The sequence below is a fragment of the Haliotis cracherodii genome, unplaced genomic scaffold (genome assembly GCF_022045235.1).
Source record: "Haliotis cracherodii isolate W230 unplaced genomic scaffold, xgHalCrac1.p SCAF_1, whole genome shotgun sequence".
Taxonomy (NCBI): domain Eukaryota; kingdom Metazoa; phylum Mollusca; class Gastropoda; order Lepetellida; family Haliotidae; genus Haliotis; species Haliotis cracherodii.
In genome coordinates, this window is record NW_027266264.1 from 27978781 (window position 1) to 28050869 (window position 72089).

General features: G+C 40.2%; 1 protein-coding gene across 2 annotated transcripts; it reads right to left on the minus strand.

Moving 5' to 3' along the window:
* Window positions 1-9443: 9443 nt before the first annotated feature.
* On the minus strand, window positions 9444-57879 carry LOC139462653 (adipokinetic hormone/corazonin-related peptide receptor variant I-like). 2 transcript variants are annotated; one of them, XM_071244487.1, is made up of 6 exons: window positions 57159-57879; window positions 21091-21295; window positions 20797-20904; window positions 16022-16085; window positions 14744-14832; window positions 9444-11235 (listed from the first exon to the last, which is right to left on the minus strand). In XM_071244487.1, the coding sequence occupies exons 1-6, from the start codon at window positions 57747-57749 to the stop codon at window positions 10907-10909; spliced, it is 1386 nt and encodes a 461-aa protein (XP_071100588.1). In that variant the 5' UTR covers window positions 57750-57879; the 3' UTR covers window positions 9444-10906. The 2 variants fall into 2 exon arrangements, with proteins under 2 accessions (XP_071100588.1, XP_071100594.1); XM_071244493.1 differs by having other exon boundaries at window positions 11156-11530.
* Between the last annotated feature and the right edge of the window lie 14210 nt (window positions 57880-72089).

Consider the following 72089-nt stretch of genomic DNA (forward strand, 5'->3'; position numbering starts at 1 on the left):
GGAAATGTTCTAGATCAAGTTTTTATAACATCCAAATTATATCAAATCTGGTACTTTCGTCCCCAAGTATAACTGTTTGAATTCTGGCTATATTTAGAACGTATTAGAAACATCGTCGCTTTTGTCGGTTTTAGTTATTTGATATAAGTACATCTGGAGTGGGTGAGTGAATCTGTGTGGCTCTACACCGCTTTTAGTAATATTCCAGCAATATCATGGCGGGGGACACAAGAAATTGGCTTCACACACGTGGGGAATCGAGCCCGGGTCTTCGGTGTAACCTTCATTCAAAGGATGGAGTGATTTTCAAGATTAAAATGTTGGTGGACACCTTTCGATACATTTCTGTTGATGCATGATCTCTGCTGGCTGACTTGTCTCGATAGTTTCTGTTGTGTCTTTCCATCATAATATAATCCACAAAGGGTACATTCAATGCCATATATGACGTTTTTAGTTTGACATGATAGGTCTTCAAGAGGATTTGTGTTAGCTGTAAAAATGTATTTGAACTCAGGATCAGCTATCAAAATGAAACAAGTGTCACGAAGTGTGAAGAAATACTGCATGTACAGAAAAATGTCTTCCGACTGTTAACGATGTTTGCAAATCACACTTCGTTTTCGAAATAGAAGTTGACTTGTTGAAAATAAGTCGATATCATAATTTCCTAAAGGACCAGCGGTGGACTGCTATTCTAAGCAGGAGTCCCGTCTACGGCATAGTGGGGTTCAGATTACATTTTGTGTTGTTTTTATACAACATTTTCATTAAATGCAAACAAGTTAGTTATATATCTCGGGGACAAATGACCAAAATGGACTTGGTTCGTGTACGTTAAAGCTGAGAAATATCTGCTGAAAGAGTGTACGATTCAGACTGGATCATGAGCACGTGGTTATGAATAACTATCAAATAGTGATGACACCACCGAAAAAGTTGAGTGTAACCTGTCCATCGGCGTTACCCGTCACAAACACATGCAAAGGTAAGGCAATTTCCACACGAAAACAATGGGAACATGTGGTACAAGTCAAATGGAGCATTGCATCGGACATGGTGTTGTCACTGCGATGACGTTTTGTCACTGATGAGTCGTCGTGGAAAGACACCAAAGGCTAGATGTGCTGGAATATTGCTCAACATAAAAGGAAATTTGACTTTTTCGTCACTCTGAATCTTTATGCCTTGACCTTAATATTAACATACGAAGCGGTGTCACGGGTCTCCTATATTTCTAGTTCAGGTGGGTAAATCGGTGAACGGGAATTGGCTATTAACAAAATCTAAGATTTCAAGATTTAAGTGCTGTCTTGAGAGTGAACTTTGTCAATTTATGGTTTGTATTTCATGTTTCTACAAATCTTTTATCATTATGTCCCTAATGCCTGATCCCTGAACAGAAGCATGGTGCTTCACATGAGTGTCCCAGCGTTCTGATTCGTAGCTAAAACCCCCTGTACCATAACACACACTCAATGTACCGTTTTGTATACAACACAACGCAAAGTGCTGCGAGTTCGAGCTTTGGATTCTAACTATGCACACCCAAAGCCAGTGTGAACTCTGCTGAGTCTGAGTGCAAGGCGGGCCTATTACACAATAATTTGAAAAACAGTTGATTGCCAACCATTTCATTTCTTTGCTGTGCTTGCTCTCCCAGTGAATTCACACTTAGTTATCTTCAGAGCGTATTTTTGGTGTCGTCACTTGTTTTTTTATATGGTTTATTACACTTTTGGGGGCTCTTTTTAGAAATTTGTCTGTGGTTTGAGGTTTATTCATTGCTTTTCAAAATGTTAAATGTCTTTCAGAGTTGGTTAAGTCATTGCGTGATATTGTCATTGGTAGAATGCACAAACTGAATGGCAGGAAACAGAAATCGAATATACCCATTCAGTGCCAACTGTCATCAATAGTCTGGCTGCTCTACATGAAAGCTTCGTGGCTGTTGCCACTGACAAGGCCTCAAATAGCATCCCCATCATATGTAAGCATCACTGCAATAATTGTATGATCAAAGAACTTGGTATACGTGACATATCAAACGATGCCACACATAAGTCTACTCTCTCAACTATGGGAGAAATCAGTACTAAACTATGCCTCGGTATTATCATCTTTTGGCTTGACTCTATAAATGGAAGACAAGTCCATTCCTCTTTTGTATTGGATTCCAAAGCTCTTTAAGACCCGTTTTAGAGAGGTATATTCCTGGGTCCCGCAAATGTACCACCAAAACCTTGTCCAAGAGATTAACCATTTTCCTCAATACTATCATGGAAGGACTTTCTTTATATTCAGAGAAAGTATATGAGACAAGTGGAATTGATACCATATGGGTTCTCAAAAACACAAAGGGATTTCTTGACTTTTTACAAACTCAGATAACAACCAATTTAGATTCTGTCAAAACATTTTATTTTTCAACATTGACACCACTATCCCACATGACAAACACAACTTTATTCCCTGATTTACGGGGCTTTCTTTATAAAACGTGGTGACCACAGAGGTTCAGGGCAATTTGCCGTAACCCCCCTCAAGTTTACTGAGAATACAATATAAGAAATGCTGGACTTCCTCATTGATAACATTTATGTAACATTTGGGGGTACGATACTTAGGAGGGCAGTAGACATCCCCATGGGCACCAATTATGCCCCGCCTCTTGCTGGTTTGTTTCTGTATGGAAATGAATCGGAATTTCAAAACAAGGTAGTTTGGCCAAGAAACTTATCTTCAGCTTCAGGTATACCGATGATCGGATATTGCTCAATAACTATCAAATAGCCAATCCCCTTCCACTGATATACCCCCCCTGAACTAGAAGTAAAGGAGAACAGTGACTAATCTGTTTCTTATTTCGATATTTGCGTTATGATTCAGAACATTGTCCAGGAGACTGTATGACAAGAGGGATGATTTCAATTTTTCAATAGTCAACTTCCCTTTTTATATCGAGAAATATTACTACAGCCCCAGTTCTTGGTGTCAACATTTCACAACTTTTGAGGTACAATCAAATATGCCCTTTCTACGAAGAATTCAAAGAGCGTCTTAAATTACTCAGAAGTTGTTTGATCTAGGTTACAACATTCAAGTCCTCAAGAAAGCTTTCAAAAAGTTTTATTGTAAATAAATATAAGACATGTCCAAATTTGACACCTCAGTGACAAAAATTATGTCCAATGAAATTCCCTATATTTACTAGTACCATGTGTTCAGGAGAACAAGTGACTTGCCTTTGCATGTGTTTGAGACGGGTGTCACCAGTACGGCAGGATACGCTCAGCTTTTCGCGAATACCCGGTACTATCACGCTTTGACAGCGATTCAGAACCACACGCTCATGATATAGACGGAATCGTACATTCGACTCTGCCTTTGACGAAGATTTCTTATGAATATAGAAATAAAGGCTTTGTGGCTTTTATTTTTTTTGGAAATGTTTATGACGTTAATTGGAAAGATATGTTTATGCAGTAATGTATTTGGTATTCTTTCTATCTGTAAAGTAAAATTAGAACGCTGTAATTATGTACATTTATGGTTGTAACGTTGTTCAATAGTTTACAGTGTACGTATATTCACTTGTATTTCAGTACAGCTTAACCTGTCGGTAGCCTAGTCATGTTGGTATGTAGTATTCATAAGTAAAGTACGTATATAGTTAATTAGTTCATGTTGTGCTTGTTGTGCTTGTTTCGATAAGATCAGGGCACCAGTCTATATAATGGTCATGGGTGACTGGCATTGCTGACTTATCTCACTGATAGGGTGAGGCTATCATTTAGTTTTCCATGTAAATATTACAAATGTTTCCAAAATATATATTGCAGTGTGTATTGATATGCTACATGTACAAACCTGCAATATAATTCCAGAACCTATTTAACTTAATTGTAGTAGCTTTGAACTACTGTTGTGCCTCTTCATACATGTTCTTATTTATCGATAAAATCTTAATAGGATGGATATCACGTTTATTAAGATTTTTTTTTTATATTACCATTTAATGAATATGCATTATCGTGATGTGTGATGTAAAGTGTATGCTGATCAGACTTCTTGTCCTGCATGGTGTGTAACCTTGGCTTTTTGTTTCATCCCGAACTCAAGTCGTTCATTATAATTGAGGGTGAATTCTATCGGATACATCAAAAAGAAAGTTGCAGATAAGACAGTTCGTTAACTTGAATTTAAATTTTGATATTCGGCTAAAAAGGTGCAACCTCCGTCTTCAAAACCTGATCAGTGCAGCGATGCGCTGTCACGTCATTGCCTCTACCACCACACAATTTGACAGAAAGGACATTTTTTTATGGTCAAGATCGATATCACCCCAATCCATATGGGCTTCGGGCATGTGGTTCTAGAATAAAATAAACAGTATGGAAACTGTATTCAAATTTCATGGAAAGACAAATTTCGATTATGTGCGGCCAAGATGACGGTGATCTGTAAATAATCGAGCCTGGACCAGGCAACCCAGTGACTGTCATCATAAGCATCGATTCACTCAATTGGTAGATACGATACGATGACATGTATCAAACAAGTCAATGAGCCTGACCACCCGATCCCGTTAGTCGCCTCTAACGACAAGCATAGTCACCTTTTCGACAAGTATGGGTTGCTGAAGACATATTCTAACCCGGATCATCACGGATCTATTTAGGTTCAAGACGTGTTAGTATGTTGGGTAGAGGGTAATGATATTTTGCACCACATATTGTATTTATACTTAAAAATACACAATTGTGCACAATACACTCTAGAAAATGTTTTTGGAACCTAAACATCAACGTGAAGACGTTCCTTGCATTGTAATGAGATACAAATATTATGATTTTGTTAAAAATGTAATTCGTTATCATGTTAAGGATACAGATATGTATTTGTTATCAGGAAAACCATGCATTATGTTTATTCGTTTTCACAATCGAAACCAAACGATGTTTAGGTGGCATTTTTGTCTGTACAATTTACCTGGTAACCTAAAGGACAGAATCAACACCATCGGTTAAACATTATAGGGCCTACTCGTTTTTTATTTTTCGTAATTTAAGTGAGATCTAAGCCTACTTCACGTGTCTGGATTCTGGTTGCATTTAGATACAACACTTAACACCGTTGTTCCGATGAGAATTACAACGCAAACTTAAACACGTTTGGAACTAAACATGTATGATATGTGTTTAACACCTTGTAAACAAACATTTACAGTGCATTAGCAATCAGCAAGTCTGGACCATCTACGCAATCGGGACCATGTTAGTCACCTCTTCAGACAAGCATGAGTTATCGAGGACAACTTCTAACCCGGGTCAACACGGGTTACATTTAATGCTTCTCTTTCACATTACATTGAAACAAGTCGACAATGGCCAATGACCAGTCACTCAGTCGTTAACATGCGTTCTTGATATTCCAGTTGCCTCACATGTGAGCAAGCACTGTCTTACCGTCGTAATACCTGAAAAACTTGAATCAGTTCCCAGCCTCCTGAGACATATCCTGTTCCTGTCCAGCCGAATCCACCGATTCATGGCACAGCTCGATGTGATGACATTCATCAACCACGTTAGCCAGCCTGGGTTAGTTGCTGAAGACCAATTCTAACACTGATCTTTACGGATGCATGCAGCCTGTTAGTTTGGAAACTATTGTAGTTAATAAAGCATGCAAACTGTTAAGGTTGTACTAACCATACTTCTTAGTTAGGCTAAATCACCCCTCGTACTATGGTGAAACTTATGGTACCAGCACGGGAAATGAAGCATACAGAATAATCAATTGGTATGAAGCACAGAATGCGTCCTGTTTCGCTAAATAACCTCAGGTGAAATTAACATCAACCACTTAGGTTACAGCCGTTCTTTCTAGCAATAAAGTGTTCCACTTTAACAATATCTTCAATCATTCTTTTAAAATACACACAGGTTATATTTGATAATATATAATAATGTTCAGAAAAAAACCCATTCCAAAACTTCCTCACAGGAAACAAAGAGGCGTTTTCTATTCTCCGAGTCTTTCCCACAGAAAGTACACGCGTTTGTATCTATTATTTTCATCTTTTGTAATTCATTTTTTGTGGTATACTGTTTGGTGAATAAAGTTGTTTTGAAACACGAGCAACTTTAATTTTGTACATCTTCTATAATAAGTGTATATAACCTCCCATGATGGTTAAATATCGGTAATGTTTTCCCATTTTTTTACACACTGCTAGTACACTTTGCTCTTTTGAAAGTATACCGTAAAAAACTTTGTAACATTTTGATTGTGTAATTAGATTCAGCAAAAGTTGATTAATTCCGGTGTTCTGGCGTATATGGACAGTATTAAGTCTCTCTCCAGGCTCTTGGAATATTCCTAAAAACGTTTTGAAGTTTAAATAAGTACCTTTAACATAACATTTCTTCTAAAATTCTTGAAAGGACATTAAGACATCAGAGTTGTAGAGATCTTTAATTGTATATACACCCCAATTGAACCAATCAATTATTAACAAAATGTCGTGAGTTATTGAACTGATGATTGGTTCAAGAAAAATACTTTCTAAGTCAGTTTGAGCAGTTTTAAAACAAGACCTGTACCTTTTCCACGTGGCAAAGGCCATCTGCCCAAAAGTATATTTTCTATATTTGCCTAAACATTGCAAGTTACTGAATTGGGACTTTACTGAGGTTTGCGAGATTTGGATTGCAGAAAAATCTCGAAATGGTTATGATCTTCAGTGAGTCAGATCAATACGTATTTGAACATTCATCATTCTTATTCCGCCTGTTCTCTCTTTATTGTATTAGGTTTACCGTTCCAGATAAAATGGAAAAAAAATTCTCTCTAGTTCTTTAACAAATGATTTGGTGGGGAAAGGCGCAGACGTTATGTACTAAAGTAGATTTTGTAGTATCAAATTTTCTATAATTGCTATTTTACCTGTAAAATCGAGATTTCTTTTTCTCCAGTTTCCCAAGACATTTAGAATGATTTGAATTCTTTTCCTTATGTTGATAACCCACAGATTATCTCCTTGTTCATTTAGATCTGTTCATAAAACCTCAAAGTTTCCTTGGTGCCAGTCCAAGATAAATTTATGACATAATTTAACTGGACTACCAGTCATCGCACCTACACAAATTGCCTTAGTTTCATCAATGTTTATTTACAGTCCTGACATTCTATAGAATATTTCAAGAGTATTTATTAGAGCCCTGAAGCTTGTCTCGCTGCCATCTAAGAAATGCTGAGTCCTATCTGCGTATTAGCCGAGTTTAGGTTCTTTGTCATTAAATACAATTCCTTTGATATTGACATTTTTTCGGATCATAATATCCACAATTTCAGCTACGAAAAAAATAAATTAAAGAATTCTTTTGAAAATCCGTCTAACCCTGGACTTTTGTTTTTCATTGACCTTATGGCTCTGGAAAATTCTTCAATTTCAATTGTTTTCTCTAATGTTGCCTTCAAAGAATTTGTCAGTGTTGGTGTTTCTATTTCCTTTAATATATTGAAACTTTCTTCATCGATTTCATTTCTGCAGGATAAAGTATCATTTATGTATTAATGGATACGGCACCTCGGGTGCCCAGGTACTCGTACCTGCGCTCATGGTCCCTTGCCCCCCATCCGACGTTGCCCTCTCTTCATGGTGGTACCGTGGTACCTGCGCTCTTGGTCTCCTTGTCACTCACCCGACGTTGCCCTCTCTTTATGATGGTTCCGTGGTACCTGCGCTCTTGGTCCCGTGTCCCTCACCCGAAGTTGCCATCTCTTTATGATGGTTCCGTGGTACCTGCGCTCTTGGTCCCTTGTCCCTCACCCGACGTTGCCATCTCTTTATGATGGTTCCGTGGTACCTGCGATCTTGGTTTCCTTGTCACTCACCCGACGTTGCCATCTCTTTATGATGGTTCCGTGGTACCTGCGCTCCACGTCTTACGATTATCTTAACATTTCTGTATTGCGATGTGATTCAGAGCTGAAGGAGGTCATCAATTTTAACATACAGATATGGCATAATTGGAAGACTTCTAATCTACTACCTTTAAACTAAAGCATTTGTCTTTCTGAGATATGAACCTCAAGCCATCGACTCTGATTTAAAACTGGTAGATGGTAGAAAGTTAAAGCACAGAATCTGTTCGTTTAGTCACAACACAGTCGGAGATAACTTCTATTTCATTTTCGCATTTGTACCAGGCGGGCAATTCAATTCAAGATGCCGCAGTTCAATGTGTAAAGTTGCAACCCTTAGGCGTCCCAGAAACCCACGTTCATTGTTCGAATCCCAGACCCTGATCTAGGACCCACAACACTTCAGGGTTTCCTATTTCCCCGAGCTGACATACCATAATGTCGGATGTAGCGTTATACCGTCGGATGTAGCACCATAACGTCGGATGTAGCACATTAATGTCGGATGTAGCACCGTAATATTGGATATTACACCTAATGTCAGATATAACAGCTGAATGCCTGATGTATTATCTGAGTGCCGGATGTAGCAACTGAATGCCGGATGTAGCAACTGAATGCCGGATGTAGCAACCGAATGCCGGATGTAGCAACTGAATGTCGGATGTAGCACATTGATGTCGGTTGCAGCACCTTAATATTGGTTGTTACACCTGAATATCGGATCCAGCACCTGAATGTGTAACATTGTAATGTATGGTGTAGCAACTGGATGTCGGATGTAGCACCCCATTTTCGGATATGGCACGTCAATGTCGGAACTAGCTCTTTAATGTCGGATCTATAATCTGAATGTCCAATGGAGCACCTGAATGTCCAATGGAGCAACTGAATGTCCAATGGAGCAACCGAATGTCCAGTGGAGCAGCTGAATGTCCAATGGAGCAGCTGAATGTCCAATGGAGCATCTGAACGTCCAATGGAGCAACTGAATGTCCAATGGAGCAGCTGAATGTCCAATGGAGCAACTGAATGTCCAATGGAGCAACTGAATGTCCAATGGAGCAACTGAATGTCCAATGGAGCAACTGAATGTCCAATGGAGCAGCTGAATGTCCAATGGAGCAACTGAATGTCCAATGGAGCAGCTGAATGTTCAATGGAGCACCTGAATGTCCAATGGAGCACCTGAATGTCCAATGGAGCACCTGAATGTCCAATGGAACACCTGAATGTCCAATGGAGCACCTGAATGTCCAATGGAGCACCTGAATGTCCAATGGAGCACCTGAATGTCGATTTGGAGCACCTGAATGTCCAATGGAGCAGCTGAATGTCGGTTGTTGCACCACAATGCCTGGTGTAGCACATTTGCGGGTCCATGGAGTCACGGGGCTTCCTAATCGATTCGAACATTGTGACAACATTCAAGAAAACTATGTAATGAAACAAACATAATATTTATTTACAATCATTTTTATGTACAAAATATACTGCTGTAATATATACATGACTGGGGTCAAGTTATATTACCACAGTGCTGGGAATGTAGCCACATAGTATTAAACATATCACATGTCACGGTATATTTACACACACACCAATACACAGTGACAAGGTCCCTTCAAGGGAAGGGATATTTTATCAAACTTGTAGTTTGTATTTTAACATTATCCAACATTATTGTTTTGCTGTTAATATTAATACCATATATAGTTGTATCGGAATTAAATGACCATCGCGTTCACGTGTGCTTGAGTGGAGAGTTCCGCATCACTATTGTCCGAAGCATGTGTGGTATCATCTTATCGTATGAAACACGCGTGAAGCACTCCTATCATAATAATCCACCGCACATGTGCATTTCAGAACTTTTCTACACACGTGCCACGTGTCAAATGCACGTGTCATTCATTAAGCTTCAACTATCGCCATCACTGTCACCCGTACGTGCACATTGCCTGATGCAAGACATGTGCATATGTCTTACGTCATCGATGGCAAACACACTGACACGTCAACAAGCTTCACCTTTCGTCACCGCTACCACACACACTTACACATGTCTCAGTGCCTCAATTTATGTCATACCTGTCAACTACACGTTCGTATTATTGTCTTATAAAACTCACGTTCACATATCTCGAACATTTATCTTACGTCACAGCTGTAACGTGAACTTTTACAATCACCTCTTTGCAATCCCAAGGATGTAACGTTCTTCTTTGCATACTTCATCAGGCAATACATTAACTATAATAATAAATATATAATATTTTCTAAAATATATTCAAGATTTAGTAGAGTTACCAATTCCTAAACTCTGCGGCAGTGATGTTAAATGTTTTACAAACATCTTTTTTTTATCACACAATATCATTAAAGTTTGCATATATAGACTGGAAGCCGAGTTTCCGTGAACAGCATCTCAAGAATGCGTCAGATGGATGTCAGTAGTTGGCTAGAAACAAAATGTAGTCTCTGAATCGGGATTCAAACTCGACAGCTTAAACGATATAAATCTGAATGGTCATATTACATGGGTTTGGGCGTGCCATGAATGTATGCTAGCTGGACAAGTGTTACGATCAAACAACAGCCACATGCCAACACATATTAATATATACATTCATGAAACTGTTGGCTGGGATGGAGGTATTGTATCCCTACAGATGAGTGTACTGAGTTGCCTTTCACAATTCAGGGATACCAATCTATTTTAAACCATGTCACTTTTAAGGAGCTTTTCCCATTCTAACGAAGAGCTCTAAGCGCTTTCGGTTCTCTACTTGCATGTGTACATTGACAGACATCAACATATTTCTAAGTACACTTGTCGAGCTATGGCAAGAACTGTCACGTCTTTAAGGCAGAAAGAATACAAGTCCTGTAAGTTACTTCGTCGGTGCACCTCCAGGCAAACATAATGAAGCGACCATACAAATTTCACAGCTCTCAGTTCATCGCTGGATGATTATCAGAAGCCAACAAAGTTGTTAATGTTGGCCCTCGAGACGCTGTTCTCCCGGGAGACAGAGACGAGGGACATGCGGGACTTGCTTGGGGAGCAATTGGGGGCAGGGAGGTAGCGGATGCACCCTGTCGACGACTCAGGACTACGGAAGTACACTCTCTCTGTTGTCTTCGAGGATATGGAACTCTGGGACAGCCGTCTTCCCTGGCGATGTGCGCCGATGAAGGATCGGCTGGTGCTGGTGACCTCCCCAAGTTTCTTGCTTCGCCATCGGGAACGCAGACAGCAGCAACATCGTTTAAATTCTCTTTTGAAATTAATCGTGAACATCCCTGTAATAGACAGTGCGTGTTGAGGAAGCGGTATGGCAGGGATGTATGCAATGTTGACAGTCACAACCGCTATTATCAGCTTCGGAGTATCTAACAATGTATTGCAAACACAGTGTGACTGAAATATGTGTGTGTTTCAGTTAGACTGTGTTTGTCTTTCTATGTCAGAAGGAGCATGAGTACATGTACTGCTGACCCGTGGCAGATTTACTGGAGAATGGGTTTCCGTTTAATCGTTGTTTAAACCATCTGTGCCATTTCTTGCTTTCTCGGCGAAATGCAGTGGTAAACATGCCTGCAACGAAAAGGCACCTGAGTGTCAATCTGATTGGAAAGATTTTTTTGACCTGCTTAATTAAAATGTATACTTTTGAAATTTGACTTTTTCAATTAGAATATTAAAAAAGCATGCAGTAAATTGCAGAAAACACTTCAGCTAACAAATGAAAGGATTTCAGTGCAGGCATGTATTACAACTTGTTTCGTCGCCACCAGAGGAACACACTTTTACATGAACAGACAGCACACGCAGACGCAAACGCACATATTTAACCAAAGAAAGACAGTGAATGAAAGCAGTGGCCTAATGTCACTTTTCAGACAGGTTAGGGGCGGTCGGGTAGCCTAGTGGTTAAATCGTTCGCTCGTCTCGCCGAAGACCCGGGTTCGATTCCCGACATGGGTACAATGTATGAAGCCCATTTCTGGTGTCCCCCCGCCGTGATATTGCTGGATTATTGCTTTAAAACGGCGTAAAACCATACTCACTCACTCATCGTACCACGTGCCAACCTAAATATACTGACAAATATCAAATCATTTCGATTCTCTTTCTCAACATTGGTATCAGTACGTATTCTTCAGCTACTCAGACGAATTAAGATGAATAGTTTATCTCCTCTCCTCCCTCAGTCATTATCAATTACATGATGAATACGAACCAGATATAAAAGAAGAAATGATGACTCCATATAAAAAGACAGCGTACTGTGACAGCCAATAGAGTACAATATTGAATGTTTTGTGACCCACCGTTAACGAGATGTTTATAGTTTATATTAAGAGACTGAGATATGATGCTGTTTATATCATGCCGGTGCTAAGCCGCCACTGCACTATTTAGATTACCTATTAAAGATACATGGATAAATTATATACCTGACACAAGAAAAAAAACCTTACTTACTACAGACACTAGTACAAATATTTCACCTTCCACAGAAACTTGAATACATAATTCACTTACTGCAAACACTGTGGCAAATCATTAACCAACCACACACTAGGGTTAACTATTCATCTACCACAAACACTGGGATAAATAATTCACCCACTACACACTAGTGTTAAGCATTCAACTGATTCAGACACTGTGATAAATCATTCACCAACCACAGACTAGGGTTAACCATTCGACTACTACAGACATCGGGATAAATCATTTATCTACCACAGAGTAGGGTTAACCATTCACCTACCACAGACACTCGGATAAATAATTCACCTACCACAGACTAGAGTTAACCATTCACCTACAACAGACTTTGTACCTGCCACATATGATAAAGTATTTACCAACCAAACATAAGGATAGATAACATACATACCACTTACACTGTAAAACATCACTTCTCTACCAGATACACTGGGGTAATTCATTCACCTGCCACAGTAAATCACCTACATCACAGACAATGGATTACTTCCTACAGACACAGAGATACATAATTCACCTACCGCATACATTAGGAAAAATAATTCACCCACTGCATACACTAGGATAAATATTTCACCCAACACTGATACTAGGATAAATAATTCTCCTACAACAGACACTGAGATAAATAAACAAATCACCTATTATTCTCGTATTGCAGACATTAGGATAAATAATTCACCTTAGACATCAGAATAAATAGTTATATAATTACACCTACAACAGACAGTAGTATAAATACTTCATCTACCGCAGACACTAGAAAAATATATCATCGACTATAATAAATAATTTACCAACTACAGAACCTGGGATAAATATCGTACCTACACCTGACACAAGGGTAAATATTTCTTCGACCAGAGGCACTGGGATAATTAAGTCCTGCCAAAAACACTAGGATAATTAATTCATTTACCACAGACACTAGAATATATATAATTATCCTACCACACACACTGGGATAAATAAACCACCTACCACTTCCATTAGGACACACCATTCACCTACCACAAACACTGAGATACATAAGTCACCTACCGGAGAATAATGATTTCACCTGCCACAGATTTTAGAATACATACTAAATCTGCCAGAGACACTAGGATATATCATTTGCCTACCACAGACACTAGGATATACCATCTTCCTATCACAGACACTAGGATGTACCATCTACCCTTCATAGACACCAGGATATATCATTTACCTTCCACAGACAAAAGCATAAACCATCTACCTATCAACACACTAGGATATACCATCTAATTATCAAAGACACTAGGATATACAATCTACCTATCACAGGCACAAGGTTATACCATCTTCCTATCAAGACACTAGGATATACCATCTACCTACAACAGACACTAGGATATACCATCTACCTATCACAGACACTAGGATATACCATCTACCTATCACATACACTAGGATATACCATCTACCTATCACAGACACTAGGATATACCATCTACCTATCACAGACACTAGGATATACCATCTACCTATCACATACACTAGGATATACCATCTACCCATCACAGACACGAGGATATGTCATCTTCCTATCACAGACACTAGGATATATAATGTACCTACCACAGATACTAGGATATACCAATTTCCTATCACAGAAACTAGGATATACCATCTACCTTTTACAGACACCAGGGGATATCATTTACCTAACACAGACAAAAGCATAAACCGTCCACCTACCACAGACACTATGAAATACCATCTACCTATCACATACACTAGGATATACCATCTACCTATCACAGACACTAGGATATACGATCTACCTATCACAGACACTAGGATATACCATCTACCTATCACATACACTAGGATATACCATCTACCTATCACAGACACTAGGATATACCATCTACCTATCACAGACACTAGGATATACCATCTACCTATCACATACACTAGGATATACCATCTACCCATCACAGACACGAGGATATGTCATCTTCCTATCACAGACACTAGGATATATAATGTACCTACCACAGATACTAGGATATACCAATTTCCTATCACAGACACTAGGATATACCATCTACCTTTTACAGACACCAGGGGATATCATTTACCTAACACAGACAAAAGCATAAACCGTCCACCTACCACAGACACTATGAAATACCATCTACCTGTCACATACACTAGAATATACCATCTACCTATCACAGACACTAGGATATACGATCTACCTATCACAGACACTAGGATATACCATCTACCTTTCACAGACACTAGGATACATCATTCACCTACCATAAACAATAGGGTCCATGCAGGAGTTGGAGACGGCAAACAGGAAGAAACCTTTGTGTATTGTATGGTCCACTTTCCGAGCCGATTCCCTGAAATCACAGCAAACATCGTCATCATACTACACAGCTGGAGTCCACGACGGCTACTTCCATTTACGGTTATTTCTTGTTATCTTTTCCTTTAATGTATAACTATTGTCCCGATCTCCTACGATATTGTTCATCAAGTTCAGCGTCCCTCAACCAGTTGTTTTTCTGTTTATACATGACTATTTATTTCATAAGCCAACTGATTTTGTCTCATCAATCAGAACATGCAATCTTATCTTTTAATACGCATCCTTGAGGTAAAAAAAACAAGAAGAAATAATAACGTTAAAAAATTCATGATGTGCTTATAAATATTTTTAAGAAATAAATTAATACATGTATAGTTTGTACAGCAATTAACAATCAGTATCGACTATGTACTGTGTGCGCTCATCGCCTGCAACCAAAGGATGTTTAAAGCGGGATTCTTTATACAAGACTATCGGGTTAAAACAGTTCCATGTAAAGTGACTTAGGTGCTCGGGGATTGTACGCAGCTGTCCAGAATGGTCTCTTTTGTGGGATTCGGTTGAGATCCGACACGATTACCCAGCTGTCGGTTGATTTCCAGTTGGGAGGGATCACCAAACGAGATTCGACTGTATAGTGTTTAGATATGTACATAGCTTCTGGCGCACTTTCCTGGGATGCGGGTAATGACCGTTTTAAGTTACCCCCATTTCGCTTACGTATTTGCACTCTGACCCTGCTAAATGATTCATTGAAGGAGATGGTGAAGGGGTGTGCGAGTGATGTTGTACTTGGCACTGGATTTCTGACTAACTTGTTCCTTACAGATATGTCCATTTCTCTATTGCTTCTGGCATATTTGTTTCCCTGCTGCATCTGATATAATGCTTCATTGATTTTGTTATTGATTTTCTATTGCTTCTAGCAAAAAGACTTCTGTGATGCTGCTACTGGTATTCATTTTATATACACCTCAAACCCCTCGCCCCTCCACCGACACCCTCGCCTCCTATGCCCATCAAGATGTGGAGCATGTTCATCATATAATAATCACATTCTAGAAGGTTAAACGCATGGACTGACATAACAAAGTAAGTGCTACTGAATGGCCATGTTTTACTCTTCAATATATATATATATATATATAATTATATATATCCAAACTTTGCATGTGGAGTACAAACGAACTATTACGTACGTTGAGATGTATAGTACTTACTTGTCAAACCACCACCAAGCTGATATGACAAAATATGGTGTCCAACACATGGCAAATACGCCCACTGAAAGCAGAGGAAAATAATTAATCAATTTTAGGGAATGGCAAATAGGATACAACCGACGCCAACACTGATCCCGAAACGTGCCACACCAGACATGTCGACGCACAAATAAAATTTATAAGGTCGGGGAAGAAAGGAATTAATGTCATTTATGCAATTTAGAAGCGAGTATGACGTGGCAAACGTAGAACAACCAATTAATGTCGACATCCTTCAATTTCTCGCCGAAGGTTATTTGAGAAAAATGCAGGTTTACTTTCCGCCTTAGCATCAGGAGCGCAGAACATTTTTTTAAACTTTTTTGAAAGGCAAACTAACTTGATTTATCCAATTACGATTCTCTAATAGACAGGTGCTTTTTATTAGTTGACTATTAACATTTTATTTGTTCAAGACATCAATATCTTTATAATATATAATATTGTCAGAATATATTTATTGGCGTTATTCTCTGTACCATCATAACATTTTGTGAATATAAATTGAATCCATCTCATTTGTCTATGACGTAACAATAACCGGATGTTGTTGTTTCATCTGAGCGACCATGTGGCCTGTTAAGGTAATCATATTTAGTTCTGTTACTTTCATATGAGTTCGTTTGATGAGCTAGGGCACAGATATCGTGTATACATGTACATATATAGTCACCTGATTCCAAAAATGGCAAAATATCTGATATTCCGTTCCTTTTGCCTAATTTGCTATGATTGACGACACCTTATTCCATTACCATCATCTGATGACTGTGATATAAACAATATATGTCTCGTTACTTTTATTTGACTGTGTTGTAACAACGTCGTATTCCACTGCCTGAATGTTATTTACTACGATGTAACAATATATTATTTCTTTCACACGAATGACACAAATGTAACAATGTCGTGTTCCACTACTTTCTTCCCAGGAGGTTGCCTCAGAAATAAGAACACTTTTGCTTAAAGTTTCTTCCTTGACAATAGGAGTGCAGAACACTTCTTTTTACTTTCTGGAAACGCAAGTCAACTTGACTTGTCATATTACGTTGAATTGAAGAGATGGGTCTCTCTTATCACTTGACTACTAACATTTTAGTCATTCAAGACATCAATAGCTTTATCTCTATTAAGAGTGTCACCATTAAAACAATATCTTATGCGCTACTTCCAACTGATTGAATATGACATAACGATATATTATTCCGCTAATTTGACTGGAATGACTATGAACTAACAACATGTTTTTTTCTGCTACATTCACTTGATTGACTATGATGCATAAACATCGTACGTCGCTGGTTTCATATGACTGGCTACAATGTAACAATATATTATTCCACTACTGTTACTTGATTGACTGAGAAGTAAACAATGTATTATTTCACTACTATCACTTGATTGACTATAAAGTGACAAATTGAATGTATTATTCCACTACTTTCATTTGATTGACTATCAAGTTATATTATTTCACTACTTTCACTTGAATATCATGCAACAACTTCGTACGTCGCTGCTCCTTTTTATTGAATATGATGGAACATCTCATTCCAATACTTTAACCTGATTGGCTACGATGTTGAAACATTGTGTGCCGATGCTTACTATCTGATCATCTGATATGCTACTATGAAAGAATCCTTTTTTCAGCGACACGTCACTGACGGTCTACATTTGAAAGCTCTTGATGGCAATGGTTGTATCCCAGTTGTAGTAAAAAATGAGATGATAGTATTTTGTCGTCTTGTTTTCGCAGTCATTACAATGTCATTAAGGCTGCTAAAGTATAGTATGCGCTCCAAAAAAGTATGGGGTAATAAACGTGACTGCCAAGAACAGAAGGATTTCGGAACCTAAGCCTAAATCTTGCATGTCGACAATGCAGTTCCTCTGTGCACATGGGTAGGGGGGCAGTCTTGATTTTCACACTTCAGGGAAAGGTCGTCAAATCGCACTTTGAATTGTTGATTTTCATTTTATCAGAAACAAGTAAGCTCTCAGCTCTGGCTTTGATGCAGTATCTGTGGTCAGATTGGGAACGCGTCTTCTACAACGTGATGACCGTCTGAGGGCTATTGGCATGTTTCAAACTGGAAGAACACAGCGAGAGGAAACCAATATGCTCCATATGGCTCAGACTGATTTGCAGACTTTGGAAAAGGTTTCTGCAGACACAAAATGTTAATGATCGGCTCCGCACAGGGCGCTCCAGGTCAACATTAGAAGTCCAGGATCGAATAATCAGAAACGAGGCCAAACAGCCAGTGAAATCGCTGTTCACTTGCCAGGCCACTGGCGTTAACGTTACTGACCATAAGATTAGAACTCGTATGAATACTGCTAATCTGCATGCTCGGCGCCCCACGTGTTGTACCATCCTCAACAACTCGACAAATTCTTGCCCGATGTCAATGGTGTTTAGAGGGTATCGGCGATGGTAACGTGTAATGTTTTCAGATTGTTTGTTCCAGATTCACTACCGTCTTTCTGGAAAGGCTTGGGCGTGTCTGGAGGCGTCCTAACGAATGCAGTGAAAACGTCACATAAGCCAACATGACATATTTGGTGGTGGACTATTCTTGTGCCGTTTGCGCGCCATGCTGGTCCACGATAACGCTCGTGTCCACCGTTCATGTATAGTAACTGACTACCCCGAGCAGCCAACCATCACCAGAATGCAATAGCCAGCCATGGGCTTTTCCCCAATGGAGCACGTCTGGGACGGGAGCAGGATACGTGAACGCCAATGTCAACGGTCACAAAACCATGACGTTAATCCCAATACAGCACGTCTTGGACATGATCGGGGGACGTGTACGCCGACCGATAAAGCCACCAGCTACGTCAGCCGAACTGAGCCAGGCGCTGCAAGAGTAGTCGACACGACTCCCCCAAACTGGAATTGGGAGATTGATTCGGGCCATCCTAACCCGAATAAACGAATGTTTGTCTAATAATGGGGACAAGGTCATCTCAAACGTTCATTTGTTTACTACACACCCCTATCGACTTTCTTGGTTGTTTCCATCCTCGCAATACACAACCAACACTGATTCTCATGGACCTACTCCTTCCTTTTTCTTATCCATCCGCTACGATCATTGGATACCTCTTTGTATTTCTGTACTTATTTGTTAATTTCGACAATCCACTGCATATTTTGGAGAGTATAGATTAATATGACATATGATAAATCGTTTATTGGAGCTTTGTGTGATTCCATTGTGTTATAACACAATTTCATGTACCTCAAAGCCGTTTATATTTAGACATGAAAAGTTATAATGGTTATATATGTGTGGAAACGGACAATTAGTGAAAATTGAGGATGCATTACATATTATATTGGTATGTGATAAGTATTATCATCTCTGAGAAGAGTGTATTCCGTTTAACAACATTGATCATAAAAATGCAGCATCGACCTGGGAGTTTGTATGGAGTTCAGATAATTTTTTCAATTAAAACTATGGGCAGAAATACTTGTCTATAATAAACACCTTGCAACAATGTGCTTTTTGAGGCTGACAAAAAAAAGAAGGTTTTATCAATGTGAAGCGCCATTATTCTTTCAAAGCTTTTGTCACAGTATCAAAAGGTCGGTCCCCAAAGCAAAGATTATATGATCGTGGTTTATTTCAGTGATGGATGTCTCTTCAAAAAGGCCCATATAGAACGCGTTTAATAATGAGTTGAAACTAGAGTCATCCTGTCATCTTTTACCAAGATTTGTTTCATTTTGCAACGTACAATCATCGTCGTCCGGTTGGACGATGCAACTGCACCCCGCCCACAGAAAGGAAATGCAATATATGTCATCTCGATGACATAGGGAATAAATCCCTTGATGTAACATCCCTTAACATTGTAACAATTACAATTACATCAGGAAATTATACACATTATGTCAGTATCGCAACAGGCTATACATTTCATGTTCTATAAGTATATGATAAGTATTATCATCTTCGAGAAGAGTATATTCCGTGAACAACATTAATAAAACCGCAGTAACGACCAGTGCCCCACTATGGTGGGGTTATAATTGTACTGCGAAAAAAGCCCAGACGAGATTAAGCCAGACTGTCAGATATGAAGTGATGCTTTGTCCCTTCCCGTTGACTAATCCCTATAAAAATCGCTAGCTGTAATGATGGATCTTAAAATATATGAATGGGTACATTTCAAATTGTAAAGACAACTTCTACAAGAAAAAGCCTCAATGTTTTGTTTTTTAATAGGGGAAGTGGTAAGAAAACCCCTTACTACTATACTGTCCTGTAGTAAGTATAGATTACTATTCCATGAACATGTAAATACTTTTAAACAGAAATGGATATCTCCTAAGTAATGTCTTTTAATGTCACTTGATACAAGTTTTGTTCGCTATTTAGCTTTCCTCTTAAAACTTAAGCTCTGTTATGAAAATATGAAAAGTTGAAATGAGCATTTACAGAAACTGTCAATTCTGAAATGCAAACTAGATGTTCTGTCCTGAGTGGGTCGAGGTGCATGGGCCACTTGCAGGTGCTGTGAAGACAACAATGGACGTGAAACAAAAGGAGTCCCTACTTACTGTCATATGTCATCTGTTCATAAAGTAAAAGGTGTGAAGACAATGGGCAAACAAAAAGGTAACGACTCTGGACACGTTGTAAACGCCACAGGGTCCTATATTGGACACATTATATACCATATGATATACGTGAATGACATAGACGAATACGCACCAATTACGAGAGTCATCTTCAACGTACGTATCCTCGCCCGTTCAATATTCCCCATTGCAGATCGCCTCAGCCCAATTTTTGCCCTTGATGATGTATCTTGAAGCTCATCTGAAATGACGACAAGTTTCTCTCAAAATAAAGTGTGTTAGAATGTGTGAGTTTAATTAGTTTTGAAAAGATCTCTGACGTGTACGTTTTACTTTTTATCAATCTGATCGATTTCTTCCGCAGAAATGGAGTGGGTTTCTTCCACAATAGAGGTGTAAGGTTTGAAGACGCCGAAAGATGACATACCTTTACTTTGCCTGGATTTTTTTGAGATTTCACAGAGTATGAGCGAGTAGGAGACTGTGATGATGAGAAGCGGCATGCCGTAGACGGCGATCACGTGGAACAGGTTGTAGGCCAGCTCGTGGATGGGCGTCGGGAAGAAGTTGAACGTGACACATTGTGTAAACCAGGGGTAGACCGGGTGCTTCTCCACGTGGAATATGACGCTCTGGAACAATGAGGTTGCACGTACGGATACCTGGTACAGTTATCAGGCTATTGAGTGAAGTAAACAGTACAATGAATAGTATTGTATAGCCTTCTGAAATTTGTTCATATTTTCATAAAATTAATGCACATGACACTATTCACGCAAAGGTCGACGTTCCCTCTCAACCGTCAATGTTGAAATCTCAGCATGCAACTCTCCCCACTCTATTCTCAGCATTCAGTGCTCCTCTCTCCGCGCTCGACTACCACCGCGCTCCACCTCATCACACAACGATCCACTGTTTCTTATCACCAGTTTCCCTGCACCACACAACATTCTCTAAACACCACGCTCAACATACAACGTTCTCTGAACACTACACACCACACAATATTCTCGAAACACCACGCTCCACACAACATTCTCGAACACCACGCTCTACACAATATTCTCGGAACACCACACTCTACACAATATTTCTCGGAACACCACAATCCACACAATATTCTCGGAACACCACGCTCTACACGTTCTCTAAACACCACACTCTTCACATTCAATATTCCCTAAACACAAAACTCCACATAATATTCCCGGGAACACCACACTTCACACAATATTCCCGGAACACCACGCTCTAAACAACGTTGTCTAAACACCACACTCCACACAACGTTCTCTAAAGACCACACTCTTCACATTCAATATTCCCGGAACACCACACTCCACACAGTATTCCCGGAACACCACACTTCACACAATATTCCCGGAACACCACGCCCTACCCAATATTCCCGGAACACCACACTCCACACAATATTCCCGGAACACCACGCCTTACACAATATTCCCGGAACACCACTCTCCACACAATATTCCCGGAACACCACGCCCTACACAATATTCCCGGAACACCACGCTCTAAACAACGTTGTCTAAACACCACACTCCACACAACGTTCTCTAAAGACCACTCTTCACATTCAATATTCCCGGAACACCACACTTCACACAGTATTCCCGGAACACCACACTTCACACAATATTCCCGGAACACCACGCCCTACCCAATATTCCCGGAACACCACACTCCACACAATATTCCCGGAACACCACGCCTTACACAATATTCCCGGAACACCACTCTCCACACAATGTTCCCGGAACACCACGCCCTACACAATATTCCCGGAACACCACGCTCCACACAATATTCCCGGAACACCACGCCCTACACAATATTCCCGGAAGACCACACTCCACACAATATTCCCAGAACACCACGCCCTACACAATATTCTCGGAACACCACACTCCACAAAATATTCCCAGAACACCAAACTCCACAAAAAATTCCCGGAACACCACACTCCTCACAATATTCCCGGAACACCACACAACATTCTTCAAACACTCCATTCTGCCTGTTTCTCTTTAAACACGTTCCAAACACCAAAACATATACAGGGAATAACTTCACATTCCACGCTATATCTTCAAAACTTCCGCCTCCACTGCCAAAAAACAATACTAAGCATTACCCCTTTTTCTAAAGGTATCAAAAGGATAGGTCTTGCACGCAGCAAAGTAATCATAAGATATGACTTCATTTGTTAGCCAGACCAGTAGGCACTGCTGGCAATGAGCGGTAAGTTACTTGTTTACAATGCAGAAAACTCTCATTATTCGGTGGTGAGAGAGCGTTGCTACGACTAAACACAACCATACTTTTGTTACTTGTTTACAATGCAGAAAACTCTCATTATTCGGTGGTGAGAGAGCGTTGCTACGACTAAACACAGCCATACTTTTTTAACTTGTTTACAATGCAGAAAACACTCATTATTCGGTGGTGAGAGAGCGTTGCTACGACTAAACACAACCATACTTTTATAACTTGTTTACAATGCAGAAAACTCTCATTATTCGGTTGTGAGAGAGCGTTGCTACGACTAAACACAACCATACTTTTTTAACTTGTTTACAATGCAGAAAACACTCATTATTCGGTGGTGAGAGAGCGTTGCTACGACTAAACACAACCATACTTTTATAACTTGTTTACAATGCAGAAAACTCTCATTATTCGGTGGTGAGAGAGCGTTGCTACGACGAAACACATCCATACTTTTTTAACTTGTTTACAATGCAGAAAACTCTCATTATTCGGTGGTGCGAGAGCGTTGCTACGACGAAACACAACCATACTTTTGTTACTTGTTTACAATGCAGAAAACTCTCATTATTCGGTGGTGAGAGAGCGTTGCTACGACGAAACACAACCATGCTTTTGTTACTTGTTTACAATGCAGAAAACTCTCATTATTCGGTGCTGAGAGAGCGTTGCTACGACTAAACACAACCATACTTTTATAACTTGTTTACAATGCAGAAAACTCTCATTATTCGATGGTGAGAGACCGTTGCTTGGTTGCATGTGCCTATAATAAACAGAGTTAAATTTTCGTCATTTTCGAATGCCATTTGTTTCAAAATGTTAAATAACTAGCTCACGCATTTGGTTTCAAAGGAGTTTCACAGACTCCAAATCCAGTCGGTAACCTAGAAACTAGTAACAAACACTCAAATAGTTATGGGATATATTCATCTAATTTCCTGGAAAGTCCAATACAGCAATAGTTACAATCTGGATATAACATGTAATGTAATAATAAACATATACCATATACACTCATTCATTCCAACGGCATACAAAGCGCAACATGCTGTTATCTCAAGTTTACTGAGAATCTGTTTCTTTTTGCATATAAATCGGAATCTCTACTCGGACTGGCAAAGTCAAAACAAAGTAATTTGGTCAGGATGTTCAACTTAAACGACAAGTGTATCGATGATCGAATATCGTTCAATTACTATCAAATAGCCAATTCCCTTTCATTGATTAACCCACCTGAACTTAAAATAAAGGAGGCCAGTGAGACCGCTTCACCTGTATCATGTTAAGATCGATGCATAAAGATTCAGTGTCACAAAACGCTCTCTACAAGACAAGAGGGATGACTTCAACTTTCCAATAGCCACCTTTCTCTTAATATGGAGCACTACTAATATTCCAGCAGCTCCTGCATTTGGTGTCTTCATGCCTTAACCTTTGAGGTACAATCAAGGCTACTCTTCCTACTAAGATTTCAAAGAGCGTCGACGCTTGCTTTAAAGATGATTGGTCAAGTTAATTGCATTTTGGCGGATACGATACGCTCACTCCTTTCCGGGAACACCTGGTATCATCACTTTTTGATAGTGATTCATAAACATATGTTGTGGTATAGTCGGAAGAGTACAATCGAGTCTGCTTTTGGAAGAGTTTTTTTATAGATAGTGAAAGGGTTTTGTTGCTTGTATTTGCACACGTCACAGGCCTTCCAGGACGGGGTTGACTTTCAGGATCTCTCTGTCGAGCTCAGAAACTGCTGCCCACCTTTTCACGGTGGATTAAATAGAAGCATATTTCTCTATTTTGCCATTTACGCCCAATGGTTTCTACAGATCGCTATCCAAAGTGTGCAGTGAGGTCGTCTTATTGTTGATAGTCATTTTGGAGAATATCCGCACATGATTTTTACTCAGCACTGTATAAACAGTAAGTTATTTTTTAAATGTAGAAAAACTATAAAAAAATGTGACGCTGCTTCTGATAACGACACATTACAATTTAGAATAATATGTTACAATTGCATATTATTATGAAGTGCTCCATATTGGAAAAACAATATTACAGCAAACGAATTTGAATATTGCACGTTTTAATATGTTGTCTATTCGAAAGAGATATTACATGTTACGTACGATGGGTGCTTCAATGTCTTATTCTAAAATAGGACGACAGGATATATAATACAATGGGATGTTACCCATGCATTGCGAAGAGGTTCTGACAGAGTAAAGTTAGTGAACACCTGCCGAGGGCGTCCCGAGATAGGACATGGCAAGTGAGTCGTCCCCTCTTTTACATGCAGGAAGAATACGGGATTTCGCTGTCCCTTGGAGAATCGATGCAGCATGTTTGACAAAGCGAATTCAACCAATGAACTACGCATTGTTTTAAAATAGAAGAAACGACTATAAAACCACAAACATTTTCCTTGGAATTACAGCGGAAAGGGATGTGCCCTTTGTGGATTATTAGAAGACGGCAGGTGTAATCATTTTTTTTTCTGACAGCATGTGACTAATGCAACCATGAAATTAGGACGCAAACATTTTTCACGAAATAGGAGTATGTTATCACAGGCGTTAGCATTTTTTTCAATTAGCCAAAAAACTTTGATCACGAAAGACACATTGAGGTTCGTGGCAGTTTTTCTAGTCCACGCTCCCCGGAAAACATACTAATTATTTCTTGGGGCGAACTAGCATCGATTACCCGTCAACTCCACGCCGACGGAGAGACTAAATGAAGAGACTTTCAAACACACGCGCGAGGACGTTTTTCCGCAACACAATACGTACATCGTTTTATCTCCGCCATCCGCCTCCATACGTACAAATGAATAATTGTTTTGATGCATCATTTGCTTTGAAAATTAAGGGATTATCATTGACAGATTATGGAAAGTTAAGCCGCGTTACTTTTGTATGTTGCAAGTGAATAACTGGCGAAACCACCAAAGCTGTGTTATTACTGGCAGAGTTCAGATGACTCGTGAAAACAGTCAGATTGTTTCTTCATGATTTCACAATTTCTGTATTTCGGTCCCTATTATGTAGCAGACAGAAATGGATGTGTTGTCGTAGTAAATTGGCAAGTAATACGGTCATTCTTTCCAGCTGATTTCATCATGGTTTTAAGATTCAATCAAAGTGAGGAGTTATTCTGTGTGAGTAGTTGAAATTACTTTGACGACGCCTCAACATTTCACCGAAATTAACTGGGAATGTATCGAGAACGTCAGCAAGTAAACCGAACTGAACCCATTTTTTGTTCACAGTTATTTTGCCCTTTACGCCAAATTAAATGGAATCTGTTTCTGCCGATAATCAAGACTGGTTATTCTCTTGCATGCACCTTTTATATTTACACTCATGTTTCCAGCAGCGACATTAAATGTACAACTCAAGCATTGATTTACAATTTTGTAAATGAAAACAATATGACAATGTTATGAACATCTTTTCCGATCAGTCGGATCAGGTAATACACACGTTCTAGAAATTTGTGCACAAAATTATGAAATATTCTTTCCAGGTTTGAACTCCAGCAAGATTATTATTCAAAATCAAGATTCTTTCCCTAATGTTCATAATCTTGGGCTTTTAAAACAAATTTCTTTTAAATATGTTGAATTTTATATAATTATATTTATGAATGTGTTCCTGTTTTCAAATGAAGGACAGAAAAACAAAGGTTTCCAAACGTTTCGACGTGTGAGTGAGTGAGTGAGTATGGCTTTAAGCCGCTTTTAGCAATATTCCAGCAATATCACGGCGGGGGACACCAGAAATGGGCTTCACACATTGTACCTATGTCGTGATAGTGGTTGAGTTGTGTCCTGGTGGCGGTGGTGGGCTAATTGTTGAGTGGTGTTCTGGTGGCGGCGGTGGGCTAATTGTTGAGTGGTGTTCTGGTGGCGGTGGTGGGCTAGTTGTTGAGTGGTGTTCTGGTGGCGGTGTTGGGCTAGTAGTTGAGTTGTATCCTGGTGGCGGTGTTGGGCTAGCAGTTGAGCGGTGTTCTGGTGGCGGTGGTGGGCTAATTGTTGAGTGGTGTTCTGGTGGCGGTGGTGGGCTAGTAGTTGAGTGGTGTCCTGGTGGCGGTGTTGGGCTAGTAGTTGAGTGGTATCCTGGTGACGGTGTTGGGCTAGTAGTTGAGTGGTATCCTGGTGACGGTGTTGGGCTAGTAGTTGAGTTGTATCCTGGTGACGGTGTTGGGCTAGTAGTTGAGTGGTGTTCTGGTGACGGTGTTGGGCTAGTAGTTGAGTTGTATCCTGGTGACGGTGTTGGGCTAGTAGTTGAGTGGTGTTCTGGTGGCGGGGGTGGGCTAGTAGTTGAGTGGTGTCCCGGTGGCGGTGTTCGGCTAGTAGTTGAGTGGTATCCTGGTGACGGTGTTGGACTAGTAGTTGAGTTGTATCCTGGTGACGGTGTTGGGCTAGTAGTTAAGTGGTGTCCTGGTGACGGTGTTGGGCTAGTAGTTGAGTGGTATCCTGGTGACGGTGTTGGGCTAGTAGTTGAGTTGTGTCCTGGTGGCGATGGGGGTAGTGGTTGAGTTGTGTCCTGGTCGCGTTGGTGGGCTGATGTTGAGTGGTGTTCTGGTGGCGATGCGGGATTGTGGTTGAGTTGTATCCTGGTGGCGGTGATGGGCTAGTTGTTGGGTTATGTCCCGGTGGCGGTGGGGGTATAGTGGTTAAGTTGTGTCCTGGTGGTGGAGGTGGGCTAGTGGTTGAGTTGTGTCCTGGTGGTGGAGGTGGGCTAGTGGTTGAGTTGTGTCCTGGTGGTGGAGGTGGGCTAATGGTTGAGTTGTGTCCTGGTGGTGGAGGTGGGCTAGTGGTTGAGTTGTGTCCTGGTGGTGGAGGTGGGCTAGTGGTTGAGTTGTGTCCTGGTGGTGGAGGTGGGCTAGTGGTTGAGTTGTGTCCTGGTGGCGTTGGTGGGCTAGTGGTTAAGTTATATACTGGTGGCGGTGGTGGTCGAATCCGGGTTCGCCCCGGTTGTGTTTCTAGGTTTGTCAGCACCATACTTATGGGTTTGACCAAAGAGGCAAACGTCTGAGACCTGCATCACTTCTGGCTTTTCCTTCCGCATTAAGCTGACACGCCGTAATATACCTGGAATGCTGTTAAAAGCTGCGTCACTCACTCACTCATAATACATATAAACGAATTCTCGAATAAAATATTGAAAAACATAACGAAAGTACAAATGCATATCGTGGAGATATACAAAAATGTAATCCTATAAACAATGATAAAAAGTATCTTACTTAGATCCGACAATTCATCATTAACTCACGCTCTTCCAGAGAATCACTGAACAGCTTAGTTGGTTACATTATCTGCCCTGATGTAACGTTAGTTGCTGTGTTCAACAAGAGAGAACAGCGAACAAAGGCCATCAGCCTGTACTAATCTATAGGCTTGATGCATGGCGATTGTTGCTTCTGCCGTCCTACTACCACATCAACCGATTGTTGGGAGCCAGTGACTGATGTAGTCACGATACAATGCACGCTCTGGACGGAAAGCTGCCTTATCTTTCTAGTGTAATTTAGTTCATGTATTGTTATTGTTGTCGCTTACAACCATTTAGTAGGTGCAATTATGCATGATCAGGTCATTTATGCTGCACACAATATCGACTTGGCTGTCATTGGCCCCAAATGCTTCACACTCAGGTGTGGTAGCGGACCACAGCTTCAGAACAACGCATGCTTTAACATCTAATAACAGTTTACATCAAAACAAAGGGTTGTCGGGTAGCCTAGTGGCGGTCGTCACGCCGAAGACCAGGGTTCATGGGTACAATGTGTGAAGCATATTTCTGGTGTCCCCCACCATGATATTGCTGGAATATTGCTAAAAGCTGCGTAAAACCATACTCACTCACTCAAAATAGGCTTATGCAGTTTGCTGTAAGGCCGTCCTTAGGTGTCCATCGTACGATCTCGACTATATCATTGTTCGATCTCGACTATATCATTGTACGATCTCAACAATATCATTGTACGATCTCGACTATATCATTGTACGATCTCGACTATATCATTGTACGATCTCAACAATATCATTATACGATCTCGACTATATCATTGTACGATCTCGACAATATCATTGTACGATCTCGACTATATCATTGTACGATCTCGACTATATCATTGTACGATCTCGACAATATCATTGTACGATCTCGACTATATCATTGTACGATCTCGACTATATCATTGTACGATCTCGACTATATCATTGTACGATCTCGACTATATCATTGTACGATCTCAACAATATCATTGTACGATCTCGACTATATCATTGCACGATCTCAACAATATCATTGTACTATCTCGACTATATCATTGTACGATCTCGACTATATCATTGCACGATCTCAACAATATCATTGTACGATCTCGACTATATCATTGCACGATCTCAACAATATCATTGTACGATCTCGACTATATCATTGCACGATCTCAACAATATCATTGTACGATCTCGACTATATCATTGTACGATCTCGACTATAGTACTGTACGATCCAGAGTATGTGTATCGCTATGAAATAGTGATGATAGCAGGTGTTCGCGAAACGGTGGGCTTATCGTGCCCCACCGACTAACACATGCAAAGGCAAGTCAAGTGTTCACCTGAAAACGACGGGAACATATGATACAAATCAAAATAGGGAAATGCATCGGACATCATTTTTTCACTGATGCGACAAATTTGGAGATGTACTCCCTTGTATACAATAAAACCCTTCTGAAAGCTTTACTGAGGCACTGAATGATGTAACTGAAAGACTTGATCAATCAACTTTTGAGGCATAAGATTGTTCCTCAAAAGTTGTAAAAGATAGACACCAGAGGCTGGAGCTGCTGGAATATTTCTCGATATAAAGGGAATGTTGACAATCAGGAAGTTGAAGTCTGAAGCGTGGTGGGTAGTTTTAAAACATGTAACTGTTTACCATAAGACATGCTTTACATCTTACAACAGTTTACTATAAGACTGGGCGTTGATATGAGTCCAACTGATTGTGAATATTGCTCCTTTCCGCACCAGACCCGTGGTCGCATTTGTTGCAAATTTGCGTTTGATTGCTTGTCCTCCAATATAAAGCTCACACGCCGTGATATGCCAGAATATTGTTTAAAGCAGCAATCACTCAGTCACTCACACTACATATAGTCCGATTGAAATCCAACATTCGAGAGATAGTAATATTATCCACTGTCATGATCACTTCGTCTTGACAGTATGTTGAACCATTGATACACGATAGTCATTCCTGAAAAACATTATCGATACTGTCTACCTTTCCCAGTGGATATAACATACAGTCTAAGAAATCCTTGATGACACAATACAATTCTCTCCTCCAGTTGCTTTCCCCGACATACAGACTATGAACTCTTTTATAAATAATACAATTCTCTCCTCCATATTTTTCCTGATGCTGATGGGTAAATGGAGCTGTGAGGTCTTTTTCATAATCCAGCGGTTTTGGTTTCCTGACAAAATATATTACACAGTCCTGGTACAGGACTACGGTTGTTCGTAAAACTATTAACGGCGCAGCTGCGTTGACCATTAACACGCATCAGTACACGTGTAGCAGATGTATATTAATTTCCTAAACGCTACCACGCCTTCAGTTTAGGTTCAGTTCATATACTAAACAGCCGGTGGCCATTAAGGCTTAATTCGGAACATGTTTGCAGCTGATCACATGAGAAATGGAGCCTATCAAGTTTATGATACCGGAATGGAATGTTGGTACCATTATGCCCCGTTAAATACTGGTCCATTCTGGCACCTATATACCCAGTACTACACGTTTAACTGTTCTCCATGGATAATACTGGTGTTTATATAACCACACAATGAAATGTCTTGATGATATTGAATATGCATATTTAAATAACCATTAAATATATTTAAATAACAATTACATCTACAAGAGTAAGATCCTTCAGATTGAACATGTGTAGGGCACGGACGGCCCAGTTATGTATGGCAACGGATGTGCGTCCCTCAAGTATGACAGGATCCACAGATCGCGGGTTCGAATCCAAGATTAAACCCTATGGTCAGCATCAAACCCGTACTCTTGAGTTTTAGCAAAGTTGTAAACGTTTTCGACTTCCTTGCACTATAGATTCCCCACCACTTGCAATATATGAATGACATCATTTTCAGAGCTGCGTTAAACCCAACTTACTCATTAAATACATACACACACAAATTCTTTAAACTTCATGTGTCGAATATCAATCAACATTGTAGGGATTAAAGTGACAATGATAGCGTATCTGAACACCGGTCTCTGCCGACGCTCCGATGAGAAGGTAGGTGGAAGTTCTCAACATGTAAATATACTGCGTATCTTGCATTGTGGTTGTCTACATAGACAGTGTAACTCTGAATTCACTATTCTGGGTATTGGTATATATACTCTGACTTTGCCAATGCTTTTAGTTATGGTTATAGTGGCGTAAGAAGGTCACTGACCATATGTGATCGAACATAAGATATAAATCTTACTTAAATAAAGCATTTATTTAAAATACACTGGTAGTTAACGTCCAAGTGTGTGACCACTTACATACCCGATAATAGGAAAATTAACAGAAGTACGACATCATTGGTTATCTTTGGAAAGTAAAATCCTACATTCGGATTGGACAAGATATGCATAATTACTTGACTTGATTGACAGTTTTGCTTATTTAATCGTGGCACGTCGCGTCTAAGAGTCAATGAGCCAATCCGTAATATCTCAAAGGACGACAGGCGGTCGGGTAGCCTTGTGGTTACAGCGCTCGCTCGTTATGTCGTAGATACGGGTTCGATTCCCGACATGGGCACAATGTGTGAAGTCCATTTCTGGTGACCCACGCCGCGATGTTGCTGGAATAATGCTAAAAGCGGCGTAAAACCATATTCACTCACTCACAAAGGACGGACAAAAAGGATCCTCAAAAAGTTTTCCTTATTGTGTGACATCATTGCGGCCATCCTATGATGACTTTAAATATCTTTAAGATAATAAACTATGTCAATCTGTATACACACTTTGTGGATATATAAACATAACAGTATCTGTATGACATTTCCCGGCTGGGTGTGAGTTAATGACAACATTCATGTCAATGTTTGAGGTCAATAAGATAGTATAATACAAATCCAATTTCAGCAATCCAGTTCCCAATGAGGAGCTGGACCTATATGTGTTAATTATTTTTCAACACATGTTTACCGTAGCTGCTGTGGAGGCTGTGACACATACCGGCGAGACACGTGTTACTTTATCGACTGGTGTGTACACAGCGGGGATATCCACTGACACACTTTCGGTGCGTAAGGTTCAGTGATTTCTTCACTTGTGTGTGGACATTTGATAACTTCTACGATACACTCGATACATCGTGTGCATGGAAACACACACATCGACATACATGGAAACACACACATCGACATGCATGGAAACACACATCGACATGCATGGAAACACACACATCGACATGCATGGAAACACACACATCGACATGCATGGAAACACACACATCGACATGCATGGAAACACACATAGACATGCATGGAAACACACACATCGACATGCATGGAAACACACACATCGACATGCATGGAAACACACACATCGACATGCATGGAAACACACATAGACATGCATGGAAACACACACATCGACATGCATGGAAACACACACATCGACATGCATGGAAACACACATAGACATGCATGGAAACACACACATCGACATGCATGGAAACACACACATCGACATGCATGGAAACACACACATCGACATGCATGGAAAAAAGGTGCTAACAACCCTAAAATGAATCCGTACATAATCGTGTAAAGTAATTGTGTAAACATTTTCATGTACTGAATTCTTAAGTTGTGCGGCTATTCTTAAAAACAGGGACTTGTAAATATCAGGTAAATAATTTGGAAATAATAAGCAACATAGAGAGTAACAATACAGACTCCACGTGGGGTGGGCGATTCTGTACGGAGATTTATGATCAGGGAGAAGTTCTTTAACGTTGTGATGTATATAAAGATGTGCAGTACGTCGGCGAAGCTCCATGAGAGGGAGCTGTTAGGAGCTGTGGTGCGGTCTTGTGTATCGAGGGTCAGTCAGGGACCCGCACTATTGATCGACATGCCAATCTCGTTGGTCACACTTAACAAAACGTCTCCAATATAAAACCCACAGATTGGGAGCTAACGGTCAGTCCACTATATTAGAGACAATGACTGGCTTTCTGAGCGCTCGTCAAATTGAATGTTCTCAGTGGATGACAGTATGGCAAGGGGTGAACGTAACCCCGGGGAAGGTCAGGCAGTGTCCAAGCGAAGGCTTTAGACGAACAAGAAGATCCTTTATAACAACGAATTGTGCTGACAACATTAAACTTGCTTCTGTTTCCATAGGTGAGTGAGTGAGTGAGTGAGTGAGTGAGTGAGTGAGTTTGGTTTAACGCCGCTTTGAACAGTATTCCAGTTATATCGCGGCGTGTCAGCTTAATGTGGGGGGAAAGTCCGAAGTGATGCAGGTCTCAGACGTTTACCACTTCGGTGAAACCCACGAGCACGGGTATGGTTCTGACAAACCTAGAAACATAATCGGGGCGAACCGGGATTCGAACCCACAATCTTTCCATAGGTAATCATAAGTGAGTGAGTGAGTATGGTTTTACGCCGCTTTTAGCAATATTCCAGCAATATCACGGCGGGTGACACCAGAAATGGGCTTCACACATTGTACCCATGTCGGGAATCGAACCCGGGTCTTTGGCGTGACGAGCGAACGCTTTAACCACTGGGCTACCCGACCGCCCCGTAATCATAAGTACTAATATAAGTACGGATACTATCTTTCATTTGAAGAAGTGGAAAAGACTTCCCTGAATTGAAATGAATTTACTATATTCCCATATCAGCTGATATAGTGTGCTATTTCCTCTTAACAGTACCCGCTATATACCTCCCCACTTGAAATAGAATCACATGTCACGAATTTTAATTTACGAAGCTGCTGTGTTGGGGTACTTTGAAGGTTTCTTCCAGACAGAAGTACTTATCGTTACCTTCCATTTCGCGAACACAAACAGGGTCAATGTATCGACGCAGACAGATAAACTATCATCGCACCATGTTCTCGTTAGACGCAAAGATCCCCTCTTGTCTGATTCCTGTCCTCATTATCGGCATAACGCTCGTAACAGGTCTCATGCGCGACAGTTCCGATTGCATCGGGAGAGAATGGTCACTACGGATTAGTTTCAAGTCACTTTACAGGCTTATAAAGGGCGAATGTTGCTTGGATTAAGGTAGTAGCTACATGCATGTTGATACTGGCAGACAGATGAAGGATGTTGGTTGGAGTGTTTGACGCCTGTATCCTAGATGTAGATTTTCAAAAAGTTTAAAAGTTCAACAATATGTGATTTACGTAACTTCAATATTGTGAAAATGTTACGTGCACTCTGACATGAAATCTTTTGTGTATTTGTCTATACGACGGCTGTCTGTAAATACTCTAGTCTGGACCAGAGACCAATCCAAAGAATGACATCGTGAGCATCGATCCACGCAATTGGGATACGATGACATGCCTCAACCAAGCCAGCGTGCCTTACCACCCGATCCCGTTAGTCGCCTCTTACGACAAGCATGTCTTGCTGAAGACCAACTCTAGCGTGGAATTAATTCTTCCTTCTGACATGACAGGGATACAAGTGGATAATGCCCAATGACCAGCCACACAGTCTTTAAAATGCGTTCTTGGTGTTTCAATGGCCTCACATCTGAGCAAACACTGTCGTGATACCTGGACAGGTCCAATCAGTTCCCAGCCCCCGGAGACATATCCTGTTCCAGGCCAGCTGAACCCATTGATTCATGGCAGCAATTCAAAAGAACAAATGCCCGGTAATGGCTCGTGATGTAGAAGTATCGATGAGGGGACACAGAGGGGGAAAGGCGTTTGCCAGTTTGTAGACACTGGCAGGAGTATAGAACCATGGCTTGACAGTGTAATGAAGTTTTGCGAAAGTCAAGACTAAATCCCAAAATCAATTATCGGTGAGTGTGACACGTATTTGAGTTGTGGTGGATGAACGAGAATCGGTCATCTCATCGATGGGGAAGACACCACAGCAAGCATGAGTTCTATCAGAGTTTGACGCTCGGTGAAGCAGAATAGCTGAATCATTGACAAACCGTAGACAGAGCGGGGAATTTGGAGTTTTACATCATATCATTGGAGGACACAGGTCTTCATCGACTTCATAACTCTTCATTATTCAAGGTAAACCTGTCATACAAAGGTCTTTAAATGACCTTGGCAAGAGACCAAAAGACACACAACAACCACAGAAAGGTTTAAATCGTTTTAAGTTTCATTTTACTCTTAAATGTTTAATAGTTTCGATTAGTCGACTAAAATATTCATATTCATACTCTGTTCTGCCTATTTCTAATGACCTTCAGTGTTTCCTTTTGTGCCAGAATTGCACGTTAATTCAGTATGCTTGACCTTTATATTGCCATTTGCCTTTATGTGCTGTGAAAGCAATTGAGTCTAGATTTGTGGGTTCCAGGGACAAATACGGATATGAAGCCGTCTCTAGATGTTTGAAAAAAAACCAACAGTTATAAATGATTAGAGTCAATATAGATAAAATAAGAAATTAAATCACTTCATATTAAGAAGCTTAATTGGGTAAATTTAAATGTAAATTCCTTGCAGAGAAAGCCAAATGTGTGTTCAAGTTCATCCTGCAAGTCACTGTTGTATATATACCAACCTCGTCTTCCGTCTTATTGTAAACTGACGTCCAAAAGAAACATTACCAGAGTTTGAAATCACTATTGCTCAAAAACAACAAAACATACATGCATGAAGTAAAGTGTATTGAGAAGATCAATATATCAACATAATCAACACTGAAAATGACAATCATACCGCGACCGAGAATGACGTCAGAGCCCCCCAAAGTTGGGTGTGGTACAAAACTCGAGCTTTCAGAATCATGGACGTAAACAATCGCTCACGTTCAATAACAAGTCATTAGTAGCGTTTGTGACCACCAAATGCCCAAATACACGCATAAACTCTTCGACGCACAGGAAAAGTCAGTCGTCTGATGAGGTCACGTGAAATTTGACGCCATTCTTCTTGGAGGGCCAAGATCAGTTCCTGCCGGTTGGCTGAAGAGTGTGGTCGTTGTCGAACACGACGATCCATCAAGTCCCAGAGGTGTTCTATGGGGGACATGTCGGGTGAGCATGCAGGCCACGGCAGGTCGTTGACGTTGTTGGCTGCGAGGAAGTTAGTGACAATTCTGGCTGTATGGGCTCTAGCGTTGTCATGCTGATAAATGACACCACGTGGCTGCTGTTGGAGAAATGGTAGGACAACTGGACGAAGAATGTTATCCATGTAACGCTGAGCTGTCAAGTTTCCGTAAAAGATTACCAGCGGTGTCCTCTCCTGCCCACAGATCCCTCCCCACACCATGACACTCCCTCCACCATATGGTACGACCTCCTGCACGCAACACGCCGCCGTTCGTTCACCCCTTCGGCGGTAAACACGTTGTCTTTCATCAGCCCTAAAAATACAGAATCGACTTTCGTCAGTGAAGAAAACCCTCTGCCAGTCACGTCGTTGCCAACGTCGTACAGTCCGGGCCCATCTCAATCGCAGACGACGATGTTGCGCTGTCAATAGCTGTCCTCTGTATGGTCTAAAAGCCCTGATTCCATGAGCCCTGAGTCTCCTGGCCACTGTCTGTCGACTAACCCTGTGACCTAAGGCATTTGTCGCCGATGACGTCACTGTCAGGAAGCGATTTCGGAGGTGCAAGGTACGCAAGTACCGGTCACCATGGGGCGTGGTCACCCTGGGTCTGCCTGTTCTTGGCCTGTCAGCGGTCCGCCCTGTCTGTCTGTAACGTTGCATCAAGTTGGTAACGGAAACACGGGAGCAACCGAAGGTTCGTGCAATATGGGCGTGGGTGGCTCCCAACTGTATCATACCCAACGCTCGTTCACGTTGTTTAACTGTAAGTCGTGGCATTTCTTTTGGTCTTTTTTATCACTGTGGATGTCTGACTTGCCGTTGCAATCGTTTTATACCCTTACCCGCACGTGCATTTGCAGTTGTCCGTGGTGCACGTGTTTTTCACTTTTTCGCGTGTTATCTCGCAAACGTGTAACAGACTATTGACATTTTCTGCATACACTATTGTTGTATTTAGATTATGTGTTTTAGATAGACTTCATCGAAAAAAAAATTATGCTTTGTCTGAAATTTATATTTTCAGTTGGTAAAGTTTCTTTTGGACGTCAGTTTATATAATCACAAATTATATAACTTAAAGTCTAATTAGTTTTCTTTAATATTATCTTGTCGAGTTAATGTTTATAAGTTTCATATATATGCTAACCCTTTTGATTAAATTTGCCTTAGTCTCGTACAAGTACAATCACCGAAATGAAGATGGAATTTTGATGGCTCTCATCTTTACTATTATGAACGCGAATATAACCACTTAATGTGTATCATATCACATTATCTCCATGGTATCGACAAACCATGCCTTAAACATTGATTTGTTTTTTTACGCATCGTTTTAGCGGCGTCTTCTCCCCCGACCCACAAGGACTGTTACTATACATCACTGACAGGGACAGTGTTCAGTTTGTATGGCATTCATCTGATATAACCCAGACTGTTAACCCGTCGGTGATAGCTGACTACGGATACCGCGGCGTTATGAAGACTACGGCGTTTCTTTATCTGTCCCCGATACGGGGGACTGTTGGCGTTATCTGTGACACCGGATGTCCATATCGCAATAAGAGGGTAGCTTTGCCGGCACTGAGATTGACAAAAACACTTCAAACGTATCTCAAGAATATGTCATTCAAACATTTCAGCAACATCTCTAGAGTATTTTATTGAAACGTTTGGTATTTCTACGGCTCATAACGTTAGACCTGAGTACATATCTTCTACGGGTAATAGGAGCTATCTCTTATATTAACTACCACTATCTTAGGAAATCCCAGCCCTCTCTATATATAGTAAACCCTCTTACTCCAAGCTGACCTGCAGAAAAATATATGTGGAACTGATAGCTGACCCATATCAGTCTAACTGGAACCATGGACACACTATCAGCAACATGAATACCGTTGCTACATGCTGGAGAAAGAAAACGATTTCTCGGAAAGGATATTAGGAATAAGTTACTATAAATCCTCAATGCAAGAGAATAAATAACCAGTCTAGACTATCCATGCCACTGAAACAGATTCCATTTGGCATAAAACAAGATACATGTAGCTGTGAAAACTTAATCAGCGATGACTCCAGTTGTTCTCGAAATGGCTAAGCATGTCCTGCCCTCTCGGGAGGACAATGTAATTCTGCCCCCGATATCGTTCGAAAGTTAACAGTAACATTCAATGTGCTTCCGCTGTTTTGTGAAAAACTTGCAAATTGTAAATTGGCAAAACTTGTAAATAGGTAAAATGTTTAACACAGTTTATTTTCAGATATCGGGCCACCAACGTATAATCAAGAAGCCGCAATATAAGTAGATATGTTCTCATTTTCTCTGAAGATGTCAATGAATACGGAATTGTGTTGTGATTGAGAGCAGTGCATTTGATTCAGGGTTTAAGTTGAATGAGAATATTGAAAACAGTTTATTTTGTAATGTTGATATATTATTAGTGTTTAATACTGACGATAATACCTACCGTGAAGATTTTATTCAGCAATGAAGACTATCAATTACAGTTAATGGGCCTGCAGCTCACCTGAATGTTTCTGGAAAATGGAAAACGTCAAAGCCAGGGAATAACCAGTCTCAATTATCGGGCGAAAGAGATTCCATTGGGCTTAAGAGGCAAACTAGTGGTGAAAATATATGACTGGATCAGTGATGGCACAAGCTGTTCGCGAAAAGAGAGAGCATGTCCCACTCCACCGGTAGAACCCGCCACTCACACAATTTGCATGAAAAGGTAAGTGTTTGTTGCCTGACGTGGCGCAGCCGTACTCCTTTCACGAAGGCCATAACACAAGGATAAGAATTAAGACAAGTAAGAATAGTTTTCAACAATATACATGACTACATTGATCACTGGCTGAAAGGAGGCTCAGCCCAAATGCTTGACATAAGTGCCTTGAACCACAGTGGAGAATGGAAGTTAAAGGTCATGGTCGACGTTTGCCTATTTCAATACACATGTACGCCTATGAGGATACAAAGAAATTGTGTTATGTATTCATGTTGTCCCAAGTTGCTATTCATGAAAAGTGTCATGTATTCATGATCTCCCAAGTTGATGTCCATAAAAAGTGTCATGTATTCATGTTCATGTATTCTTGCTATCCACAAAAAGTGTCATGTTTTCACGTTCTCCCAAGTTGCTATCCATAAAAAGTGTCATGTATTCACGTTCTCCCAAGTTGCTATCCATAGAAAGTGTCATATATTCATGCTTTCCCAAGTTGCTAGCCATAAAAAAGTGTCAGGTATGCATGTTCTCCAAAGTTGCTATCCATGAAAAGTTTCATGTATTCATGCTCTCCCAAGTTGCTATCCATAAAAAGTGTCATGTATTCATGCTATCCATGAAAAGTGTCAGGTATGCATGTTCTCCAAAGTTGCTGTCCATAGACAGTGTCATGTATGCATGCTCTCCCAAGTTGCTATTCATGAAAAGTGTTACGTGTTCATGTTCTCCCAACATGAATACACGACACTGTTTATGGAAGGCAACTTCTTTTAGTCTTTGTATGTGGTATACCCATAGGCGAAAATGCGTATTGAAATCGGCAAACATTGATCATGACGTACTGAAATACGTCTTTTCAAACTGCAAACGTACATCGAACGTCATGTGTCATGACCTCGTGGCACAGTAAAAAGTGAAAAGAGTGATTCACTTGCTCAGTCGTAATTGTATTAAACATAACTTATAAATGAATTATAGAAAACTAAGTATATTACAAATTGGAAAAAATCAAATTTAGTAGACACTGAAAGTACAACATTAAGACAACAACAGCTGCATGCCGAATGCAGAAAAGTTGCAACAGAACATGATTTGACCAAATTGCCCTTAGCTTAAATCATATGGAGGAAATATCAAAATAAGGAAAAATATTTAAAAAATCTAATAAAATGTAAAATCCATCACTCTCGTGTGTAATGTTAATTAAATGTTAAAATTGCCCTCAGCTTAAATCATATGGAGGAAATATCAAAATAAGGAAAAACATTTAAAAAATCTAATAAAATGTAAAATCCATCACTCTCGTGTGTAATGTTAATTAAATGTTAAAAGTCAACTAAAAGTCTGAGATGCCAATGTAGCCTAATACTTTTCCGTGTACATATGTCAATGACTGACTAATATGACAAATGATTGGATGCACTTGGATGTCAGTGTTCGTGGATCTAAGGTCATTTCTGAAAGAAAAATGTTAACCGAGATCGATGCACCATACGTCAATAAAAGTATCAAATGAAGAAAGGTACTCTTTGCACCAAGATTGTTGCATTAAATAGGTTTCCTTTGATATATATGCTAATGTTTAAATGTGCGTTAACTCAAAGTTTCTATTTTTGTAGATTCAACAACAGCTATACCGTGGAAGCAAAGATATCGAAAATTTTCATAAGAAGAAATATGACATTTGTCCGTGCTTAATATAAAATCAAATGTGAACTTAACTGTCTAACTGATGAGATACAATCAAATTCTAAGACAATATCATGGACTGAATTGAAGTCAAGAAGTTATGTTGACTGTTATTGAATATTATTTTTATTTTTAGAGCCAAAGATAGACAGGTTAATGTACAACATAATGTCTTTTTTTTAACATTAATAGTTATAAAGCTCGTAAGATAAATCTTGCATGAACAGCCATGTTCGGTAAGCCCTTTCGGTAATTAACTTGAAATAGCCTTTCACGACAGAAATTCACCAGATAATAATCAGTCTCGAATATCTCCCGAAACAGATTCCATACCGTGTTAATAGCAAAATAGTGATGAATATCATACAGATTACGAAACATTTATGATGACACACTTGTCCTTAAAAATCACGCTCAAGTGAATAAGTACACGAAGGTGTGAAAACCCCATGGATAAATCATAGCGTGGGATGTCACATTTGATACATTCACATTGCATATCCACCACAAAAAGTTTGGAATGACTTAAATGTAATGAAAAGTACATTTTAAACCTTGGGTCATTGTAGATCTGATTGTGGAGTATATGCACAAATAAGAGCGGCATATTGTTATATCTGTTTCATAAGGCTTGTATTTCAACCTGGTTGATGGTCATCTTGGAGAAGAAAAACCTATTAGGGCCATGTCCTGAATATTTTCGGTGAAGCAACATCTGACACCATGCTTAGCTTCAAGTTTCGAGGGGTGCGGGGTGCGGCGCAGTTTCGAGTTTCGTAAAAATGGTACTTTCATTCGTTGACAGACCAAACTGAAACCGGTTGCAAACTCTGGTTGCGCATGAATATTGATATATGCCTAGATATTATTATTTGCAAACAAAACAGCACCGACGCTCAAGATCCTTTTGGAAGAAATTCTTCAGCTTATGGTAATTCAAGCGCCATGTTGTTAGTACGCAGGACAACTGAAAGAAAATTTAAAAAGTCACATTAGCGCCGCGCTTTGACCCAACAGTCGGTCACTCGAACTGCTTTGCAATCAAAATGGCCCGGTTTCCTTGATCTATCAGCTGAATTTATATCATGTCCGTACCATTTTGGAAAACGGAAATCAGAGTGTTCCCCAAAAGATATTCATGTTAACTGTACCCATCTGTACTGAAGACGTGAAAATCAACAAACTTAAGTCAGTGAGAGTTTCGAACGATCGAAGGGCAAGGTCACCACATGAATAACAAAAGACAACCGTGATCTACTCACAGCGTTTTACGCTAGAGATAGGGAATGTTATCATTCACATTTGGGATGTTTGGGGCCACAAAATCAGAAGTCAGGCACACTTCCACGGAGTTTTCGAATGGTTTGTATCGGAACTGTTCACGTTTAGTGATCGAGTCATGAACAACACCTACCTAAAACAGGGCCACAAAATATGTCTCGAAGGGGACACTGATGGTACAACCGGATGTCCCCACGAGGACAAATATATCGGGGTTTATAAAAATCATATGTACCCTGGTGTCATATCACGTCACGAGACAACAGTGTATTGTTTCCGTAATCCGGACGGCATTGTTGACGTCATTCAAATCTTATTGTGACGTGAGGTCGGAGTGACGTCACACTAGAAACGGCGCCATAGCTGAAAATGTTTAACGTCTTTCGACAAATTGTGGTTCAGCTGCTGTTGCGACTTGTTTTTCTTTTTTGGTAAACACTAAAATTCGTCTCTGTATGTAGACATCTTCTTCGGTAATGCATAGAACATTATATTCGTGCTCATGTCATACTATGTTTAGAGTGTCTCTATCCTGTATTTCCTGGGCGAGAACGAGGAAAATACCGGAAATAGACACTCTTGTCGTAAACATAGTATGACATGAACACAATTAAGATATCCTCCATACATGTACATTGCACGCCTCCTGATCCTGAGTGAGTGAGTTGGGTTCACTCCGCTTTGCAGTACTTTATATAGTATTCGGCGCTTGGGTTCAATGTGGGTTGAAGGCGCTGATCGGAGAAGTGTACCCCGTGGGTTCAACCCATGAGCTACATTCTTCAAAACACTCCAGACACTTCCAATTGTTATTTAATGCTGCACAGCTAGGCCTCTTACAAACAACTTTCCTGGTCGTGCTTGCACGGGACGTGAAGGATAACAAGAAAACTCATATTGCGGGCTCATTTAAAGCAATAGAGAATGTCTTATATAAATACCACAAGAGGCAGTTCTGGTAAATGTTTGTTAAGCGAAATTTGCTGTTACTGTCCATGGTGATGTAATAGTTATCGTTTGTGAGCAGTCCCCTGTTGTTAACAGCTTCTACGGCCGTTTAAACTCATTTGATCCTCTACATCAAGATCGGCGAAACTTGTGCATCTGTTCATCTTCACCATGGCAACGTACACATCGTCTCTCGCTGCTACCATCTCCATCAAACTATAGTTTTCAATATCACATTTAGCTTTAAGACATGAGCTTCAAATGCCCAACTATCACTATGGTTAGGTTTTCACAAAGGCGTCGTCTTTACTCTCTTTATGTGAGCTATAAATGGCAGTGCCTTTAGCATGTAACAGATTCATGGCAGTTATATCACAGGGATAATCATCTTCTCGTATTTCACACGAGATAATGGTACCTGAGGTCATCAAACAAATAAGACAATGGCAGCTGGCAACATATTTACTTGAAATAATATATTCTCATATTCATGTTTAAGAGCATTAATTTTTCGCCATTTTCACAACTATCTCTCCTGACTCATTGCTTTTAATGTAACTTTTGTGAGTGGCGGTGCTACCGGTAGAGCACGTAATGACCCTCTTTTTGCGACCACTCATTGTCTGCATATTCATAAAGGTTGATAGGTTCAATCTATTATCTCCTTCGTTAAATGTGTGGGCCTGTTATTAAAGGATGGCTGTTTTGTATCCGTTTAGGTGGTTGTAGATACGCGAAAGAAAAGGAATTGATTATTCTCTGTCATCAGAACTGGCCAGTGGTGTAAATTATCGCCTGTAGTATAAGCTATTTCAAAGCAACGGATGTAACAAAGATCGGACCCCTTCGCCTCGAACGTTCTAGGACTGTACATCACACGTCGATCCATAGCGCTGATATTCTGGTAAATGGCAACATTGTTTATTGCTTACTGCGGGGTCAAAACCTCCATAGGCATTACACGACACCAGTCACGACAACAGGGAATTGGCAGTGACGCCATTTGTCCCGCAAGAGATGCCTACAGCCAAAGGCTTCCTCGCCGGCAAATTAATTTAAAACGTTGGAGGTAAAACCACGATTAGGCAACGATTAGATAAACTGATTTTAAGTAATGTCCATGTGATGTAATGTCCATCCTGTTAGTGGTTGATGAGGCATGGGGTCATCACGGACGCACCAGAGAGGTGACGGGGAAACGATTACAATCAATTAACTGTAAACGGCCTTGGAATTTCGTTAAACTTTCTATTTTCCTTACATCGGCACACCATTTACGTTTATGTTTTAACACGTGGAACACGACAAGATACACTTCAGACTAACCTACGTTTGTCCCCACAGTCAAGTTTACAAATGCGCAAAACAAGAGAATGTCGGTAAGAGCAAGACAGGACAAACATAATTTCCCTCCTACTCCAACATCTAGGATACCATGCAGTCAAACAAGCCTGTAAAACACAAATACAAATTCTCAGAAATATTGGCTTATGAAGGAGTATTGCCAGATCGATGTAAAATATGGCTCAAAACCCCGGTATAAGTGCTTGCGCTGCAATCACTCACGGGGTTTGCCCTTCAATTCTTGGGTTGTTTAAAGTGTGAAATATCCGTAAACCCTTTCTATCGTTGAGTTATCTTCACTTAAATGACACCCACAGCAAATGTCAGAAATAAAGCTGAACGATTCTTGATCGTTAATATCTGGTTTCGTCATCTACCAACTGAAGGTTCCAGGATGATAGTGCTTCTATATCAACCGTATCTTCGTAGCGATGGTATTCCAGTCGACCCTTCACACGTGATATCGTTCTGCTATCTCTCCGGCTGTACGTTATCCAATTAAAACTAATCTTCACAAAGAATATTATGAAACCGAATCAATTCACCAAGGTGAAGGGTAGACCAGTACAAGTGCAAACACTGCATCGAACGGCATAGTTAACAAGGTGACTCGCATTACTGTTAACATAGTATCAAATAATTAACTAAGCCAGTACAGTTTATATGGAAACTCTCAATAATTATTTCAGTCATTGCTATTTACATGGAGGTGAGGTGAAATGGTGTTTAACGTTCCGTCCAAGGTTATTGCACTTATATATCTACGTGCATGTACGCGTGTGTGTGGCTGCTTGTACTAGCTTGTATTTATAGTGCTAGCCCACTGAGATACCATGCCGCAGTTTAACAGGAATACCCCACTCAGACACAGTACTGACTCCGAGCCGGCCAGTCCTTGTTTAAGCCCCTTAATGCCGAACGCCAGACAGGGTTACAACAAGTACCATCTTTTAACGTCTTTTGGTATGACGCGGCCGGGGATCGAACCCCGGACCTTCCTCACTCCGGCCGGACGCTCTACCACTGGACCACGGAAGCGGTCTATTTACATGGACATTTTCCACGCTTTTCCAGATATTACGGAGTATATAAGGAGCCTCGCCGTTTGTACCTTTTATTGATAGTATGTAGGACGTGCAACGTTTTGTTCATGATATATAAATATCATTTTGCTTTCTAATTAACAACGAGCCTGTGAACAGTGTTAGTGTATGTGACAAATGCGACAGCTCACCAGAGGCATTCTTATGTTATTCTTGTCATTCGATCATATTGTTGTAAGATCTAGGTCATTCGGGCCCTGATTGAAGGGGTCCCCTGTCACAAATTATGGTATCATTGATTCTTCCTTTGGATTTATCGACGCAGTGACAATTAGTTTCAGGGAATATCCGGTTGATATAATAGTATATCAGTTTCCCAGACACTGAAGTGCTTCATCAGTCATCAATTCTCAATGTTGCTTGTACTGAACTGGACGCACCTGCTGTTCTGAGACACGTTGAATGGGGGTTTGTATGGATATTTTATGTTACTGAGTCTGATTACTGACTAGCAAGAGTGATGACGTCAACTTGCAGTAGTCATCTTTCCCTTTAAGTCAAGCAATATTCCAGTAGCTTCAGCCTTTGAAGTCTACATGTAAAACTTTTCAGGTACAATCGGGCACGTTCCTTCTGTGAAGATTGCCAAAGCGTCATACGACTTTTTTCAAAAGTCAACATTTATTCATCATTCAACGACTCCGTGAAGCTTAAAAAGGTTTTATGGTAGGCATCTGGATGACATTGCCATATTTGACATAAAGATAATTTGCTATAATGACCGGCTATATAGTTTTTCCTCTGTCTTGATTCCTACACCAAAACAATGCAAGTCCGGAGGAAAATGGGCACAGAAGCTTACCATTATCCAGTGATAGCGTGAGTGAGTGTTGTCTTATGCCGTTTTATGCAATATTCGGCAATAACAGATCGGAACACTACAAATGGATTTCACGTATTGTACCTCTAAAGATTCATAACCGGGCATTCGGCGCAACGAGCAAATGCTCTAACTGTTAGGCTGCACACCTTGCCTGAGTGATGTAACTTTTGAAGGTGAAGGATGTTACCAAACTGATGTGTTTTGCTATTTTTTCATAATAAATTCTCCAAACATTTTCTGATGTTCTTTTAATATCTTCATATTTTGTTGTCTCTGCAACCCATTAACTGTAAGTGATATTCCAATGTAATATATCCCTAGTATCTCTGAATCCTGTCAAATGCATGTAGACAGATACTACCCATATCAGACTGATTATGAATAGAGTTAGAGCGCAATTACAATAGTTAAACCATGAACACATGGAAATGTTCCACATGTCTTTACCATTTGAATTCAGTGTCCAGTATTCACCCAGTTTATACACTACATGTATGTACCAGTGTATGTTATAAGGATAGCTTAACATGGTATAGACAACTGTTGTTACAGTATAGACTTGTCGAACGATGACGCCTTAGCAATATTAATGTACAATGTGTATCTCCTCTTCAAAATGTAATTGTAAAACACCATGTGCTAGAAAGGTAGGGTTCACCATGCACTTTAAGTAATTCTCTCATGCATTTTTTTCATGTTTTGATAATAAATGTAGCCTGATAACTTCTACAGTAATTACTGATAATACGTGAGAATGAACCGAGATATATTATCGCTAATTTGTTAACCAGTTTTGATAACCATTTTCGCGAAAACACCTGGAGTCATTTTCAGTGAACCATTCATGTACTTTCCATCTCGATTTTACTTTTTACGCTGAATGAAGATAATGGAGATGAATTATTCCCTAGTGTTGACGTTTCATATTATTTTTACTGAATTGACAGTAAACACTTCAAAAAATTAATTTCCATTTCAGAGCATACTTGACCGATCACCTTTACATATCACCATGACATATATATTAGAGTCAGTTTTCATACACAGCAAAGGGATAAGAGAGAGAGGGTACACTTTATTATGTGCAACCATTAATAAGTACAGTAAACTACGTTTATAACGAACACGCTTATATAAAGAACTGACCGATATAACGAACTTATGTTTTAGTCCCTGTGATTTGTTGTATATGTTGTATAAATGCTTTTAACGAACTACGGTTATTACGAACTAAAATTAGTGGTCACTTTGAGTTCGTTATAACCGTAGTTTACTGTAATCATAAAGTCAACATACAAAGCAAGGGAAAAGGATGCACATAATACACAAGTATAAAGTATACAAAAAAGCCACGGGGAGGGGTTGGTGAAAAACATATCCTGTGGTGGTTGCGAAAGAGGATGTGGAAACTCACAAGTTTAAAAACAGATATTTATTGCAAGTTATATTATTCCTGGCTGCCACAGGTTGATAACATATTGCTTACAAAGCATTACATTTGTAGTCAATGGATTTTGGATCTCTGAACAGAGCATTAGAGATCTGGCTGTGAGATCTTATTGATGTTACTGATACTTTATCGTTCCCTTAAGTAGTTTTTTTAGCTTTTCGAATATAGCTACATATATGCATTTATCATATCAACAGTGATTCCAGCATTTAGATTTATGTTTTCGGGATATGAATGCGTTCATATATTACGGAGAACAGTCAGTGTTCATTTATTTCATTATATTTTCACTAAGGTAACCAAGGCAGTTTCAACTCTAGGTCCTGTCTGGGGAGTCAGATGTACCTGGTTCCCAGGTGAATATCCCATCATGTGTTACATTGGTAATAAGCAGCGCAAATATCTATTTCGTAAGTGACTTTGACCTTCAAAGTCAACCAATCTCATAGAATAATGAAATAATCACATAGGCACATATAAAATGTTTCCGGTGGGGCAGGAGACGCTCACCTTTTCGCGTCAAAAGTCGAAGTCAACCAATTTTACAGAATAATAAAATAATCACATAGACACATATAACTTCTTTGCAGTGGGGCAGGATACGTTCAACTTTTTGCAAACACCTGGTTTCATCAGTCCATGTATATGGGACTCCCTAGCACTTAGACCAGTACATCATCACCCCTGCCTATATATATATAGACCTCGGAACAGTTAAACCAGCATAACACCTCTTTATACGGACCTCCCCAGCCAGTACATCATCACTCCTCCCTCTATAGACCTCAGAACAGTTAAACCAGCATAACACCTCTTTATATGGACCTCCCCAGCCAGTACATCATCACTCCTCCCTCTATAGACCTCGGAACAGTTAAACCAGCATAACACCTCTTTATATGGACCTCCCCAGCCAGTACATCATCACTCCTCCCTCTATAGACCTGGGAACAGTTACACCAGCATAACACCTCTTTATATGGACCTCCCCAGCCAGTACATCATCACTCCTCCCTCTATAGACCTCGGAACAGTTACACCAGCATAACACCTCTTTATATGGACCGCCCCAGCCAGTACATCATCACTCCTCCCTCTATAGACCTCGGAACAGTTACACCAGCATAACACCTCTTTATATTGACCTCCCCAGCCAATACATCATCACTCCTCCCTCTATACACCTCGGAACAGCTACACCAGCATAACACCTCTTTATTTGGACCTCCCCAGCCAGTACATCATCACTCCTCCCTATATAGACCTCGGAACAGTTAAACCAGCATAACACCTCTTTATATGGACCTCCCCAGCCAGTACATCATCACTCCTCCCTCTATAGACCTCAGAACAGTTAAACCAGCATAACACCTCTTTATATGGACCTCCCCAGCCAGTATATCATCACTTCTCCCTCTATAGACCTCGGAACAGTTAAACCAGCATAACACCTCTTTATATGGACCTACCCAGCCAGTACATCATCACTTCTCCCTCTATAGACCTCGGAACAGTTAAACCAGCATAACACCTCTTTATATGGACCTCCCCAGCCAGTACATCATCACTCCTCCCTCTATAGACCTCAGAACAGTTAAACCAGCATAACACCTCTTTATATGGACCTCCCCAGCCAGTATATCATCACTTCTCCCTCTATAGACCTCGGAACAGTTAAACCAGCATAACACCTCTTTATATGGACCTACCCAGCCAGTACATCATCACTTCTCCCTCTATAGACCTCGGAACAGTTACACCAGCATAACACCTCTCTATATGGACCTCCCCAGCCAGTACATCATCACTCCTCCCTATATATACCTCGGAACATGTATGGATATGCAGGTAAATATATTACTATGGAAGTGCTACTGTTTTATACGTTATCGTACAATCTGTCATAAATTTTGAACGTTTGCAGCCCTTAGCGGACACTAAGTGTAGCACATAGAACCTGCAATAATAATTCTATAGCTATATATCAAAGTAAACATCGCCATATCGTGATACACCACAGACATATCTCAAACGTCAAACATAGCATTTGACATATCCCAAGAACACGATCCTACTCGGATGTTCTAAGGCAATACCACAACCTTTTGTGCCTTTCAACTTGCAATTCCAAAAGAATAACCTTCATAGATAGATTTCTCATTTCCTTCCAGACGAAAAGCCCTCAAGAGATAACCTGCATCCAACGGTTTTCAATACACCAGTGTTCTGACCCAGAGTTCATCTGACTGTACACATCTAATCAGGTATGCCGTAAAAGGCAACAATGCTTGTCGTAAGAGGCGACTGACGGTATCGGGTGGTCAGGCTCGCTGACTTGGTTGATGTATCTCATCGATCCCAATTGTGTGGATCGATGGTTATGTTGTCAGTCACTGGATTGTCTGGTCCAGACTCGACTATTTACAGACCGCCGTCATATGCGGCGTTAATTAACAATCAAACAAACAAAGATATGATGCATGAGCTATTGATGTGAAGTGATTGTCATGGGATAGACATAGTTTGCATTCTCATTACTGGTAACGAATGTTCCAATCAGTGACGGCGATCTCGACCCCAGCCCTGTTACATTTGCATTTAACACTATCAAGGGTGTTGCTGACCACCCAAATATACATGTATCATCCCCGCTAAATATATGTGATGGTGGCAATATGCTACTACACAATGTACACATAACATCAATTTACACTTAGATGCTTTTAGAATACCGCTGTATATTTCAACTTGCTAACATCGAAATCAATAAGTCAGCTATAAAAAGGGAGAATTTATATCTAATGAAATATGCATTAGATCTGCAAAATGCCAATCTGGGCCAATCTTGTTTATGGAGTGTATTCACGTCTATCAGAAGACTGCTACGCAGTAAGGCTTGGCTATAATAGCACCAAGCTTGCTCTTTGAAGTAAATGGTAAATAGAGAATAACATACCTACGCGAGGAGTAAGAAAGAACATACATAAGGGATACATTAGTACACCCTGCTGATGGTCCTAACCTTATCGTCTGGCTGCAAAATGGCGTAAGATAGCAATCCATGGCACTGGACTTTCAATATATCAAACAGGAAATATTTAACATTGATCACTTCATCATTCTTCTCTCAAACCCTCACCGTATCTTGGTGGAAAGAAGTATGGGGTTACATCGTTGTCATATTTCACGACACAGTTGTAGATGGTGCCATTCCTTAACCCCAATACAACTGTCAGTGTAAGCAGGTAGCAATGTGTTGTGCGTGGCATGGTTAGCTCTGTGCTGTGCACAGTGTAGCGAGACAGCATTCGCTGACTGAGCTTGAAACTCATATCATATCCGAACCCACAACATTCAAAGTGGTAGACGTCATCAAGCCATATCATAGCGATATGACTTCTGTACGTCAATGATAAAGCATTGGCGTTAATATAGCAGCGATTAAAAGTTAAAGCATGGGAGTTAATACTGTAGCGATATGACTGCCGTACGTCAAAGATAAAGCATGGACGTTATCATCGCTGCACTGTGACTGTCGTACGTCAAAGTTAAAGCAGGGGCGCCATTATCGTTGCACTGTGACTGTCGTACGTCAAAGTTAAAGCATGGTCCTTATTATCGTTGCACTGTGACTGCCGTCGTTATTATCGTTGCGCTGTGACTGCCGTACGTCAAAGTTAAAGCATGGGCGTTAGTATCGCTGCACTGTGACTGCCGTCGTTATTATCGTTGCACTGTGACTGCCGTACGACAAAATTAAAGCATGGGCGTTATCATATATGCACTGTGACTGGCGTACGTCAAAGTTAAAGCATGGGCGTAATTGTCGTTGCACTGTGACTGTCGTGCGTCAAAGTTAAAGCATGGGCGTTATTATCGTTGCACTGTGACTGCCGTCGTTATTATCGTTGCACTGTGACTGCCGTACGTCAAAGTTAAAGCATGGGCGTTATGATCGCTGCACTGTGACTGCCGTCGTTATTATCTATGCACTGTGACTGCCGTACGTCAAAGTTAAAGCATGGGCGTTATCATCGCTGCACTGTGACTGCCGTCGTTATTATCGCTGCACTGTGACTGCCGTACGTCAAAGTTAAAGCATGGGCGTTATTATCGTTGCACTGTGACTGCCGTCGTTATTATCTATGCACCGTGACTGCCGTACGTCAAAGTTAAAGCATGGGCGTTATCATCGCTGCACTGTGACTGCCGTCGTTATTATCGCTGCACTGTGACTACCGTACAACAAAGTTAAAGCATGGGCGTTATTATCGTTGCACTGTGACTGCCGTCGTTATTATCTATGCACCGTGACTGCCGTACGTCAAAGTTAAAGCATGCCCCTTATTATCGTTGCACTGTGACTGCCGTCGTTATTATCGTTGCACTGTGACTGCCGTACGTCAAAGTTAAAGCATGGGCGTTAATATCGCTGCACTGTGACTGCCGTCGTTATTATTGTTGCACTGTGACTGCCGTACGACAAAATTAAAGCATGGGCGTTATCATATATGCACTGTGACTGGCGTACATCAAAGTTAAAGCATGGGCGTAATTGTCGTTGCACTGTAACTGTCGTACGTCAAAGTTAAAGCATGGGCGTTATTATCGTTGCACTGTGACTGCCGTCGTTATTATCTATGCACCGTGACTGCCGTACGTCAAAGTTAAAGCATGGACGTTATCATCGCTGCACTGTGACTGCCGTCGTTATTATCGTTGCACTGTGACTGTCGTACGACAAAGTTAAAGTATGGGCGTAATTGTCGTTGCACTGTGACTGTCGTACGTCAAAGTTAAATTATGGGCGTAATTGTCGTTGCATTGTGACTGCCGTACGTCAAAGTTAAAGCATGGGCGTAATTGTCGTTGCACTGTGACTGCCGTTCGTCAAAGTTAAAGCATGGGCGTTATTATCGTTGCACTGTGACTGTCGTACGACAAAGTTAAAGCATGGGCGTAATTGTCGTTGCACTGTGACTGTCGTACGTCAAAGTTAAAGCATGGGCGTAATTGTCGTTGCACTGTGACTGCCGTACGTCAAAGTTAAAGCATGGGCGTAATTGTCGTTGCACTGTGACTGTCGTACGTCAAAGTTAAAGCATGGGCGTTATTATCGCTGCACTGTGACTGTTGTACGTCAAAGTTAAAGCATGGGCGTTATTATCGTTGCACTGTGACTGTCGTACGACAAAGTTAAAGCATGGGCGTAATTGTCGTTGCACTGTGACTGTCGTACGTCAAAGTTAAAGCATGGGCGTAATTGTCGTTGCACTGTGACTGCCGTACGTCAAAGTTAAAGCATGGGCGTAATTGTCGTTGCACTGTGACTGTCGTACGTCAAAGTTAAAGCATGGGCGTTATTATCGCTGCACTGTGACTGTTGTACGTCAAAGTTAAAGCATGGGTGTTATTATCGTTGCACTGTGACTGCCGTTCGACAAAGTTAAAGCATGGGCGTTATTATCAATGCACTGTGACTGCCGAACGTTAATGTTAAAGCATGGGCGTTATTATCGTTGCACTGTGACTGTCGTCGTTATTATCGTTGCACTGTGACTGCCGTACGACAAAGTTAAAGCATGGGCGTTATTATCGCTGCACTGTGACTGCCGTCGTTATTATCGTTACACTGTGACTGCCATACGACAAAGTTAAAGCATGGGCGTTATTATCATTGCACTGTGACTGCCGAACGTTAATGTTAAAGCATGGGAGTTAATGCTGAAGCGATATGAGTGCCGTACGTCAGCCGTACAATATATGGGAGTTACGTTCACCTTAGCGCTGAGAAAGCTTTGTGGAACTGGGCCCATGTTTAACTTTTGATTTGAGGGTCAATACGAAATAAACTTTCATTTATGTTGTTTGGGTTAGGCTTGTAATGTAATTGCAGCCTAGGTGAACATGACACGGATTGTGGTAATACCAAAGTCCCTCTCTCCAGAACCACATCTTCCTGCAGTAGCAAACCACAGGTGAGTTCCGATTCAAATGTTACATCCGCAAACGGCAAATATTAAACATATGACGAACAGAAAGGTGTTACTGATAATATGGTAGAGACAAATTCCTTCTAGGACGCCTACGGTTTATGGTGTGGTTAATTATGCACAGAAATACAGAAATACACACACACACACACACACACACACACACACACACACACACACACACACACACACACACACACACACATTATATAAAATTAACACTAGCCCGCTAGCCCGGGGCTAGTACAAATTCCTGCGGGCTAATACAAATTTCAAAATTTCCCCATTGATTTAATTAACATTAAAATGGCATTTTATTTATTTTTATCCCGGGCTAGTAAAACGTTTGAGTTTACTGCTAACACTGTTATATATATGGCCCCTAATACGTACACGCAATTATCAGCACAGTCGTATAACAACCTTGAACACATGATGCGTGCCAGTTGTGATGTAGACGAAAGTAACTTTGGTCTCTGCAGGCGCTCCCGTTGCAACATGAAATCTGATATACAACGAATTGTTAATATAAATATTCAACTTTGCAGATAATTGCGTGTCCGTATTTGGTGCCAAGTATTGTGATTAATATGGGATTCCCTTGGGGTGTTCATATTTTCATCGCAAGCACAGAGAAATCCAAGAATCCAATCAAGATGGAATTGACAGTTTCATTAATAATAATGATTAATGAAATAATGCAGCATAACTTTGTGATGACACAATATGCTCGCTAAACGACCGAGGCCGTCACACTGGGACCACAACATATATTGACGGAGGCAAATTATTCCCCCAATTGTTTAGAGATCTTACATAAATTCACCTGATTTGAACTGTCTGAAAACACATTTAGACGTGAAACGAATTACAGTGACGGGGATAATAATGTTTGTTTCTAAAGATGGATTCTGTTGCACAGAGATGGGTTAGGGCTGTAGGTTTCTTGACGTAAATTTCATAATCAAACAGAGTGCAGGACCCATATGTAGAACTGTGATTGAATTCCCTCGCATTAGCTGCCGCTACTTACTTAAGAAATACGGAAGCACATACTGCTACGTGCCCCAACTTATAGAAGATTATATTGGACGACAGTTTTATTGTTAGCAAAATCGAAAGATTGACCACTCTGTCAGCTGGCGTGGTCCTGGAGCAGGGATAATACTGAAACACGACAGAAACTTGTACTAAGAGTTGCATTCTGTGTCAGCTCATACAACACCGACAGGTATTTTGTATCAGTACATCAACACCGACAGGAGACAAACTTGTATTTTGTATCAGTACATCAACATCAATAGGGAAAAAACTTGTATTTTGTATCAGTACATCAACACCGACAGGAGACAAACTTGTATTTTGTATCAGTACATCAACACCGACAGGAGACAAACTTGTATTTTGTATCAGTACATCAACACCGACAGGAGACAAACTTGTATTTTGTATCAGTACATCAACACCGATATGGGACAAACTTGTATATTGTATCAGTACATCAACACCGATATGGGACAAACTTGTATTTTGTATCAGTACATCAACACCGATAGGGGAAAAACTTGTATTTTGTACCAGTACATCATTACCGACAGGAGACAAACTTGTATTTTGTATCAGTACATCAACACCTATAGGGAAAAACTTGTATTTTGTATCAGTACATCAACACCGACAGGAGACAAACTTGTATTTTGTATCAGTACATCAACAATGACTGGGGACAAACTTGTATTTTGTATCAGTACATCAACACCGATATGGGACAAACTAGTATTTTGTATCAATACATCAACACCGATATTGGACAAACTTGTATTTTGTATCAGTACATCAACACCGATATGGGACAAACTAGTATTTTGTATCAATACATCAACACCGATATGGGACAAACTTGTATTTTGTATCAGTACATCAACACCGATAGGGAAAAACCTTGTGTTTTGTATCAATACATAAACACCGATATGGGACAAACTTGTATTTTGTATCAGTACATAAACACCGATATGGGACAAACTTGTATTTTGTATCAGTACATCAAAACCGATATGGGACAAACTTGTATATTGTATCAGTACATCAACATCGACAGGAGACAAACTTGTATATTGTATCAGTACATCAACACCGACAGGAGACAAACTTGTATTTTGTATCAGTACATCAACACCGATATGGGACAAACTTGTATTTTGTATCAGTACATCAACACCGACTGGGAAAAAACTTGTATTTTGTATCAGTACATCAACACCGATATGGGAACAAACTTGTATTTTGTATCAGTACATCAACACCGACTGGGGAAAAGCTTGTATTTTGTATTAGTACATCAACACCGACAGGGAAAAAACTTGTATTTTGTATCAGTACATCAACACCGATATGGGACAAACTTGTATTTTGTATCAGTACATCAACACCGACTGGGAAAAATCTTGTATTTTGTATCAGTACATCAACACCGACAGGAGACAAACTTGTATTTTGTATCAGTACATCAACACCGACTGGGAAAAAAACTTGTGTTTTGTATCAGTACATCAACACCGACTGGGAAAAATCTTGTATTTTGTATCAGTACATCAACACACACTGGGGAAAAGCTTGTATTTTGTATCAGTACATCAACCCCGACAGGGAAAAAACTTGTGTTTTGTATCAGTACATCAACACCGATATGGGACAAACTTGTATTTTGTATCAGTACATCAACACCGACTGGGAAAAAGCTTGTATTTTGTAATAGTACATCAACACCGACTGGGAAAAAAACTTGTATTTTGTATCAGTACATCAACACCGACTGGGACAAACTTGTATTTTGTATCAGTACATCAACACCGACTGGGGAAAAACTTGTATTTTGTACCGAACAGAGGGCAATGTTATATCTTGTGTCCGTACAAACAACATGTATGTCAAAATTCCAAACATGCCAAAAGACATCACGAACTATGTTGTTTGAATATCATTTTGAATTTTCAAGAAAAACATGCGTACTTTCCTCTGACAAACACGGACGACCAAGGACGTCCTGCACATGCTAAAATGCATAATTATATATATGGTACTACCACGTACTCCAGATTACCCTAACGTGGACGGGCGGATATGCTGGGAATGATAAATAAGACACGTTACCTTTCATGACTGGCACATACATTTATTGTTGGTTCATGGTATTTCAGCATTACAACGTTTTCAATGTACGACATCGAAAATAGAATATTTCAGAACAGCTACAGTTTTAGCCCAGGGTGTAAAATACATTGTTTCTCTTGCTTTCAAACTACTGATATTCGCTTTCTTCCATTTGTTTTATCATGCGTGGAGGACTCGATGTGGGTGGATCAAGTCGGATACATCTCAGGTTGAAGTTTTTCATTTTCATTTAACACTGTGATGAATTGTGTTAGTTTATGCTGTACGGGCGATACCCCTGAATTTAGGTAAGTTGTGTTAACACATAGGCTGGCACCCGTCTTGTGTTGCCTTACCTGTGGGATGCTTGCGACGAAACTGAAGATCCATGCCAGCACCAACATTATCTTCCCTCGTTTGTCGGCGTCGTTTAAACTGAGAGGACGCATGATGGCAAAATACCTGTCCAGGCTGATAGTTACGAGCGTGAAGGAGGAAAGGTACAAACCGAAGGCACGAAAGAACATAAGGATGCGGCAGGCGGCTTCACCCGCCTTCCACGCGACTGTGATGTTCCACGTCGTCTCCAACGGCAGCATGACGAAAGTAACTATTAAATCCGCTATTGACAGGTGCATGATGAAGAGATTGACACGGGACTTGATATTCCTGTTCCGAAATAACGTTATGAAAACAGTTAGGTTCCCACAAGCTGCCACGAGGAACAGGCAAGAGTAAGCGATCACAGACACCAGGTTGTCATTGTCGAATGTAATTTCTCTTGGTAATGTCCCTGATGCTGGATCCATGCATTTCAACTGGGACACGTTTCCCGTGATGTTGACACAGGGAACTTTGACGGAGTCGTTAACCGCCGTCGCTGCATCTGTGCCGTTCATGCCATATGCTCCGGGAAGTTTACCAAATGTAACATTTTCTCCCATCATGTAAGAAAATAACGTCACGGATTTCCTCAGAGGCTGACCATTCCTACACTACATCTCGCCTTGACTCTTCTGAAACACTTGAATCGCAAACAAAAGTTATCTCGCTCCTTCACCGACGTTATCAGGTAGTTGTGGCCGGCTAAAGTGGCTGAGACTGCCTTCCTCCTGTATATCGTCATTCACTGATCATAGCGAGCGATCAATACAACCACGCGGCCTCCTATAGGCCGCATCGCCCAACACATGCGCAAAGCCATCAACACCAATACATCGGTTTCTGGACGGTCGATCTTAACAAATCTTCCAATATCAACGTATATACAAACAAGTGAATCAAATCATTGTTGGACGGAAATCCGGCAAAGATGTTGTTAGAGGCCGTGATGCTGCTGTTTCACGGCAGAGTTAATAAGTGTAGATAATCAGCTTGTGGTTGTCTCGGGGAATAAAAAGCTTAGGCTCGACTTAAAGTATCGACAAATTGAAAAGGGAACTCTATGTATTGGCTGGCACGTGCTGCGCTATTATTTCCTTTATAAAGGTCTGTGACCCTCCAGGAGAACTCAGCCTAGCCAGGAGGCTCCTGGCCGGGGTGAAACAGTAGTTCTACACAGGTCCTGTCGTCACACCTGCTCGAAATGCGACGCCGTGCCTCGCCACGCTTGACCTCCCCCCCTCCCCCCTCCCCCCACCCCCACCCACCCACCCATGCCCAAACTTTCCATATTTTGAAAATTCTTTTATCACCCACTCCCACCCAGCCAAACCCAAACCCCCTTAGCTTTATTAGATTAGACTGTAAAATTATATATTTTGGGAGGTTGCACTTCTTTAAGTATTCACTACACTTTTTTCCCCCAATAGTATAAGTGTTTCCCCGTGTGCGTTAGTCGGAAAGCGCACGTTGAATCTCCCAGATTGATTAATTGATTGATTGCAGGTTCTACAGACATGTATCACCAACTCACCATGCCAAGAATGGGCAACTGTAACACTGAGGTGATACTCTGTTGTGTATATCATACACTGCTGGCTGATATCACTTACTTTCACATTGTGCTTAATTGTGGCTGGAAATAAAGGCCGAGGACCATATTCCCATGTATATCTGTTACACAAATGTTTTACTTCTTAGGTAGGCTAACACCCAGACTGAAATGAAAAACTGTTGTTAAATTATCTTAATAAAATATAAGACCCGTGAAGATTCCGGGTTAGAATAGGTCTTCAGCAACCCATACTTACCGTAAAAGGCGACACTATGCGACATGTCATCGATCCCAATAGCGTGGATCGATGCTCATGATGTCAATCACTGGATTGTCTGGTCAAGATTCGATTATTTAACAGACCGCCGTCATATAGCTGGAATATTGCTGAGTGCGGCGTTAAACAACAAACCAACCAACCAACTAACCAATAAAATATAAGATAAAGGAGACTTTTCATTTTCAGAGACGCAGTAATCTAGAGTTGGCAAATATCATAGACTTGCATGGGCTTGGGGGATATATTTGTTTCCGGGTCTGTATAACAGACTACTCGTTATGCTGTGTATCGATAGATATGTTAAGTCAATGATCAGTGGCGTTGTCCTTGTTGAAAGCGTAAAAGACACTTGATGCCGGGGTCAGTGGTTCCGCGCGTTGTTCAACTACATGCATACTAATTTCCAACATATAAGGGGACCGTTTGGGTGAAGCTTATCCAGGCGTGTATGGACAGCCTAGTTGTAAAAGCGTTTGCTCATCACGATGAAGGCAAGGGTTCGATTCCCTACATAATTATGTACAATGCGTGAATTTCTGGTGTCCCCCGCCGTGATATTGCAAAAAGCGACGTGAGGCCTTGTCACTCACTCACTCATTAGTTACATGTCTGATTAGGTGAATGTCGGAAGGGTAAACTAGCTTTCTGAGATGTAAAGGTTTGAGTTATGTTATATGAAAATTTTCAAAAAGTGTTTTTCTAAAATATGGCGTGTATTACCGAGGCCTTTGCCATGCAAACTGGCAGCAAAAGGCACGGTCAAAATGGCTTTGGCTAAATTGGACTCATCATAACAGATCGCGAAACGATTCCATCTAACTCCCCGAATGGCGACACACACTCGTATCTTTCGTCAAGCTATCAATAAGATATACTCTTTAGAAAAGGATTTTGACATTTGGTATACACACAAAGCTAAGTGATAAATTATGCTTGTGAACGTCTTAACCAAGGGTTTTCATGTGTTTGATGTTACATTTAACGTTTTCGATCGTAAAATAATATGCAAAGTTTGCCCCAAGGCACGGTCGCGCAGCAGGTTTACGTGCTTGCTCTACAAAAATAATAATTGGACTTGTCAGACTTGAAACACGCAAATAGCGGCTGGGGGGTAGATGCTTTTCCTCTTACTTGACTGTGTAGAGTGATATGTTTGATGTGAAGGATTATATGTGGCATCAATTATATGGATTTTGTAATGTGAGAAATTTTCATGTAAAGTTCTATCACGAATGATACAGTAACTTTAGTTTCAGAGATTAAATATATATACTTATATTCAACTTTAATCAATATATATTGATTAAAGTTGAATATAAATGATGATGCCTGAAAGAAACCCACAACATGTTATGGCCAGTATCATTCATACGTCACCTAACAATGGCAAGTAGCGTCTTAGAAGAGTATTTGACCATTGCACGTAGTCTGTATTTATGTTCAGTAAAATCAAGTTCTTCTTTAATCTAAATACCCCAGATCTCACAGGGATAATAATTACAATTTTTCGTAGTTTGAGCTCTCTTGTCCTTGAGGTTGTCGAAAAGACAAATGCTTTTTATTGAATGCCTTTCACAATTTAATTAAGCAAAGTGTAAATGTATTCTATTTCTATTTGACGCACGAATCAGAAAATTAATATCCGATGCAATTCCCTACTTTGATTTATACCGTTCGATCTCATGGTTTTTGTCAGGTGAACAATTGCCTTTGCATCTGTTTGTGACGAGTGCCCTGGTAGGGCAGGATCGCTCACCTTTCCGCGAACAACTGGTTTCATCATTATTTGACAGTGATTCATAAACACATGCTTATGCTATAGCGTACAATAAGCCTTGTTATGGTTATGGGTTGGGTTTTGACGCTTTTATTTACAATGTCATGTTATGGACACGTCCAGGTCATATATTCATTTATGGTGCCAGACATAGTTGTTAAGAGGGAGGTTAAGGTACGAGCACGCCTTTACAAAAGTTAGGCGTAGCCGAAACAGGTTTTTGTCGTAATGTACAGAAACAAAGTTATTGGTCATAAAATATATACCAATCTAAACTCACACTTTCAAATACTAGTATGCATTTATAATACACATTGATCTGTCTTGAATTAACCTGGAACTATAACCTTAAATCAAACTAATGTTCTTGTATTTTCATACACATCCTTGATGTCAATTTCAATGACATAATGTGCATATACAACATCTTGTGGATTTATTCTCTCTTTTTCCAAAGGACCGAGGATATGTTATGAAGAATGAGTAATAATACATGTGAAACAATGAACGTTCATACAGGGCATTCTACATGTGAAACAATGAATGTTCAAACAGGGCATTCTACATGTGAAACAATGAATGTTCAAACAGGGCATTCTGCATGTGAAACAATGAATGTTTAAACAGGGCATTCTGCATGTGAAACAATGAATGTTCAAACATGGCATTCTACATGTGAAACAATGAATGTTCAAACAGGTCATGCTACATGTGAAACAATGAATGTTCAAACATGGCATGCTACATGTGAAACAATGAATGTTCAAACAGGGCATTCTGCATGTGAAACAATGAATGTTCAAACAGGGCATTCTACATGTGAAACAATGAATGTTCAAACAGGGCATTCTACATGTGAAACAATGAATGTTCAAACAGGGCATGCTACATGTGAAACAATGAATGTTCAAACAGGGCATTCTGCATGTGAAACAATGAATGTTCAAACAGGGCATTCTACATGTGAAACAATGAATGTTCAAACATGGCATGCCACATGTGAAACAATGAATGTTCAAACAGGGCATTCTGCATGTGAAACAATGAATGTACAAACAGGGCATTCTACATGTGAAACAATGAATGTTCAAACATGGCATGCCACATGTGAAACAATGAATGTTCAAACAGGGCATTCTGCATGTGAAACAATGAATGTTCAAACAGGGCATTCTGCATGTGAAACAATGAATGTTCAAGCTAGGCATTCTACATGTGAAACAATGAATGTTCAAACAGGACATGCTACATGTGAAACAATGAATGTTCAAACAGGGCATTCTGCATGTGAAACAATGAATGTTCAAACAGGGCATTCTACATGTGAAACAATGAATGTTCAAACAGGGCATTCTACATGTGAAGCAATGTCTAAACAGGGCATGCTACGTGTGAGCGACTGAATGTTCAAGCTGGGAATGCTACATGTAAACGACTGAACGTTCAAGCTAGGAATGCTACATGTGAACGGATGAATGTTCAAACTGGGCATTCGACACTGGGACCAATGGATGTTCAATCTAGGTCTCCTAAGTGTGAACTAAGAGATGAACAGACTAGGTATTGTACATGTGAACGGATGAATGTTCAAGCTGGGAATGCGACATGTAAACGACTGAATGTTTAAGCTAGGCATGCTACATGTGAACGGATGAATGTTCAAGCTGGGAATGCGACGTGTAAACGACTGGACGTTCAAGCTAGGCATGCTACATGTGAACCAATGGATGTTCAGACAGGGCATGGTGTCTTCTTCAAACTGGAATGCTACGTGTGTACCAAGGGAAGTTCAGGCTGGGCATGCTACATGTGAACCAGGGGATTTTCAAACTCGCTATACGTGTGAACCAAGTTATGATCAGGCTAGGCAAGCATCGTGTGAAGCAAAGGGTGTGCTAATTTGCAAGCTCCATGTGAAGCAATGGATGTGCCAACTTGCAAGCAACATGTAAAGCAATGGATGTGCCAACTTGCAAGCAACATGTGAAGCAAGATGTGCCAACTTGCAAGCTACATGAGAAGCAATGGATGTGCCAACTTGCAAGCTACAAGTGAAGCAATGGATGTGCCAACTTGCAAGCTACATGAGAAGCAATGGATGTGCCAACTTGCAAGCTACAAGTGAAGCAATGGATGTGCCAACATGCAAGCTACATGAGAAGCAATGGATGTGCCAACTTGCAAGCTACATGAGAAGCAATGGATGTGCCAACTTGCAAGATACAAGTGAAGCAATGGATGTGCCAACATGCAAGCTACATGAGAAGCAATGGATGTGCCAACTTGCAAGCTACAAGTGAAGCAATGGATGTGCCAACTTGCAAGCTACATGAGAAGCAATGGATGTGCCAACTTGCAAGCTACATGTGAAGCAATGGATGTGCTAACTTGCAAGCAAAATGTGCAGGAATGGATGTGTCAACTTGCAAGCTACATGAGAAGCAATGGATGTGCCAACTTGCAAGCTACAAGTGAAGCAACGGATGTGCTAACTTGCAAGCAACATGTGAAGCAATGGATGTGCTAACTTGCAAGCTCCATGTGATGCAATGGATGTGCCAACATGCAAGCTTCATGTGAAGCAATGGATGTGCCAACTTGCAAGTTACATGAGAAGCAATGGATGTGCTAACTTGCAAGCTAAAGTGAAGCAATGGTTGTGCCAACATGCAAGCTCCAAGTGAAGCAATGGATGTGCTAACTTGCGAGTTACATGAGAAGCAATGGATGTGCTAACTTGCAAGCTAAAGTGAAGCCATGGATGTGTCAACTTGCAAGCAACATGTGCAGCAATGGATGTGCTAACTTGCAAGGTACATGTGAACCAAGAAATGTTCAACATTGCATGCTACATGTGAACCAATGTCGATGTCGATAGAGATTAAGCGCAAAGAACTGTGTATGTTGAAGATTTAGAGGATAGCCATGAAGCTTCCATTACAATGATTTACTGATTCAGGTGCCGCGTGTCTGGTCATAAACCTTTAACTGTCATCCACTAAGTATTCATCATATGTTACTAAGAATATCGGGTAGGTTGGTAGGTATATTGTCATTCATCAGCTTAAGAAAGGAAACAAAGTATAACTCATGTATTCCTTAAAATTCAAGAAGAAATTGAGTTTCACCATATTATTCTCATGTGGTAATGTAGTGACGTCATATCGTATTCATTCAACAATTCCACATGTAGCTTGAACAATGAAATTTGAAAACACAAAAAATATATCCGAAAGATCTTACACTCGATGACTTAACCCTCATCCATATTGCCCGACATCTACCTACCGACGGCTTGTTACAGAATACCACGCTTTGCTTGCCTTATGTATATACATATATGATATGAAATTCACCTTGTGCTATATGTTATGATCACGTGCTCATGACGGATATTGGAAACTGTTCAAAAGATGTGGACTCAGTCGGGCTTAGTCCGACAACACACTTGTAATTAAAGATCTTAAAACTAATCTACCTTTGATGTAACATTAAACGCAACGCTCTGCAGAGTCCAGATCCGTAAATAAGATCTGTGTCATCGTAGGTCTGTATTTTCGCTGCTTGTTTGGGGTATTATCCTCCGGGACAGGAGGGTTACGAGACTGGGGAGGAAATCGATGTCTATACATAGAACGCCAGGGTAACATGCCATAATATAACATTACTTTTTCAGCGTTCCCTGTAGCAGCTCAGATTAGCATGGCTCACCCTTGCCCGACATTGTGCAAACCGAAACGTCTTAAATAATCCTCCATTCTTGTTGTGAAAATGCCAGAGTTTATATTAACCAGTGTCGATATAAGCAAAATACGTCCATGTGAACAGTACGAGTGAATTATACTGATTCAATATCTGGTCATCGTCCTCTCTTAAGGTACTAACTACAACTGTACATTTACTAAGCTTGTAGGGCGTTTACTAATAGAGGATCGTTTTTGTTCATTCTGCGCTCCCTGTTAACATCTTTTGAATACATTTAACAATAAAAACAACATACAGAGGTATACAAAATGACATAAAAAATACAGAGGAAAGAGTGAAAGAAATAAACGTATGATGATTTTCAATGGCATTGTAAGTTATTTACACAATATTACAAAAAGTAATTGACCTGAAAATAAAATAAACAAATATTGTTTTACACTGGCGAAAGTAACTAACCTCCCTTCTTCATTGAGTTAATGTTGTATTGTTCATTATTTTGCCAGTCAGGAAAAAAAACCTGTAAAAGCCAAAATATACCTAACGCTCTGACTCATGATGATCTTGTTTACTCCAACTGGTGAGCGTGACATCACCAAGGTGGAAATGAGCACCGAAACGCTACCCCTTCATTCCACAGCTGCCGCGTGCAATGGTACATTCGCTGTTTATGTATCTTCTTGTTACTAACGAAGTGGATAGAACTCACTTAGCCTTTTTCTCAGTGTGCCTGTACGAATGTTTTTCAGACTCATATTCATTTAAAATGATGTCAATTTATAGTCGTAGTCAATTTCAATGACAAGGTAAACACTGTACTGACCGATTGGGTCCATAAAGATATAACTTGTTAACACAACATAATCAGTTTAATAGGAAACAACAAGATTCCAGCAAAATAAAATCGTTAAAAGCAAGGATCTACACTGATGCATATATTACATTGATAACACAAGGTCGTACCGAAAGAGGAGAGCATACATCTCAGAAATATATCGATCATGATCACAGTTTGCTCCAGATGAACTCGCACGTACATACGTGTAAAATACAGTTGTTATCTACAAGATTACATTAATTTTAAGTAATCGTGAATTGTTTATCAATCTTTAACCATTAGCGGAGCATTTATTAATTTCTCTTAACATTTGTAAAGTTAATTGTCGAAACACGTTTGAGACTACATTTACTCCAATTAATAATTCATCACATAATATGATGCATTGAGGCCTTACGCCAGGGTGTTCCAACACACACGATAAGGTACTACATTGTTTTGTTTGGTTACCTTAGATCTCGCATGTGATAGTTTCGAGGTATGTGTAGGCGTGCCTTCATGTTAGCGTGAGTGTCGACTACAATAACAGTATCTCTGATACTGCGATTATTATTGATGCTCTTCATGAGATAAAGCTCATCCTAGTAGGTAATGAAGTAGTCCATGCTTATGCAAGACCTTTGTCTTGAAATCTGATACAAAGTAAAGGAAGATTGATTTTGGCCAAAAGGATTTAGTTGTAAATGTCATTGGAGCTATGTCAACGGACGAGAATGCACCTGTCCATCTTTGTTCACTGGTTGTTTGCTAGAAGTCTGTGATCCCCCTGGAAACATAGGAATGTATGAATACTGACATTCAGCTGCGGATTCTAAGAATGCAACGAAAAACATTAAAGTAACATTTCATATTACGATTGTAAACAGTTTGAATAAAAGGTGAAATATCAGGAAGCCAAGTGGAAATACATCACATTGTACAGTATATGCCTGTATCGATCATTATTCTGCTGACAAAAGAAACTTATTCTGGCTTTTAGTTGCCATACCAACGAGACATATATTATACTGATGCATGATGAACATGTATCTGGAGAGACGGCGCTTCAGTGTTTCTACGTTGAAGTATCAGTCGAGGACTAACCAATTAATGACGTGGGTGAGGGGATAAGGAATTGTTGTTTAACGCCGCATTGAGAAACATTCTAGACCTTTCGTCGACCTGAATATATATTCGAAAATGTGCCAAACAAACCAGAGGTTGATATTATGAGCAATCTTATATATCGTCGGGGAGCAATGCAACCACTCAAGTACCCTAGCGTGACCACACGATTCAGCTTAGTCGCTTTAGTCGACAGGAACGTTTGGGAGCAAAGACAACCTTGAATCATACCGGATTGGAGCAAATGGGCCAATAAATAAACTAATAATTAATTTTGTTATGAACACGCGAAACACAATGAGAAAGGTAAATGATAAATTATATAAATATAAATAGGTAAAATGATACTCAGTGTTTATTATTCCGTAAACTTTCGGAACCAAAGTCATGTTCGACGTCATCAACTTTAATTCATACGTCCCAATACTCTGTTCAACTCAAACTACACATATGAAGGTGTCGGATTCGGTTGGAAGTCCTGTGTTCTGTGACGTGTTACATTCGTTACGGTTTAAGTAGAAAGTAGAACAAATAACAATATCTGAAAATAGATTAAATGGAGAAAATGTTATTTTCATCCTTCACTGAATCCGCATTCTCTGCGTTTCTTTATGTATGTTTCTCTTAATCTAAGAATCCGGCAAGTCGTCTAAGAATTCAGTTATGTAAACATTTCATTGATGATCATGGAAGTCTGTGTTTTCACAAAAAACATCATTCTGAATTTCATCATGTTTGGAGGCGAGATAAAAGGCGCCACCAATCAGCTAATAGACAACATAGATGATTGTTGGGGGCAGGGTTTAATTATCCCAACGGGACATACATCACTGTGTCGTGAATAGTGCGTGATTAGCTAGTTCGTGGGGTCAGCATCAATCCATTTGAAATAGCGTCTGTCATTGCCCACATCAATGCTGAAAGTTTCGTAATATTGTACCAGGCCAGTGCAATTCAAAAACTCTTCGTGACGTACGTAACTCAAGTCAACAGCGGCGTCGATCTGCTGTTTACGGTGCAATCTTCCGACAGAAACGCGATGTTTACGTCACTTCCCAAGTGTTCCATACTTTTTTTGGATGCATACATCCCACATTGCTACTTTTTCTGGAAGGCGCATATTACCCTCCAGTTCCATCATAAATGTAAGTAGAGAGCCAGAATAACTCTTGTAACGACTGCGACCATGCTTGTCTATCAGACGTCATGGCCAAGGTCACGATGTAAACACTTCCGCTTAAAGCTTTTGTAATCTGGCTCGTTCCTTCACATTCTGCTTGCTATCATCATCATAATTCGCGGTCCATCCATCATCTAACACATAACAGATGATGCACGGACACATCTCATAATTCCTTATACATTTTCAATAACCTAATGTTTTCACTAAACGTTGGCAATAGATCTGGAAGGGATGGTAGTCTTGCAAATCATTTTTTGAAGCTTTCAAGTAGATCTTTGAACAGTTATCATCCTTGCAGCCAGCACAACAAGTTTGGTGAAATATCAGACAGCCAAGTGGAAATACATCGCATTGTACTGTATATGTTTGTATCTATCATTATTCTAGTGACAAAAGAAATTTATTCTGGCTTTTAGTTGCCATACCAACGAGACATATATTTTACTGATGCATGATGAACATGTATCTGGAGAGATGGCGCTTCAGTGTTTCTAGGTTGAGGTATCAGTCGAGGACTAACCAATTAATGACTGAGGGTGAGGGGGTAAGTAATTGTTGTTTAACGCCGCATTGAGAAACATTCTAGACCTATCGTCGACCTGAATATATATTCGAAAATGTGCCAAACAAACCAGAGGTTGATATTATGAGCAATCTTATATATCGTCGGGGAGCAATGCAACCACTCAAGTACCCTAGCGTGACCACACGATTCATCTTAGTCGCTTTAGTCGACAGGCACTGGAACGTTTGGGAGCAAAGACAACCTTGAATCATACCGGATTGGAGCAAATGGGCCAATAAATAAACTAATAATTAATTTTGTTATGAACACGCGAAACACAATGAGAGAGGTAAACCTTGGCAATAGCTCTGGAGGGGATGGTAGTCTTGCAAATCATTCTTCTGCAGCTTCCTAGTATATCTTTGAACAGTTAGCATTTGGCAAGTTGGAAATCATACACAACAAATTGGGAAAACATATTCAGTGTCTTTTCTGTATCTGTGCAAAAGAAGTAGAAATGATGGCAGCCTCAGAGTCATGTTGTCCGAGGGATGACTTCGGTTTCCCAATTGTGAATGTTCCCTTCAAGTCGAACAATATACCACGGCTCCAGATTATCACCTCTACATTACTAAGCTGGCTTTCAGCTAAGCTTAAATCAAAGATTCACAGAAAAAGGCACCGTTGGTCATTCCAGAACTCTTATTGTGTACATTCAGAGGAAGTATCTAAATATGACAGGCCGCTTGTCAATATCCAGACTATGAAGTTTACACACACTCTTAATCGCTGGCATTATTGTTTTAATGAACTGAAGTGTGAGTGGCGTGCGCTGCATGTTGAGCAGGATATATGCTTACCCTTTCCATCACTGACTTTCAGTGATCCATTCACATCATGTTTATCACTGTTTAGCCCCATACGTCCAATGGAATCTGTCTCGGCAGATATTCGAGACGGATCATTTTTGACGTTTTGAATTCTGTATGTCATCATATATACATAGTGCCGTTTTCCGCCGGGGAAGCATGGTTCTGTTTCTGTCAATATTGGCAAATACGGTCTGTGGATGTCCATAATCGAGCTAGTGCATATTGATAGTACAGGAATGTTTCATAAACAATGTTTAATTAAAAAAAGGCTGCTGGTCATGTCTGAGATAATTAAATCACAATGCAAACTGCATCCAAACTATATTTATTTACGTATGAATCATTTAAGTAGGAATAGTTATTCAATCAAACATATGAATGTTTGGCACCAGTCCAAACGAAGCATAATCCATGGATGATTTGAGAAAATACATCAGTAGTGTACCCTCCAAAGGCTTGCACGGTCCCAGTTTCTCTAAGTGTTCAAGGCTGTCATTGTCTCATGTCTTCCTTTAGTTCTCTATAGGCTGATCTCTCCTTGTTAGATATCTGCCGATCTGAGCCCAGCGTGTTCGATGGGGTTGCGATCTGGAATCTGACAATGACTCAAGAGTCCACTTGTGATACGTGTCTTTGACCCGTGTGTTCACCCTGAAACAATGAGGGTGTGCTTTATCATCCTGGTAGCTGGATGACGTAATCTACATGTTCTCCACTATGTCCTCAAGCACTGGGAGGGTCGAAATGCAACTTATATTACACAGCATGTGTAAATATACCAAGACAATGTCCCAAAACAGTATTGTCGGGTGAAACGTGCTGGCCTGAAAATGTAAACTGCACGGAATGGGTAACAAAAGGTTCTTGGTACACATATGACTACCCACGAGCCGAGAATGAAAAGTCATACTAACAAAGAATATAGTGCACTCCTACTTCGCGTTATGCTTCTTAGGGCAACTTGGAACATACCCGGCATGATGTACGAGACACGTCAGTTATGTTTGTTTTGTTTGTTTGTTTGTTGTTTAACGCCACGCTCAGCAATATTTCAGTTATATGACGGCGGTCCGTAAATAATCGAGTCTTGAGCAGACTAGACAGCAGAGATAAATTCGTTGTAACTGAACATTGTTTAAGTAAACGCATCTGTATCAGAACTTCCCAGCGAGGGTCAGGTAGTATAGCAACCTTCATACGTAAAGGCGATTGGTGTAGGGTATACATAATGATTACAAAGCCAAAATGTAATCGGAGTAAATATAAATTGTCAATGCAAAGGATAACCAAGCTAGATTTTCTGCCTGAACAGACTCCACTTGGCGTAAAGGGCAAATAGCTGTGGAAATGATACGAATGGACCATTGAAAATCATGATCAGTGATATCAAGTGATCGATGAAACAGAACATCCAGTGACACGAGAGTACTATCACTGATTTGTTGAAACACATAAAAACGGTATGTTAATTTTGATATACGTCTGCTGTGTACAAGTCCTGAGAAAGTCTACAAATAGGTAGTACTACAGTATATGTGATAGGATTTTGTTTGATGTTAACGCCGCTCTCAGCAAAATTCCTGCGATATGACGGCGGTCTGTAAATAATCAAGTCTGGACCTGACAATCTTATGATTGACATCATGCGCTTCGATCCACGCAATCGGGATACGATGACATGCGTCAAACAGGTCAACGAGCCTGACCACCCAATCCCGTTAGTAGCCTTCCGACAAGCATAGTCGCTTTTAACGTCAAGCATGAATTGCTTAAGACCTATTCTACCCCGGATCTTCATGGGACTACCTTCTTCTAACGCCCTAGGCAGTGTACGAGATGGAGCTGTATGGCATATACTCACAACATGGTCTTACTATTCTTACTGGAGATTTTAATGCAGATATACGACCGAGATCTCGTTGTCTTCAAAGGGTACTCAATGAACAAACCCTACGTTAAGTTGTGCAATTTGATGATATTACTCAGTATACGTTCTCAAACCAATACGTGAACAAAATGATAGACTATATGTTTGTGAGTGTTAGTTATCTGAATAATGTTATTGGTTATACCATCGATACTGATATATCATATACTGTATCAGACTATCAGTCTTTCCTTCCGTGTATGAAAAAGGACTGTCCAAAAAAGATCATATGCTGGATATATTGTTTGTTTGTTGTTTAACGCGGCACTTGGCAGTATTTCAGCTACATGGCGGCGGTCTGTAAATAATCGAGTCTGGATCAGACAATCCAGTAATTGACATTATGAGCATCGATCCACGCAATTGGGATCGCTGACATGCGTCAACAAAGTCAGCGAGCCTGACCAACCGATCCCGTTAGTGATCTCGTACGACAAGCATAGTATCTACTGAAGTAAGTATCCCATTAACGAAGTTAAAACCCTACCCCAAACGCCAAAAGAAAAAAACCTTGAAGAAATTACATGATGAAAAGCGCAGTAAAGGGCGATATTGGCTAGAGAATGGTAGGTCACATGCTAAGAATGATGATAACTTTGTTATATATAAAGATGCAAAATGTAGTTATAGAAGACAGCATCAGAGATGCAAACAAACGCTCAGAGGTAGCAGAATGGAAGAACTATGTGAAGCAGCTGAAATAGATACTAGTATACAGGAATATTGTAAAACGGTATAACAAAAATAAGGGTAAAATACACAAACCTTTATGTAAATGTGATCAAAGAAGTAAAGAGGAAGGTAGTTGTGGTATCTTTCGTAAATACGTTAGAGACTTGTCAATCCCAACCATGGAAAGTAATTTTGACTGTTCTTTTGCTGATGAAGCAATATGTTGAGTCAAACATATTGAAAACACGAAACCTCTGATGCTGACAACGAAGTAACTGTCAATTGAAGAGACCATTCACTATAACAGTGGTACGGTTAAAGGGCTTAAACAAAATATATCTCCAGAACTTAATTGGCAAAAAAATCAACTTATAAAGTAAGCCGGAAGATCTGTATCAAAACATATGATTGTATTATTCAACGCTATCATTAAAAATGAATATTTTCCCAAACGAGCCGTGAAGATCCGGGGTAGAATAGGTCTTCAG

Coding starts and splice junctions, on each gene's coding strand:
- LOC139462653 (XM_071244487.1), bottom strand. CDS start 57,749: ATGATGGGAGAAAATGTTACATTTGGTAAACTTCCCGGAGCATATGGC. Junction 20,905..21,090: donor AAAATCCAGGCAAAGTAAAG/GTATGTCATCTT, acceptor TCGTCATTTCAG/ATGAGCTTCAAGATACATCA. Junction 16,086..20,796: donor GAAGATGACTCTCGTAATTG/GTGCGTATTCGT, acceptor CTCTGCTTTCAG/TGGGCGTATTTGCCATGTGT.